At 35.8% G+C, this 71,135-nt stretch overlaps 7 protein-coding genes and 2 long non-coding RNA genes across 15 annotated transcripts in view; 3 read left to right on the forward strand and 6 right to left on the reverse strand.

The window, feature by feature from the left end:
• The first annotated feature begins 13,009 nt into the window (after positions 1-13,009).
• On the forward strand, positions 13,010-15,635 carry Dera (deoxyribose-phosphate aldolase). Its single transcript, XM_073955991.1, has 4 exons — positions 13,010-13,208; positions 13,272-13,637; positions 13,745-13,956; positions 15,148-15,635. The coding sequence occupies exons 1-4, from the start codon at positions 13,181-13,183 to the stop codon at positions 15,499-15,501; spliced, it is 960 nt and encodes a 319-aa protein (XP_073812092.1). The 5' UTR covers positions 13,010-13,180; the 3' UTR covers positions 15,502-15,635.
• LOC141386999 (uncharacterized) lies at positions 15,518-16,684 on the reverse strand. The gene is made up of 2 exons (XM_073955992.1): positions 16,551-16,684; positions 15,518-16,482 (listed from the first exon to the last, which is right to left on the reverse strand). Exons 1-2 carry the CDS (start codon positions 16,569-16,571, stop codon positions 15,712-15,714), a joined length of 792 nt encoding a protein of 263 aa, XP_073812093.1. The 5' UTR covers positions 16,572-16,684; the 3' UTR covers positions 15,518-15,711.
• A 9,002-nt stretch (positions 16,685-25,686) lies between these two features.
• Nup54 (nuclear pore complex protein Nup54) lies at positions 25,687-28,276 on the reverse strand. Of its 2 annotated transcripts, none has more exons than XM_073955995.1 (5): positions 28,034-28,276; positions 27,548-27,922; positions 26,272-27,206; positions 26,091-26,210; positions 25,687-26,026 (listed from the first exon to the last, which is right to left on the reverse strand). In XM_073955995.1, exons 1-5 carry the CDS (start codon positions 28,086-28,088, stop codon positions 25,805-25,807), a joined length of 1,707 nt encoding a protein of 568 aa, XP_073812096.1. In that variant the 5' UTR covers positions 28,089-28,276; the 3' UTR covers positions 25,687-25,804. The 2 variants fall into 2 exon arrangements, with proteins under 2 accessions (XP_073812096.1, XP_073812094.1); XM_073955993.1 differs by having other exon boundaries at positions 27,548-27,958.
• A 2,571-nt stretch (positions 28,277-30,847) lies between these two features.
• Positions 30,848-32,952, forward strand: LOC141387001 (WD repeat-containing protein 89). Its single transcript, XM_073955996.1, has 5 exons — positions 30,848-30,978; positions 31,473-31,643; positions 31,703-32,278; positions 32,338-32,559; positions 32,621-32,952. The coding sequence occupies exons 3-5, from the start codon at positions 32,091-32,093 to the stop codon at positions 32,859-32,861; spliced, it is 651 nt and encodes a 216-aa protein (XP_073812097.1). The 5' UTR covers positions 30,848-30,978; positions 31,473-31,643; positions 31,703-32,090; the 3' UTR covers positions 32,862-32,952.
• A 4,475-nt stretch (positions 32,953-37,427) lies between these two features.
• On the reverse strand, positions 37,428-38,344 carry LOC141386616 (uncharacterized). Of its 2 annotated transcripts, XR_012408421.1 has the most exons (4): positions 38,244-38,344; positions 38,154-38,187; positions 37,832-38,087; positions 37,428-37,770 (listed from the first exon to the last, which is right to left on the reverse strand). It is a non-coding gene; the product is annotated as an uncharacterized lncRNA (long non-coding RNA). The 2 variants fall into 2 exon arrangements; XR_012408420.1 differs by having other exon boundaries at positions 38,154-38,334.
• Positions 38,345-39,486: 1,142 nt separating this feature from the next.
• LOC141386862 (uncharacterized) lies at positions 39,487-40,465 on the reverse strand. The gene is made up of 3 exons (XR_012408440.1): positions 40,213-40,465; positions 39,891-40,146; positions 39,487-39,829 (listed from the first exon to the last, which is right to left on the reverse strand). It is a non-coding gene; the product is annotated as an uncharacterized lncRNA (long non-coding RNA).
• A 7,238-nt stretch (positions 40,466-47,703) lies between these two features.
• Positions 47,704-51,263, reverse strand: eIF3j (eukaryotic translation initiation factor 3 subunit j). The gene is made up of 6 exons (XM_073989703.1): positions 51,037-51,263; positions 50,666-50,748; positions 50,327-50,443; positions 49,020-49,308; positions 48,822-48,958; positions 47,704-48,348 (listed from the first exon to the last, which is right to left on the reverse strand). The coding sequence occupies exons 1-6, from the start codon at positions 51,050-51,052 to the stop codon at positions 48,277-48,279; spliced, it is 714 nt and encodes a 237-aa protein (XP_073845804.1). The 5' UTR covers positions 51,053-51,263; the 3' UTR covers positions 47,704-48,276.
• Positions 51,264-68,077: 16,814 nt separating this feature from the next.
• Positions 68,078-71,135, forward strand: part of LOC141387703 (armadillo repeat-containing protein 6 homolog) — a 6,016-nt gene continuing 2,958 nt past the window's right edge. Inside the window, exons 1-3 of one of the 3 annotated variants that reach the window (XM_073957781.1) lie at positions 68,078-68,402; positions 70,258-70,438; positions 70,517-70,861. In XM_073957781.1, the coding sequence (XP_073813882.1) occupies positions 70,742-70,861 (120 nt within the window). In that variant the 5' untranslated portion in view covers positions 68,078-68,402; positions 70,258-70,438; positions 70,517-70,741. The remainder of the gene's footprint in view (positions 68,403-70,257; positions 70,439-70,516; positions 70,862-71,135) is intronic. The other 2 variants (XM_073957779.1, XM_073957780.1) reach the window with 2 other exon arrangements.
• The window catches only part of LOC141387705 (histone-lysine N-methyltransferase trr-like), a 7,477-nt gene continuing 5,299 nt past the window's right edge, over positions 68,958-71,135 (reverse strand). Inside the window, exons 1-3 of one of the 3 annotated variants that reach the window (XM_073957786.1) lie at positions 69,410-69,615; positions 69,160-69,340; positions 68,958-69,093 (exon numbers count right to left, since the gene is read on the reverse strand). In XM_073957786.1, coding sequence (XP_073813887.1) covers positions 69,209-69,340; positions 69,410-69,499 — 222 coding nt within the window. In that variant the 5' untranslated portion in view covers positions 69,500-69,615 and the 3' untranslated portion in view covers positions 68,958-69,093; positions 69,160-69,208. Of the gene's footprint in view, positions 69,341-69,409; positions 69,616-71,135 lie in introns of those variants that run through there. The other 2 variants (XM_073957785.1, XM_073957783.1) reach the window with 2 other exon arrangements.

Raw genomic sequence — 71,135 nt, forward strand, 5'->3', positions numbered from 1 at the left:
TACCTTCCTTGTAATACCCGCTTCATTGCTGCCTCGATCTCGTTAACACGATATTTGGGTTCATCGAACTCGGTATCCAGTTGGCGGACCTTGTGAGTCTGGGGATTGGTGATTATTCTTGCCGTCTCTTGTGTAAGGGCGTACGACACGGTTTCAGCAAATGACGATTTTGGTGACGCATACGTTGCACGTTTGATCTCGGCGTCACGTATACCATTCACAAATGTTTCGATTTTCATACGGTCCAACAATGGATGGTTTTCTCCTGGATACGTCATTAGCACCAAACGTTCTACTTCCGTTGCGAAGTCCTGTAAGGTCTCATTTGGCTTCTGTACTCTTCCCCTTAATTCCATTAGGTAGATGTTTTGCTTATGTTCGCCACCGTACTTGCGTTCGAGAGCAGCCATTATATCCCCATAACTGTTTCTAGAAGCCGCGGGAATACTCTGTAATACGTCAGCAGCATCACCCTTCAATGCCATAAGGAGTGACACCGCCTTTTCGTTGTCGTTCCAAGAATCTCTAGCAGCCACTGTCTCGAACTGTAATTTGAACACATTGAAAGAGGTAGAGCCGTCGAACACTGGAGGCTTAATTTTTAACGCGTTATGGATAGCTCTCACTGGGCCGCCTTTGATTTCCAGTTCCGACATTTTCTTCTCAAGGTTCACAAATTTCTCATCATGGGCCAGAACTTTCTCGTCAACAGACAAAATCTTTTTATCCAACTCTTTCATTTGTACCTCCACGTTTTCTACTCTCTTTTCAATCACCATCGTGATGTTCTCGAGTTTCTCGTTAATTTTTCTAGAATTCTCTTCCAACTCCTCTTTTAAGTTTCTTGAATTTTCTTCAAACATCCTAGAATTTTCTGCCATTAAGTTTTCGGTGATTTTTCTAGAGTTCTCCTCCAATTTTTCCTCTAATTTTCTGGAATTTTCTTCGCTCTTTCTGGATATCTCTTCCAACATTTTACTGGAATTTTCTTCCATCATTCTACAATTTTCTGCCTTCATTTCCATCATAAGTCTGGAAGTTTCTTCGCTTTTCTTATTCATTTCCATGGAGCTTCCTTCTATTTTCCTAATTTCCACCATCATCATAGCCAGCATTGATTTCAAATCGTCTCCCCTGGCAGCTACCGACGAAACTTCCTCAACGCTGGATTCGTCCTTTGCCGATAACTCGACTTCCTCCTTACCGTCGAACTCATATTCATCGATGTTCATTCCACGGCGCTCGAACTCTTCCAACAAGCGTTTTTGTAGTTCGGCCTTGTTGCCAGTAGAACACAACTCCAACTTACTTAGCTCCTTCTTCAAGTCTTCCACTCGTAGATCCTTAAACTTCATTGTAGGATGATCGTAATCCCACTTCTGACACCAATTGTTACGGAATTAGATTTAACTAATCTCCGTGTAGACGTTGTTTTATTCCCCGATACGATTTGTACCAAATAAAACAGGGTTCGTTTTAGATTACGTTTCTACAATGCTTTATTTACTTTATTACACTTATTCGGAACTGACTGTTATAGCTAAGTACACAGCTTTACTTTACTTCTTTACTAGTCGATGTTTACACTTTGGTATAAAATTCACAACTGCTCACTGTTTGGCCGGAATCTCATATTTATACCCAAAATCTCCTTGGTCTAGAATTATCTAGAAATCTGGCAACATCTCGAATCTGTGCAACGAACACACAGACGCACATTCGCAATAAGCGAACAGCCACATTCACATACATACATGGGTGAAATACGAGTGACGTAATTACAACAACAAATTTAAGAAATAAGGAAGTAACAAACTAACAATAATTACATGATTGTTGCAAAACAAAACAAACGCACATTAATAAAAGGTAACATCCAGAATAATGAAGAGAGTTCTACATGGTAGTTGTTGTTGCTTAAATAAAAAGTCTGTCTGGTTACTCAAAAGTTTGCAACAATTTGTACCAATTGTTACTGAAAGTTGTCTGTTAACTCACATTGTCTCTGTTAACTCTCTGTTATTCATTGAGAACTTGCAAGTTTTTGCTGGAGAAATTTCTTCTAGCAAGAACTTGCAAGTAACCAGACACACATAAAGTAACTGCGTAATAAAACTTTACGTTACAATTCAAATTTTTAAATTAACGGAAATTAAACTAAACTAACTTAAACCTATCAGTTACATTCGTAACATTGCCTCCCGCTTAAGCCTGTTCGTCCCGAATAGGCACAGTTCCCTCTCTGTGGTATGGGCATTGGTAACACACTGCCTCCCGCTTAAGCCTGTTCCTCATGACCTGGCACAGTTCTCGTTCCATAGCGGGCCAACCGTTCTAGATGTACCACCTTCATCTTTGATCTAGGGCTGTCGCTCTTCTGTATGCGATACACGACGTCATTTATTTTTGTGACTACCTTGTAGGGGCCTTCCCAGTGCGTTTGTAATTTGGGGCATAGTCCTTTTTTTCGTTGTGGGTTGAACAATAGTACCAGTTGCCCTTCTTGGAACCCATCAGTATTTACCGCTCGATCGTACCTCGCCTTCATGCGATTGCTGACCATTTTTATCCGATGGCGTACTGCATCGTGGACTTCACTGAAAGAGTTTTGACTGTTTTCATCATTATCAATTTCGGGGTTTGGTGTGGCACCGAAGATCAGGTCACCAGGCAGCTTCAATTCATTCCCGAACAAAATTTTGGCTGGGGTTCGAGATGTGGAGTCATGAATGGCCGACCTATAGGCTAGTAGGAATTTTGGAATATGCTCATCCCAGTCTCTTTGGCCGCTATCTACCACCTTTCGTAGATGCTCTTCCAGGGTGCGATTAAATCTTTCCACCATGCCATCTGATTGTGGATGCAGGGGCGTTGTCCTCGTTTTCTTGATTCCGTAGGTGTCACACATTTCTTTGAAGATCGCTGACTCAAAATTTCTTCCTTGATCGGAATGAACCTCGGATGGGACACCATAGCGACAAATCCAATTCTTGCTAAACACATCCACTATTGTCTTGGCTTCCTGGTTGGGAATGGCATAAACCTCTGGCCATTTGCTGAAGTAATCCATGACCACTAAGACATACCTGTTTGCAGAGTCGCTTATTGGAAACGGTCCAGCCACATCCATTGCGATTCTTTCAAATGGAGCTCCTGAATTATACTGTTGCATGTGGCCTCGACTCTTCCGGGTTGGACCTTTAGCTCTTATACACCTCTCACAGTTGGCAATCCAGTCTGCGATGGATTTCTGACAGCCGACCCAGTAGAACCTCTGCTTTACCTTTTCGGCAGTCTTTGTCACACCAAGGTGTCCTCCACTTGGCCCATCGTGAAACTCTGACAAGACATCTTTTATTTTGGAGTCTGGTACGACAATCAAGTTGCGGTGAGTTTTTCCATCGTCGCTCTCCCACTTACGATGTAGGCACCCATCTATTAGAAGTAGACTGTTCCACTGGGCCCAATAAGATTTCAAAAGTGGGCTTTCGGGCGCTATTTCTTTGCGACTAGGGCGCTCGCCCGTTTCCATAGCAGAAATTATTTTGCCTAGGGTGTGATCTTTTCTTTGTTCCGCCGACCAATCCTCGCCGGACTCAACCTGCAGTAGCCGGACATCGACGATGCTTGCTTTGGCTTCAGCCTTCAAGCAATGTCTACATTCAATTTTGCATGGCCGACGAGACAGGGCATCAGCATTACCGTGTTTTCCACCTTTTCTGTGCTCGATACTTAGGTCATAACTCTGAAGCCTCTCGATCCAGCGGGCCAATTGACCTTCCGGGTTCTTAAACTGGAGCAGCCATCGCAGGGCGGAATGATCGGTTCTTAGCAGGAAGGGCTGTCCATACAGGTATTTGTGATAGTGTTTGATACTCTCCACAACTGCCAGCAGCTCTCTCCTCGTCACACAGTAATTCCTCTCAGGCTTTGACAATGTTCGGCTGTAGTACCCGATGACTTTTTCTTGGCCGTCTATTTCCTGGGAAAGGACACCACCGATCCCGTATGCACTGGCGTCAGTGTCCAACACAAACTTACCGCCGGGTACAGGGTACGCCAAAAGAGGGGCTGTGCAGAGCATGTCCTTGAGTTTTTGGAATGCCTCTTCCTGTTCGTTGCTCCACAGAAATTTCTGCCCTTTTTGAGTCAATCGGTGTAAGCTTGCGGCAATGCTGGCAAAATTGGGGACAAACCGACGGTAATAGGTGCAGAGACCCAGAAAACTTCGCAGCTCATGGAGGTTTCGAGGCTGCGGCCAGTCTCTGACGGCTTTAATCTTCTCGCTATCCGTCGATACGCCCTCCGTCGTCACATGGTGCCCCAGGAACTTCACCTCTCGCTGGAAGAGGTTACACTTCTTCGGGTTAAGTTTTAGACCCGAAGACGATAGCTGCTGGAGTACATTCCTTAAATTCGTGAGGTGTTCGTCGAAGGTCTGTCCCATGACTATGATGTCATCCAAGTATATAAGGCACGACTTCCACTGCAATCCTTTCAGCACCCGCTATATCAGCCTTTCAAAGGTGGCCGGGGCGTTGCAGAGCCCGAATGGCATGACATTAAATTGCCAGAGACCGCCGTTAACGCCAAACGCTGTCTTTTCCTTATCTTTTTCGGCAATCTCTACCTGCCAGTAACCACTCTGCAGATCGAGGGTAGAGAACCATGACGTCCCGGCTAAGGTGTCTAGTGTGTCATCGATTCTTGGGAGCGGGTAGCTATCTTTCTTGGTGACATCATTTAGTTTTCTGTAATCCACACAAAATCTGGTGCTTCCATCTTTCTTCTTGACCAGAACTACTGGGGAACACCAGGGACTCGACGACGATTCGATCACACCACTCTCCTCCATTTCGCTTATCAACTTCTGGACTTCGTCCCTTTTTGCCAGTGGAACGCTTCTTGGGGCCTGTTTTATTGGTCTTGCGTCTGCTGTGTTTATTTCATGTTTCACCACCGATGTTCTTCCTTGATGCCCTTTTGTAGACGCAAAGGTAGAGGCATGTTTCCATAATAACTGCTTGGCCTTGTTCTTCTCGGAAGGTAATAAGTTCTGTGTCCACTCTTTGATGTAACCATCGAGGTGCTTCTTTTCCGTGGCTGCTGATTTTCCGGTGTTATTTTCCAAATTGATTACAGCTTCGGCTGGTGTACATTGTCCAACGTCGGAAAATTGGCAAATTTGTTCTTGCTTATCTGACAGGTTCAAAACTCTAACTGGAATCAATCCATCGTCGTTGCTTTTCACCAGGGCATTCGCTATTAAGATGTTACTATTTTTGTTCTCTGCTGGTTCCACCACCCACAATTTCCCGACTCCACAATCTCCATCCATTGGTACCCATATCAATGTTTCGGCACAAGGCGGTATAATCTCTGGATGTTCCGTAGTCAGACGTCTAATAGGTGTGTTTTCATCGTAGCCCATATTTAATGGAATTTCCACATTGGACCATGTCATCACACGTTCTTTCATATCCAGATTAAGACCAAAGGCAATCATAAAATCTGCGCCTATGATAACTTCGTCTACGATATCAGCCACTATAAACTCATAATCGACCGATTTATTGGCAATAGCAAGTCTCACGGTTATCTTTCCATGTACTGCCGCAGGCTCCCCCGTTGCTGTGCGCAGTCTGACACCATTTAGTGGCGTTATCTCTCCTTTTGCCAGATCTGATCTGATGATTGACTTTGATGCGCCTGTATCCAAGGTCAGAATTCGCTTGTCGCCATTGATGTAACCAGTTGTTGTAAGGTTGTGGTTTTTCTGCTGTACAATCGCTATGGAGATTGTGGGGCCGTCGTCGATGGGAGCCAGTTCACGCCCCGCTGGACTGGCTCGATTTAGTTTAACGGTGACTCATTTGCAGAACGTTGAGCCACTCTTTTACTTTCTTTTGACGGGGATGGTGACGATGACCTCGATCGCTTGCGCTTCGCTCTGCATTCACGCGCAAAATGACCCATTTTGCCGCAATTGTGACACCTACCCTTGGCCTTAGTTGGTGATGCCGTATACCTTCCTTGTAATACCCGCTTCATTGCTGCCTCGATCTCGTTAACACGATATTTGGGTTCATCGAACTCGGTATCCAGTTGGCGGACCTTGTGAGTCTGGGGATTGGTGATTATTCTTGCCGTCTCTTGTGTAAGGGCGTACGACACGGTTTCAGCAAATGACGATTTTGGTGACGCATACGTTGCACGTTTGATCTCGGCGTCACGTATACCATTCACAAATGTTTCGATTTTCATACGGTCCAACAATGGATGGTTTTCTCCTGGATACGTCATTAGCACCAAACGTTCTACTTCCGTTGCGAAGTCCTGTAAGGTCTCATTTGGCTTCTGTACTCTTCCCCTTAATTCCATTAGGTAGATGTTTTGCTTATGTTCGCCACCGTACTTGCGTTCGAGAGCAGCCATTATATCCCCATAACTGTTTCTAGAAGCCGCGGGAATACTCTGTAATACGTCAGCAGCATCACCCTTCAATGCCATAAGGAGTGACACCGCCTTTTCGTTGTCGTTCCAAGAATCTCTAGCAGCCACTGTCTCGAACTGTAATTTGAACACATTGAAAGAGGTAGAGCCGTCGAACACTGGAGGCTTAATTTTTAACGCGTTATGGATAGCTCTCACTGGGCCGCCTTTGATTTCCAGTTCCGACATTTTCTTCTCAAGGTTCACAAATTTCTCATCATGGGCCAGAACTTTCTCGTCAACAGACAAAATCTTTTTATCCAACTCTTTCATTTGTACCTCCACGTTTTCTACTCTCTTTTCAATCACCATCGTGATGTTCTCGAGTTTCTCGTTAATTTTTCTAGAATTCTCTTCCAACTCCTCTTTTAAGTTTCTTGAATTTTCTTCAAACATCCTAGAATTTTCTGCCATTAAGTTTTCGGTGATTTTTCTAGAGTTCTCCTCCAATTTTTCCTCTAATTTTCTGGAATTTTCTTCGCTCTTTCTGGATATCTCTTCCAACATTTTACTGGAATTTTCTTCCATCATTCTACAATTTTCTGCCTTCATTTCCATCATAAGTCTGGAAGTTTCTTCGCTTTTCTTATTCATTTCCATGGAGCTTCCTTCTATTTTCCTAATTTCCACCATCATCATAGCCAGCATTGATTTCAAATCGTCTCCCCTGGCAGCTACCGACGAAACTTCCTCAACGCTGGATTCGTCCTTTGCCGATAACTCGACTTCCTCCTTACCGTCGAACTCATATTCATCGATGTTCATTCCACGGCGCTCGAACTCTTCCAACAAGCGTTTTTGTAGTTCGGCCTTGTTGCCAGTAGAACACAACTCCAACTTACTTAGCTCCTTCTTCAAGTCTTCCACTCGTAGATCCTTAAACTTCATTGTAGGATGATCGTAATCCCACTTCTGACACCAATTGTTACGGAATTAGATTTAACTAATCTCCGTGTAGACGTTGTTTTATTCCCCGATACGATTTGTACCAAATAAAACAGGGTTCGTTTTAGATTACGTTTCTACAATGCTTTATTTACTTTATTACACTTATTCGGAACTGACTGTTATAGCTAAGTACACAGCTTTACTTTACTTCTTTACTAGTCGATGTTTACACTTTGGTATAAAATTCACAACTGCTCACTGTTTGGCCGGAATCTCATATTTATACCCAAAATCTCCTTGGTCTAGAATTATCTAGAAATCTGGCAACATCTCGAATCTGTGCAACGAACACACAGACGCACATTCGCAATAAGCGAACAGCCACATTCACATACATACATGGGTGAAATACGAGTGACGTAATTACAACAACAAATTTAAGAAATAAGGAAGTAACAAACTAACAATAATTACATGATTGTTGCAAAACAAAACAAACGCACATTAATAAAAGGTAACATCCAGAATAATGAAGAGAGTTCTACATGGTAGTTGTTGTTGCTTAAATAAAAAGTCTGTCTGGTTACTCAAAAGTTTGCAACAATTTGTACCAATTGTTACTGAAAGTTGTCTGTTAACTCACATTGTCTCTGTTAACTCTCTGTTATTCATTGAGAACTTGCAAGTTTTTGCTGGAGAAATTTCTTCTAGCAAGAACTTGCAAGTAACCAGACACACATAAAGTAACTGCGTAATAAAACTTTACGTTACAATTCAAATTTTTAAATTAACGGAAATTAAACTAAACTAACTTAAACCTATCAGTTACATTCGTAACAATATGATCTACGAGATTCTAGCGTATACTTAGACCTAGCTACAGAATAATTGGCGTAGTCAATTGAAGAACCTGACTTTTCCTTTATGTTATCGGAAAAAACAGTAAAAATTAGTAGATTCTTGCAGTTCTGGAATAGGCCATTAATAAAATTACTCTAGTTTGTCCATATTTACATTAGGCAATTTTCCTTGCTGCAATTGTCAGTTTGTCGGTGAGAGAGGGGGTTAAGAGGCAAAGGGTTACAATATGCCACGCCTCTCTCTCCATCAAACTGACAATTGCCGCAAGGAAAATTGCCTAATATAAATATGGACTGTGGAACTCGATCAAGTAGTACGTTTATATATAACAGAATTTAACAAACCCATTAGGTTTCAAATGCCAATTCCAAATTAAAGGTGAGTACACAGTCACAGTCTAAAGGTGAGTACACAGTCAGCTCTTAGCTTAATTTTCCGCTTAGCTTAAGGCCTGGGTACATAAGCTGCTTCGCCTGGTTTGCTTCCCTGCTTTATTTCTGACATAATAAAAATAAAAGAATAAAGAAGGCCGAGCAAATTTTGAACTGGGTTGTCCTTCTCTTTTTTATTCTTTTATCAGAAGTAAGCAAGGTAAGCAGGCAAGGCAGCTCATGTACTCAGCCCTTTATTTCTTCATTAGCTAACTCATTTTTTCAGTTACAGACAAAAATCGGTAACTTTAAAACGCAAAATTATGCATGAAAAGTTCAAATAAAGGTTGACCACACTTTGGCTATCGGTAGAATTCTACGCCTACTTTTTATTGGTCGCTAATTTGCCGAAAAACGTCAGTAATTACCGAAATTATAAGCATTTTAATTTTACCGATAATTGTCGGTAAATCAAAAAATGAGTTAGAGAATCCCACTATAGGTCGCTCATTTCTTGGTATCACACATCGAAGCGTAAAATTCATGGGCGCTATAAACGTAATTATTTCAATATATCAAATTAATACCGAACATAAAAATTACGGCCAAATTGTATTTTTCAGATTGAACACGTTTTTATATTAAATTGAATGTCGAAACGAAATGTCAAAAATAAAGCCAGGCGAAGAATTCAAAAGTTCAACAATTTTCAACTGTGGCCTGAAGCCTCGCTTCGTTGTGGTCTGTCCTATTGAAAACAGTACAATTTCACTTTTGCGCTTTGAAGCGGGAAGGAAAAAATAAGCAACAAAAATCCATTGTGTTCTAGCCTTATAGCGTGGTACACACGATCAGTTTTGACTGTCGATTTTTCGGAAATATCGATAAATGTCAAACTGTCCAGCAACCACAAAATATTTTGTAGTTGCCTGATGATTGACAAAAATGAACGGCCCCACTGGAAAGCAACCGATTATTTGAGCAAAACTGGCAGTCAAAATTGATAGTGTGGACCGGGAGATTAGAGTTGGGCAATCTAGTTCACTGAACGGTTCGATCTTTCTCGTTCCTTTTATTAAAAGGAACTAGTTCCTTAATATCGTTCCTTCCTTCCATATAGTTCCTTCGTTCGTTTGACATTTAACTCAAATATTCTTTTTGGATAAATCATTCCTTTTGATCAATCGTTCGTTCACACGGTATTTTGCTGTTCTTTTAGTGTTAAGCGAATAAAAAACATTTGAATCCGATGAACAAGAACGAGATGAGCGAATAGAACGAGATGGACAAAAGGAACGAGATGAACGAAAGGAACTATATAAACGAACGAGTCGGATATCGTTCCGATCGTTCCAGTCACGGAATAGTTCCAATGAACTAGTTCGTTCCGGTCAGCGTTGCCAGTATTTTTTAGACTCTTTTCCCCAACTTGCCCAAAACTTTTCCCCAAAATTCCCCAGATTTTATTGAATTTCCTCAAAAAAATCCCCAAATTTTTTTTAACAAATAATTAAAAAAATCGAAAGTAGTTTTATTTTACTATTGAAATTCATATCATTAAACTTGTAAAGTATTCTATACACTTATATATGAATTAAATTAACGATATTGAAAACTTCACTTCCAAGTGATTCAGAATCATTAGAGGGTCAAAATGTCTACAACAAATGGACTTGTTAGAAAATTGATTATTTATTCTAGTAACTCGTACTGCATTTTAAGAATTACTTGTTGGAACGGAAAGCATATTTTGTCTCGGCCCACACTAAAGTAATTTCAATGAAATTTTGACATGAAACTTTGCATTTTTTGGGAAAAATGCATAATTTCAAGAAACTAGTGTACACGGTTTCATTTGTTCTGCAATTTTGCTTTGTTGCAATATTCGTATGAAACGAACAGACCGTTTTAATTTACATTTTCTTTTACTTTCATGTCAAAATTTCAGTGAAATTACTCTTAGTGTGGCCCGGGACTTAATACCATTTCCAATTTACGAATGATAACTCTGTGGTTTTCCTACATAACGACATAAGTCGAGTTATGTAAATTTTGAGTTATTGGCACCACGTAGTTGTACTTTCTGAGAGCTTTCCATATCACTACTCCGTATTTGAAAAAAATGTACCGTTTCTGATATATTTTGTGGCAAAACTACGTAAGTGGGACTTTTTACAAAATAATTGTCATAAAAAACTTATTATATCGAAATTTGCTGCAGTATATCGCAAACATATTCATATAAAAGAACACAAGGTGACTTAGGTCGTTTTGTATGTAATAATAATTAAAATATTTGTTGATTATCTTTCAAGAGAAAACCACGTAAAACTGAATGTGCTCTTTTGCATGCTCTTTTATCTTAATTTTCAGTTTTTTTATGTCGTTTACTCTCAAACATAAGTCTCGTTACGTAGATTTTATGAAAACAGAGATGCAAGCCTCACAGCAAGAAAGGCTGTTAACTAACGATGAGACAGTTACAGCTACTATACTAAAAAATAAAAAAATAACATATCACAATCCAGAGCAGAAAAATTATGAAGAAATTTCTATTTCGCCTGAAAAAAAGAAAGATTTACTGCCACTTATCTCCGATGTATTCCATGATTTCTATAAAAGTTTAAAGTACTATATGTCGATAATTAATATCTTATAATAACGTTCCATTTCTAAAATATGAAGAATTTTTTGGTTTTATTTTAGTTTTTTCCGTCACATTGAAATAAATTTTTAACAGATGTGTTTTATTTGCATTAAGATTGGGTAATAATTTGTAAAAAAAATATTCACAGAAAAACAACACAATTTTACATGTGTTATCCATTTTCCTCCGCTATTTTTCATAGAATACAACATAAGTATAAATATGTCATTTTGTGAAAAAAATAAGACCCACACGCAAAGATATGTTTTTAAAAAAATTTAATAAAAAGTACATTTATAAAAAAAATTTAAATTTTTTTATTCATAACAATTGTTTTTGGCATGCTCCATCCGTATGTAAGAAAAAACCAAAACAAAGTCACCGGCATGTAGAAAATATTACAAAAAATTTTTGTTTTCGCTCTCCTGAAAATTTTGATTTTTAGACTTATGTCGTTATGTAGGAAAACCACAGAACTTTCTCCATTGCGATTCTTAAACAATCGTGGAGATTTTTGTGTTGACAACTGAAAAGGTTCGTATAGAGCTAAAATTGTGTTAACCCTGTGAATTGCTGCAAATATTGGGGTAAAATTGCTTGTAAGTTTAATAATTGCATATTTGTAGGCATCGGTTACAGCATTTGCACTAACAGCGTTTAAGATATTCGGCACTGGTCTTTTTAACTTTAATAATTGTTTACTCAAAAAAGTACAAGTCAAAATTAAAGCCTAGGTCCATGGCTCCTCATGGTAAATATGCCGAGTCGTTTTCGATCGATTCCACTATTTTTTCAATATCTTCTTAATTTTTTATAAATGGTTTCAATATTCGAGTGCACAGGGAAAATGCATATTTGCAGTGTGCATCGGTTTGAAAACTTAGATTAAGGCCCGTTCTTATATCTTTTCTTTAAAATCCCTTATTGTTATACCTTATTTTAAGAAAAATAAGGAATTAAGTTCGCATTACCAGGAATTTGTTATTACATCTTCCATTCCATTTCAAGCAAAACAGTCTGTATACATAAAATTTACTCAAATCGGATTGGTTGATTCGAATTTGCTCTCAAATTTTTCTTGTTTTTGGGCGCACTTTAAATTTTAAAAGGAACACAAACTTGCTTTCAATTTATCTGACACTTCTTATTAAAGCAAACTTGCAGGAATATAAAACGGGTTATCTGTCCGATATCGGCTAACATTTAACTACAAAAAAAGGATATAATAACGGGCCTAAGCATATTTATCTCTTTTATAATTGGAGCCATGAATGTTAAATAAAGTTTAATTTCATCATTGCCCACCAATCTAGAAACCATTTCTGCAGTTAAGTCCCCTTCAGCAGTAGAAATGATGGAAAATGTTATTTCAATTCAACCCACTGTTCTAGTACGCTGTCAGTCGTCGAACCGCATGATAACTTTTCAAATCTGTCATAAATTATTACAGCTGCGACCAGTTAGTATATGATGCATATCATTTGTGCGTCACGCGTGCGCTAATACTATTCACATACTGAAATTAAAAAAGATCAGATAATCTGAAGTAATTAGTCAAAAAAGAAATTCCCCAAAAATCCCCAAAGATTTTTCAGATTTCCTCAACATTTTCCCAATTCCCCAAGTCGAAATTTTTTTCCCCATTTCAAATAAAAATTCCCCAATTTGGGGAAAAATCCCCAATACTGACAACGCTGGTTCCGGTACTACACAACTCTACGGGAGATAATTTCATTAAATTTATTTCGCCATGTGCGTCATGCCCATGTGATAAGATCACTTTAACGCGTCCACATTGCCTATCTGTTGTTTTTATTGTCGATCAACTACTGACACTTGCCTCTGTCATCACATTTCTCTTAATATAAATAGATAATTATTAATTTATATCGTTAAATACTACAAAAAACGCTAACACAAAATGAAAGTAAACCAAATTTTTCCATTTGGTAAGTTACATTTTACAAAACAATTGTAAATGAATTGTTAATAATTTTGTTTACATATTGAAGATTCTGAACTATTGAAGGTCACAATTTCTCTGCGTCAACTGGAAGAAATATCTAAACAAATTTCATCTCGTGGCCAAGTAAGTGGTCTTAATGAGGTCGTCTGGGCAATTAAAGCTCTGACACTTACCGATCTTACCACACTCGCCGGTGATGATACCGAAGCTAATGTAAGACGTCTTTGTCACAGAGCTGCTTATCCATTCCCACTGCATTTCTTGGAACAATGTGTAGATCCCAGTTTACTAAAGCAAATTCACACAGGAGCTGTATGTGTATATCCGGCACGAGTTGCAGATGCGCAACGTTGTTTCGAACAGCTGAAAGCCGATGTACCTATTGCTGCAGTAGCAACTGGATTCCCTACCGGTACAAAATATAATACTATAATAATAAATTATTCCAATTTCCTGTTTCTTTAACACTCTCTAATTCTAAAATATGTTAAATATTTTAATAAATAATTTTTCTTTCAGGCCAATATGGTTTAAAAACACGTTTGGAAGAAATAACATTTGCCATTGAATCTGGTGCCAAGGAAATTGATATAGTTATTAATCGCCAATTGGCGTTGACAGGACAATGGAAAAAGTTATACGATGAGGTGTGTGAAATGCGCAAGGCTTGCGGTGATAAGGCTCATTTGAAGACCATCTTGGCTATAGGAGAATTGGGATCTATGGAAAATGTAAGTTTGACATATTGATATTTATTGACTATGAGGTACTGCTATTTACTGGAATCCAACGAAGTGGAACAGTTAAAGACATTTGTTGACGTATTTCAACTCCTCACTAAAGCAATCCCAACCGTACAACACTCTTTGACATATTCCGTCTACATATTAGGTTCTATATTCTGCAGTTACCTATTACATGGTCAAGGATGGTCCTTTCTTTCTTGTAGCAAGATCGACAAGTGGAACTGACGGAACCAGCCCTTTGTGTCTCCATTCAATCAATCGGAATTTAACCAATATCTGAGATTTTACCGAAAAGAGACATCCCAACCAACTCTTCTGAACATTAGTCGCGTTCCTTTACGTGCCTAAGGTTTTACCCGCAAAGTGTTCCCTTACAGTTCACCACTATTACATTTTTTTGCCACTGTTACCATTTTTAAAAGTAAAGGATCAGACCAATTATCACTGGTTCAGCCGATTTTAACAATCACCGTATAGAGACAGCCCGACAACTCTTCTGAACATTATCACTTCATATTTCTCTCCTTTGTCTTCAACCTCTCCATTCCTATTACTCTTCGTTCCCGAAGTCTGTAGGAAATGTTTTAGTGGTGCTGCTTCTGAAGACAAACATGGCGAATCGTACTGACCGATTTAAAATGTTGATCTGCTTGCATTTTCCACACATAATATTCGAGGACTTCATCAGAAAATCCACCTATCAATCCATAGATTAAATCCTCACATGTTTGCAAACTTTAGGAATATGGAATCAAAGCTTCGTAGTGTAAAACAGGACGTTCCCTAAGCAGGGGTAATATCTCCGTCTTTCCTCTCCTGTACCTCGGAAGTCAAATTTGTTTTAGCTATGTCCTGGATGTTGCAGTCGCATCAATTCCTATTGGGCAAGGATTGACGTCAGCTTGCAAATCATCTGCCCAGAATGCGATAAGATCGCACCAGATCCAAAGTAATCACGAAGTCACGATTATATCACATTCTGCTGTAAGATTTTGAATATGGGCCCTTTTAAATTGCAATCTAAATGTAAAAACAAAAAACCAAAGAAAATTGCCTAATGGTAGATATGTACTTAGATCTACAATCATTGTCTAAACTGTAGTTAAAAACATTTCCGAACTTTTAAAAATAACCTAAAAATGCATACCATTAACATTTAGTACATTTTTTCTTCAGGTTTATAAAGCCTCCATGGTATGCATGATGGCTGGTGCTGATTTTATTAAAACATCAACAGGTAAAGAGTCTGTAAATGCCACCATACCTGTTGGTTTGGTAATGATATGGGCTATCCAAGACTTCCAAAGAAAGACTGGACAAATTGTTGGTCTTAAACCGGCCGGTGGTGTGCGTACTGTACGTGAAGCTATTACATGGATGACATTGGTTAAGGAAACATTGGGTATGCATTGGCTGCAACCTGCTCTATTCCGTTTCGGTGCTTCCGGATTATTAGATGACATTGAAAAAGTAGTTCGTAAAGGACTAACGGGACAAGAAGTCAGGGCAGGACCTGTAGCGGCATATTAAAGCTAGCATAGCTTGATTTGGGAATTATTTTAGAATTTTATTTTTTAAATGTTTTGTAAAGTAAATGTAAATATGTGTTTGTTGTACTAAATATAAATTATACATTACAAATATATATTTGGATTATTAATAAATTTGAGTGTGTGTGTGTGTTTATATATACATTGTATAAGTTAAATGACTTTAAATCTTATAGACGGACGTAGACTATTACAATCGCCTCAAGGATGTAAAATCCCTTATCAGTGGTATTTGAATTGCAGCTGCTGCTATTAAATCCTCTTCACCCTGATTGAAATAATCATCCTGCTGACCAGGCTCTGTTGCATCATTTTGTGATTTGTTGTCGAGTTTATTGGTTCTATCGGGCACTTTCATGTCAACAGCAAAAAATGTGTCATCAAAATTAATGCGATTGCGTTCATCGTTCATTAAGTAGACATCTTTTGGCACTTGCATGGACTGTTTATTACCGGGCGATGATAACTGTTTTTCATAATTATTCAGCCATTTTATATTGATATGTTTGTTGGAGGCATTAAATTTTTTAGGAGATTTTTTAGGTTTTGTGTCATAAAAGTTTTTCGCAGCTGCCGCTGAGTCTTTAGGTTTTGGTGGTGGACTAAATGTATCCATTTTACGACTCTTGCCATCAAGCTGTTTCAGTTGATGATGGGTTTCTTCACTCTCGTCATAATCGAATAATGGTAAATAAAAGTTATATGGTTGACTGGGTGGTTGCATGTATTGCATGGGCACTGCAACTTGTTGGCTTTCCGATGAAGGCAAATCAATTTGCCTAGCATCAAGGTGAGGCTTAAATATTTCACTGGCTCTTCTTAGAAGAGCTTCCAAACGTTCTATTGTTATCATATGAGAATGCATGGGATGTATGTCTTCCGATGGATGGGGATTTTTGTTATTACGAGAAGGAGGTGGTGGCGTACCTTCTGAAATACCCACATATGCAATAAAGAACACCTTAAATTAAATCGAAAAAAACACTTATTAAACATTCAGAATATGTTTTCATTTTTTTTTTCACTCACAAACACTACTTTAAAAGACATTTCTGCTATTGTTTTTCTTTTTTAAATCACTATTGATGGTTGATGTTGCGCACAATTTATGTAATCCACGTTTAGCTCCGCTGGTCACTGCTGTAGTAAATCTTGCCACTAACCACAGTCACATTTATACCACAAAATGCTCTGCGGAGCTATCATAATGATGTTTAAACGGAAGCTCGGAAGTCTTCGTTTTAAGTGTACACATACCACCAACGTATGCATGTATGTTCATCATTACTTCGGGATGCTTGGAGAAAAGCCATGCATTGAAAAACAGGTAAACTGCAACAACAATCTATAGAAAACGATTTTATGATACCCTACTATTATGCGAAATAGGGAAATCACTTGTGATACAACCTGCTTAAAGTGGATATTAGATACATATAATAAACAAAAACCAAACGTGGAAGAAGGTGGTTCCGTTATATGAGGGCTATACGAAAACGTGGACCTATGTCTACAATTTTTTGTGCAGAATTTTGTTGACTAATAGGAACAACTTCAAAATACCTGAAATCGGGAGGTACCGCCGTCCGTGGTGGTGGTATATTGGGGCTTTACCAAAACGTCGATCTATGTCTACAATTTTAGCGTAACCATTTTTTGATTACTAGGAAACCTAAGTTCCAAATAACAGACAATTAAGACTGAACATGTAGATAAAAAACTTCAAACTACCTGAAATCGGGCACAACTGTTATGTGGGGTCTATACCAAAACGAGGACCTATGTTTACAAGACCGAAAATGAAGATAATAACTGAAATCGGGTAAAAACAATCGATAAAAAAAGCAGTGACATTAGCTGAGAGTGAATACGTATTGGAAGAAGCACCAAAAATCGATGGCAAGCCATCATGAGTTTCACACAGTACAAAGCACTTCAGCCTTCATTAACTAATCCAAATCGGGCAATAGAGTTTAAAAACTTAAGGAATCTTGTAAATGATACAAAAGCGCAGACTACAGCGTAGCGTATGTCCACACGGATGGATTACAACAAAAATATAGACCAATATAGCACATATTGAAACAGTAGAATACCGATAAAATCGTAACCTAGGTGACTAAGCATTTTTAGGGATTATGTGGGTTTAAATGCAATGGAAACTGCTTCAAGGAGTTAGGTATGAATAGTGGCGATTCTACTAATTATATAAGTCACCTTTGGCCAGAAGGAATTTAACTAAAATAAAATAATGAATAGGATTTGAATTTAAACCCAACTATTGCTTCCAAGGAAAATATCGTATATAGAGTACAGAGTTGTTGATGACTTTCTGTGTATTTTGCTTTCAACATGTTCGTTTGGAAAATTAACCTGTTTTAAATTTCATTGTGAGATTTTCCACATTATCTGAGAAAAAAGTGGCACTTTCAATGTTACAAACAAACAAAATCGTTTCTTACCCACTACATAGTTTTGAGGCGAAACACAAAGCCATACATACATGCAAAAAACAGAAATTATGTTGTCGTTATATGTTGCAACAAATATCAATAGCATCAACATGCAAACGCAAAACTATGAGACAAACAAAGTCCATCAGAAGAGAGCATTTTATTTAGGCTGAGACGTAGGCGCATGCGCAACCTGTTTTCCTTTATTGCATTTTGTTTATGTGTTTTTGGAGTTTTTGGAGTTTTTCCTAAGACAAAATACATGGAGGTATGCTCCAAAACGTATGTGTGTAATGAGTTCAACTTGATTATAAAACTAATTGTGTGTAAATTGTAGGTAGGTAGGTAGGCCTATCAACCAACAACATAAATATATATAAATATGTATACCTTCCAGTCAGTCAACCAGAAGAAAAGTGAAACAATTTCAATGGATCATTTACTTGAAAGTTTATTGACATTCTCATACATCTCATACATTAAAGTGTGACAGTATGGGTAGTATGGGTGTCACATCATATCCAACGAGATACGGTAAGTATGATTACATGTTGAGGATGTGAACCTGTGTTTGTTTCCTATCATTGTGTGTTATGTTTTCCTTTTGTTTTTAGTAAGACAAGTTCAAAGTTAGACACATGAAGCAAAACAACTTTATAAGTCTACAAGGAAATTAAATGAAATTGTTACAATTGTAATAAAAATTGGAATAATTTTGATTCCAAATTGTTTTAGGTCATTAATCTGACAACATGCTTTCAATTTTTAAAAAAGAATTGGCATCTCGAAATCGCTTTGCTGGAATTCTCTACCAGCCCTATTCTGAACATTCCCATGGGAGCGAAATTTCCCATTCCCACGTTTTCCATATTCTCAACGACGTGGCAACAGCAAAACGTGGGAGCTGAAATTTCGAAATTAGTTACATCCAATTTTTTATAGCATACTTTTCGGAGCTGTAATTTTGTTTTGTAACACAAAATGCCTATTTGCATTGAATTCGCGGTTTTTGAATTAGATTAGCAAAAGCACAACTCACTTAATTCAACAACCGTGCATTGATTTATGGATTTTTTAAGTGAATGGAGTCAACGATGTGTGGTGTTGTTCTAATAAGCACATTTTCTTCAGAATGTGCGAATTGGTGTAAGCATTTTTTTAATTAGTAGGCAAACATAATTTTCGTGTATAAAGTAATGGGAACTTTTTAAGTTTGTAACGAATTTAAAAATTTTGCCAAAATTTCTTTTGAAACTGATTTGTTTTTACTTGCTGTGCTGCGTTAATAGAATCGACCAAGGTATTTTTCTCGTATTTCAATACATATGGTCTGTTCCAGAAATGCAAAAATCTACTAATTTTTACTACTTTTTTTGTTTTGTTCGATGACATAAAGGAAAATTTTTATCGGTGTAAAACATGTTAGATTCTTACAGGTTTTTGTATCATATTGTTACGAATGTAACTGATAGGTTTAAGTTAATTTAGTTTAATTTCCGTTAATTTAAAAATTTGAATTGTAACGTAAAGTTTTATTACGCAGTTACTTTATTTAAGCAACAACAATTATCATGTAGAATTATCTTCATTATTCTAGATGTTCTTTACCTTTCATTAATGTGCTTTTATTTTGTTTGCCATAGTCATGTAATTATTGTTTAGTTTGTCACTTCTTTTCTTACATTTATTTGTGGTTGTAATTACGTCATTGATCATCCCCATGTATGTATGTGAGTATGGTTGTTCGCTTAGTGCGAATGTGCGTCTGTGTGTTCGTTGTACAGATTCGAGGTGTTGCCATATGCTCTAGATATTTCTCGAACAGGGAGACTTTGGTATATAAATGCAGGGGAACTGGCAATGACGAGTAGTCGTGTTTTAAGCGTTGAACTGAACAGATCGATTAAAGAAGTGCTGCGTGCTAACTAGATACAAGCTGTGTGCTTAGTAATTAAAGTCGGTTCTAAATAAGTGTAATAAAGTAAATAAAGCATTGTAGAAACGTAATCTAAAACGAACCCTGTTTTATTTGGTACAAATCGTATCGGGGAATAAAACAACGTCTACACGGAGATTAGTTAAATCTAATTCCGTAACAATTGGTGTCAGCAGTGAGATTACGATCATCCTACAATGAAGTTTAAGGATCTACGTGTGGAAGACTTGAAGAAGGAGCTAAGTAAGTTGGAGTTGTGTTCTACGGGCAACAAGGCCGAACTACAAAAACGCTTGTTGGAAGAGTTCGAGCGCCGTGGAATGAACATCGATGAATATGAGTTCGACAGTAAGGAGGAAGTCGAGTTATCGGCAAAGGGCGAATCCTCCATTGAGGAAGTTTCATCGGTAGCTGCCGGTGGAGACGATTTGAAATCAATGCTGGCTATGATGATGCTGGAAATTAAGAAAATAGAAGGTAGCTCCATGGAAATGAATAAGAAAAATGAAGAAACTTCCAGACTTATGCTGGAAATGAAATCTGACAACTGTAAGATGTTAGAAGAGATGTCTAGAAAGAATGAAGAAACTTCTAGACTTATGATGGAAATGAAAGCAGAAAATTGTCGAATGTTTGAAGAAAATTCAAGAAACTTAAAAGAGGAGTTGGAAGAGAATTCTAGAAAAATTAACGAGAAACTCGAGAACATCACGATAGTGATTGAAAAGAAAGTAGAAAACATGGAGGTGCAAATTAAAGAGTTGGATAAAAAGATTCTGTCTGTTGACGAGAAATTTCTGGCCCATGACGAGAAATTTGTGAACCTGGAAAAGAAAATGTCGGAACTGGAAATCAAAGGTGGCCCAGTGAGAGCTACTCATAACACCTTAAAAATCAAGACTCCTGTGTTCGACGGCTCAACCTCTTTCAATGTATTCAAATTACAGTTCGAGACAGTGGCTGCTAGAGATTCTTGGAACGACAACGACAAGGCGGTATCACTCCTGATGGCATTGAAGGGTGATGCTGCTGACGTATTACAGAGTATTCCCGCCGCTTCTAGGAACAACTATGGAGATATAATGGCTGCTCTTGAACGTAGGTACGGTAGTGAACACAAGCAAGAGATCTACAGAATGGAACTGAGGGGAAGAGTCCAGAAGCCAAATGAGACTTTACAAGACTTTGCGGCTGATATAGAGCGGTTGGCGCAGTTGGCATATCCAGGAGAGACACATCCATTGGTGGACCGCATAAAGATTGAGACATTTGCAAGTGGTATTCATGATCCAGAGATAAAATTTGCGACGTATGCGGCACCGATAGGAACATTTGCAGAAACCGTGTCCTTTGCCCTGGCCCAAGAAACCGCGAGGATGCTGGTGAAACCTAAAGCTTACAACGTGAGGAGGCTGGAAGTTGAGGACAACAATTCCCAGACCGTGGTCGATCATCTGAAAGATGCACTAATGCGTGTGAAACGAGGGGCTGGAAAAACGAGAAAAACTTGTTATAACTGTCGGAAAACTGGACACTTGGCCCGAGAATGCAGATTGAGACAAGCAAGGCCCAGATCCACCTCACCGCCTTCAAAAAGCGACGACCAACCGGTGGCCAAGAATCTGGAAAGGGTGACATCAGGTGAATCAAATAAAGGGAATTCCGTCAATCACGAGACGCTGCTGGCAGAGGATGAAAATGATGGTCCCACAATCTCTATAGCCATAGTCCAGCAGAAGAATCACAACTTAACGGTTAAAGGCTTCGTCAATGGTGTATTGCGTACCTTGACATTGGACACCGGTGCAACAAAGTCCATTATTAGACCGGATTTGGTAAAAGGGAAGGTATTGCCGTTAAATGGAGTCAAATTGCGGACGGCCACAGGCGAGAAGACCCCGGTGCATGGAAAGGCCTACCAAAGGCTAAGTATGGGTAGGAAATCGGTAAATTTCGATTTTATAGTGGCCGATATTGTGGACGAAGTTATACTTGGCGTGGACTTTATGATTGCCTTCGACATCAACCTGGACATAAAGCACCGTGTGATGACTTGGTCCAATGTGGAAATACCGATAAATGTGGGCTACAACGAGAAAAGCAAGCGTCGCCAAAGTGCAGAATCCGACGAGATCGCTGTAGATGTCCGTACGCTGAAGGTGGAAGCCGTTGACAATTGGCCCGTAGGAAAGTGGAAAAATCTCGCGACGAGGAGGAAAAAGAGAAGATGTACGTCAAGGAAAGGTCTATCGAAAAGCGGCCGTACAGCAAGGAAGGGCAAGTCCGAGGAAGACCAGGTGGCACTTAGGAAGGTGACCACGAAGAAAGAAGGTATAGCATCGCGATTCCTGGAGAGAACGCAACGTCGTCCAGAAGAGCAAGAGTCCAAAGCTGACGCAGTAGAGGGTACATCTAAATCAGTTGCCACCACTACAGAGCGAGAACTGCATCTAGTCAAGAGGAACAGGCTTAAGCGGGAGGCAGTGTTACCAATGCCCATACCACCGAGAGGGAACTGTGCCTATTCGGGACGAACAGGCTTAAGCGGGAGGCAATGTTACGAATGTAACTGATAGGTTTAAGTTAATTTAGTTTAATTTCCGTTAATTTAAAAATTTGAATTGTAACGTAAAGTTTTATTACGCAGTTACTTTATTTAAGCAACAACAATTATCATGTAGAATTATCTTCATTATTCTAGATGTTCTTTACCTTTCATTAATGTGCTTTTATTTTGTTTGCCATAGTCATGTAATTATTGTTTAGTTTGTCACTTCTTTTCTTACATTTATTTGTGGTTGTAATTACGTCATTGATCATCCCCATGTATGTATGTGAGTATGGTTGTTCGCTTAGTGCGAATGTGCGTCTGTGTGTTCGTTGTACAGATTCGAGGTGTTGCCATATGCTCTAGATATTTCTCGAACAGGGAGACTTTGGTATATAAATGCAGGGGAACTGGCAATGACGAGTAGTCGTGTTTTAAGCGTTGAACTGAACAGATCGATTAAAGAAGTGCTGCGTGCTAACTAGATACAAGCTGTGTGCTTAGTAATTAAAGTCGGTTCTAAATAAGTGTAATAAAGTAAATAAAGCATTGTAGAAACGTAATCTAAAACGAACCCTGTTTTATTTGGTACAAATCGTATCGGGGAATAAAACAACGTCTACACGGAGATTAGTTAAATCTAATTCCGTAACAATATAATAATATGCAAAATCCGAAGTCTACTAATGATATATTTTACAGTACATTTTGTATGCTTTTATTAACCCAGATATGCCCAACGTCCTATATATAGGACACACAAAATTGTTGCTAATTTGATATGTTATGTTTATCAAAGTACCGTTTATTTTGGTGATATACTCAGTACACATCTGTAGCTCTTGGGATATTATGTGATTCCATTATTTTGAGCTACTATTTTTGAGTTTTGAGGTCTAGTTCATCGAAGTTGCCACCTATCGCTTAGTTTTTACAATGATTTGCGTTATGACCGATTAATTATTGGGTAGTTTTATAACGAAAACATACACTATGTGGAGCCTACTACGAAAAAAAGTTAACGAGATGCCGAAAAGGTGTCTTTGGACTATATGTCAAATGTTTTGTGTCCCATAACTCCCAGTTATAAGATAAAACCCTGTGTCCAAAAGTGGCCTCAAAAACCACTTTTTTCAAAAAATTTTTAAAAAACGTATAAACATACTTTTATTATTTCACATTTGCTTCTAAAATAATATAAAAATACTTTTAAAATGATCACGATCAAGCAATGGGCATATCTGGGTTAAGCAAACACATGTCGATTATAAATATTTGCAATAATTTTGTCGTGTAGATGTCTTAAAATATGAAATTTCATAAAAATATGAAATTTCTTGAAATTTTTTTTCAAACTCCCACACTGTTTGCTGGTGAGATTTTTCCCACAAAATTCTCCCACAATTCAAGATAGTGAATGTATACTTTTTTCCCATGGGAACAAATTCCAAATTCGAACTTCATTCAGAATGAGGGGAGATGGGAAATGGGAAAAAAACTCCCACAAAATTTTATTCAGAATACGAAAATGTGGGAATGGGAAAAAATTCCCAACTCCCAAGCGTTCAGAATAGGGCTGTACATTTTTTAAAAAAGTTGATTTTTCTCAAACAAATGTTATTCATTCGTCTATATTGGTAATAATTCAGACATCTAAAGCACACCCACTAGATAACGTAGAAAACTAGTCATTCGTAGATCCTTTGAATACATAACTAAGAAGAAATCATTTTAAACGAATAGGTATTTTTGTAATAAAGCAAGAGTTCAGTATTACCTTTAAGTATTCTTGGCTGTTTTCTCAAGTCCACTTGCAGATGTATAACAGCTTAGATGTTTTAGAGAGGGAAAGTGGACCTTTGTTTATAGAAAGGTTGGTTTGTTTTTTAAATGATTTCTTCTTCATTTTTATTTCAAAGCTGATGTTGCAATTTTATTTATGTTTTAACGTCATTATGATTCTGTAGTTGGAAATGACTTTCTTGTCTCTTTTTTGTATGGTGGTCATCGAATACTCAGGTTCCAAGTACAATTAATACATCGCCCTAACCAAATAATACACACACATATCGCATCGGTACTAATATTATTCAGTTGCTTATAGCTTTTAGGCCGCATTCTGTGTTGACACCGCCCTTTTGAGGTTTAATTTGGCGGCAATTTTTTCCGACGTTTGGCCAAAGTTATTCATTTAATTATGTAACTAACAACCGTCGTATATCCTATAAAAGCGCTCGTATAACATATTTTTGCTTTGCTCGCCCTTATATTTGGTGGGAGCACGATCGCAAGTATGATTTTCTTTCACATGTTCAAAAACATTGCTAGTCTGAAATTCGTCAGGCCCAATCTGCATACACTCGCTTTAAACCCCAGCTCAAATGTTAGTGGTTTCGCAAGATGCATATTAAAACAAACATATAATATCCGTTTTTATCATTTATAATTTAAAGTTTATGTTTTTATAATTAAATTACCACCAGTAAGGGCGTACTGATTTCTTTGCATACCCATTTGAGACAGAAGTTCACTAAGACGTCCTTATAAGGAATGAACAAAATAATTCGCATTTAGTTCTATGATGACACCATTAAAAAAACATACCTTAAATTGTGTAGGAGCTGATATTAAAGCTTGAAGACCGAGCTGATATTAAAGGTTGATTTGTCTTTGAAATGATTTCTTCTCCATTTTTATTTCAAAGCTGGTTTTGCTATTTTATTTATGGTTTAACGACCTTATGATTCTGTAGTTGGAAATGACTTTCTTGAATGCTCAGGTTCCAAGTATAATAAACAAATCGTCTTAACCAAATAATACACACACATATCGCATCGATAATACTGAACTATCGACTTCTTATTCTTCAGTTTGCTTACCACTTTTTGGCCCCATTTTGTGTAGACTCTTGTTAACGAAAAATATCTCCTCCAGGGATTCGTATATTTTCTATGTAATTGGAATTTTGGCGGCAACATTTTCCGACGTTTGGCCAAAGTTATTCATTTAATTATGTAACTAACAACCATATTATATCCTATAAACGCGCTCGTATAACATATTTTTGATTTGCTTGCATTTTTACTTAGTTGGAGCACGATTTCAAGTAAGATGATTTTCTTTCACGTGTTGAAGAATTTGGCTGGTCTGAAATTCACCAGGGCCAATCTGCATACACACGTTCTAAACCCCAGCTCAATCATATGCATAGCACGACAAAAAGTAATATTCTTTTTTAACATTTATAATTTAAAGTTTAAGTTTTTACAATTAAAAAATTTTGTATTATCTTTTTCATACAATTTTATAACAAACCTAAAAACGAAGCAAACACAAAACCTGGTGATTAACCTCGCACCAATTCTGGCATACCATCGATAATAATTTGTAGAGCCTTCAAATCTTTTGTTACTGTGTCGGTTAGTACTTCCATGGCTTTTTGTTGCATGCTTAAGAAGGATTTCATTTCTTCCTCACAATCTTTATCGATGGTATATTCACTACCACCAGTTAGGGCATACTGATTTCTTTGCATACGCATTTGAGACAGAAGTTCACTAAGACGTCCCTATAAGGAATGAACAAAAAGATTCGCATTAAGTTCTATAATGACATCACTTTTAAAAACATACCTTAAATTGTGTAGGAGCTGATATTAAAGCTTGCATGTTTTCCAACTTGGAGCGTAAGTTTTCTTCTTCCGGTGTAAGGGCCAATCCAACTTTGCGGGTACATTCTTGCTTGACAATTATCTGAATTTTTAATCAAATATATGTAATTAAGTTATTCTAAATATTCAATAATTGATCCTACCTTTAATATTTTATGACTTAATTCCGCCAATTTACGTTTGTATTCCATTATTTTGGCTGTGGCTGCTGTATGTCTTTGCCTCAATTCGGCCAAATCACTTTCCACTTTACGCAGATAAAGAGTATGAGTTTGCGTCTCATTTTCTTGACATTTGATGCGCCATTTTAAATCGTTGAAACCAATCATTGGAACTGGTATGAATTTTGTTGGATCAGGGTTATCAAGTTTTGCTTGCCGCCACATACGCGGATCTATACCCTTAGGTGGACTCTCAAGATATTCTTTAAGTTGGTCCTCATCGGGCAATACTAATGCCAATACTTCAGCAACACCCAAATTATTTAATTGCCCCTTGACATTGGCCTGGTTTAGATAGTTGGCCAAATCTGTGGCTAAAATACGTTTTGTGTCATTGGGTGCCAGTTGTGACCTCTCCTCCACATAAATGATCAGTTGACACTTCTTTTCGTCACATTCCTTACTTGATTCGATGTTAACCTGTAGATTGGGACGATTACCAAATACACCATTCAAAGTGTTTATTATTTGTTGTTGTTGTGCTTTAACATCGGCAAGTGGTTTATTGAAATTTAATGCCACTAAACCCATTTTATTGTCTTTTCCTGGCAATCGACTGTAACCCATGGCTTTTAGACGACATAAATAATTTTGAGGTGTAATTTCAACCGGAGCTGCATTTTGTGAATAGAATGATTTCCCAATACCCCACATAGCTTGTAAATAATTCCATTTTGCAATGATGGTGTCACGTTCATCACCATAGATGGAAACATTAAAAATTGATTGGGCAAAGGCCTCGTCTGCCGATATAGGCGGAGGCTGTTGTTGTTGTTGACCCATCATAAAACCAGTATTGCCACCGAAGCCACCAAATCCAGGTGTGACTGTTGTATTTGTTGCTGGTTTACCAAAGGCTGTAACAAGTAATTTTATAAATATAGAGGGATTTCTGTAGTTTTAAATTGTGTTATAAGGCTATAAATGTTGCGCGAAGGATTAGGACAATTCATTGTTTGTGTTTATGTGGTACAAATTGTTAATACTGTAGGGACTACTTCTGCGTTCCCCGAGGATTGGAAAATTAATAATGATTCTGACCACCTAAGGACTTCCCCCAAAGACCTTTATAATTTTGTAATCAGGACGAAAAGATCTACCCGTGGCACAAATTTCAAATTCGTTTCAGCTGGGAGAGAATTCAATTTATGCCTACATTTTTTCTAAATTTAAAAAGCATTTTATACAAGGCTCTTACTTGTTCCAAACGATCCAAAACCTCCTGTAGCTGGCTGTGTTCCAAAACCTCCAAATGTTGGGGCTGTCGATGTGGTTGATGTTGCACCGAACCCGCCAAATCCTGTGTTACTGGTAGCGGTGCCAAAACCACCAAAAGCAGGTGCCTGTGATGTAGCCGTATTTGTTCCGAACCCACCAAAACCAGTAGATGTAGCCGTGTTAGCAGTTCCGAATAAACTAGGAGCAGAAGATGTTGCTGTATTTGCTGTGCCAAATGTTCCGAAACCACCTAATGTTGGTGCTGTGGATGTGCTAGTTGTCGTCGAACCGAAACCTCCAAAACCACCGAGTGTTGGCGCTGACGTAGTACCAAAACCAGAAGTTGTGCCCGAACCTGTTCCCGTACCAAAGGAAGAGAATAATCCAGTAGCTAAAAAAGTAATAACTTATATCTGATCGGCAAAAGAAAAATAAAAACAACAAATCTACAACGGATCACACTCACGTTTAGCCGGTGTGCTGGTTGCACCCAATGAATTGTTAGCTCCAAAAAACGACATCCTTGGAGTTATTTCTTTATTCGCCGAGATCAAGGTACACCTTAATTTATTTATTAAACTATTCGAATTGTTAAAAAAGCAGCCAAAACAATGCAATATAAGAAATTTGGCGCAAGACAATTCTCACAAATGTTTGTTAAACGTCAAATTTATAAATGGGGTTGCCACATTGTGTGATAACATATACTAAATTAGTGTTGTATAGTTCATGAACGAACTAGTTCAATTGAACGATTCATTGAAAAGAGCGTATGAACCCAGCAAAATGTTTGCCTCCAAAGAGGCAGTTAAATGATATGTACAAGTGAACTGGAAGTGCATCAAATTATGCATTTCACTCACGATTTTTACAAGAGCGTGACTACTGAAGGAGGCACTCCATTGCACAGCATTTTAACTGACCCTTTGGCACTGCATTTTAACTGACCCTCTGGCACTGTATTTTAACTGACTCTTTGGCATTGCATTTTAACTAACCCTTTGGGGTAGAATAGGAGGCAGTCCAAAGCACGTGTTTTGATACAGGCATTCTGCGGAAATTGTGCAAGCCATTACAAAATATGCCAGAACTAATGCAATGCATTTATTATTTGTATAAAACAAAAATATTAAGAACTTTATTACATTAACACAAATTATGAAAATTCTCCATTGAATTCAATTGCAAACATGCGTGTTTCCTCCGCTCTCCATTTGTTCCAAGCTGAACTCTTTTTGCTTCATTTGCTAAATGGGTTGTCTTCCCATCACCAGTTAAGATTTCGACATGTACTCCAACAGCACTCCATTCGGAAATTTGCTTCTTTTGAGTTACCGGAAAAATGTTCACAAATTAAAAATTATTTATGGCCTGTTCCCGTACTTTATAAAGTGGTAAAAGTCGTAAAAGTTGTAAAAGTCGTAAACGATTTTCATATAAATTTTGTGTACGGGAACGCAAAATGTGTAAAAGTGGTAAAAATTGTAAAAACTTTTTAGTTCTGGAACAGAGCTTTAGTTTGTATTAACAAATGTTTGGAAATGTTAACATGCTTATCTCTTTTTGGAAAATGTATGCCGCTGCCTGTAAAGATGTACAAACTGATTTATGTACATGTAGGGATCTCTAACAACTGCTAATAAAATGTAGCGAACGGAGTGCCTTTTTCACGACTCCGTTTGGACTGCATCCGGATGCTGTTAAATTGTGAGGAATTGGATTGCCTTTTTCACGACTCCGCTGAACTGCATCCGGATGTTGTTAAAATGTGACAAGTGGATGTGATTCTTTGGATTGCATCCAAATGCGGTTAAAATGTGAGGACTGGAGTGCCTTTTTCACGACTCCGGTTGAACTGCATCAAAACATGCCGTGACAGAACTAGTCCACATTACACTGCTTCCAATTTATTTTGCTGGGAAGTGATGTCTTAGTAATGTAATGAGTTTGTTTAAAGGGCTGAGTACATAAGTTGACTTGCCTGCTTTTGCTTAGTCCCAATTTACATTAGGCGAGTTTACTTGCGGCAATTGTCAGTTTGTAGGTGAGAGAGGGGGCTGAGAGGCAAAGGGTTACCATATGCCTCACCTCTCTCTCCATCAAACTGACAATTGCCGCAAGTAAACTCGCCTAATGTAAATTGGGACTTACTTCTGATAAAAGAATAAAAAAGAAAAGGGCAACCCAATTCGAAAATTGCTCGGCCTTCTCAATTTTTTTTATTTTTATTATGTCAGAAATGAAGCAGGAAAGCAATGCAGCCAGGCGAGGCAGCTTATGTATCCAGGCTGTCCGAAAATGAATATATCTACAAAAACATAAATACATAACATATTCCAATATGTCGATTCCATTACCTATTGAATGTGCCTTGTTTGGGTAGAAAAAAGAAAAAATAAAAAAACACACACACGTGACAATTTCTATACCCACACACACAACATAAGATTTTTTGTTAGTCGCCTAAGGGGTAGTTTACACTATATGTAAATGTCATATGACACGAAATAAAAATATTCCATATCTACCCACGGAGGCAATGTGGAGACGTAGTTTTTTACATTTGTGCTGGTGTGGACGCACAGAGTAAATGGCGTAAGGAAAATCTCCAATATTGCACATATTAGCGAATATATAACGATGGTAAATTTCATGTCATATGACATTTACATATAGTGTAAACTACCCCTAAGTGAAGGACATTTTTTCTTATGCATTTTCATCAAACGAACGATTTACTAGGCGTTTACACTAGACAGTTTGTCTTCAAATACAACTCTGATTTACTAACACATACATACATTTGTCGTTTGGCTACTAGCTGTCCATCATTCTTTCACAGACAGCCGGGCTAACAAAATTTTGACATTTTTTGTAAAAATGTGTGAGATAATAATTGAAATGAACAATGAATGAACATGAACAAAAACAAAATATGTGAACGGAAAACAAAAGGAATTCGATGATTTTCATTAATAATTTTACAACTGTTTTTGTAGTTGTCTGGACGCCTACGTCATAAAGGCAAGTTTTGGGATTTTGACAACCAATACATGAAGTCAACTGTCCTGTCATTTGTAAACGCAGGGTAAGAGCCTGTGAACGATTCTGATCCGAATGATTGAACTTGAACTGGATAGTGAACTATGAACTAGTTCAAGAGCTGAACTATTGAAATAGAAATTTCAAATGAACTAGATTGTACAATTCATGGCACAATTACCCATGGTACAACTCTAAAACTAATTTGACGGCGACAAACACAAGGTCTGAAACTTTGGAAACTTGCACGTGTATTGTTTTTATTTTGCTGCATTGTTTACTTTTTGGCGTTGGGCCCACTTTTCTTTGTCACTGCCACCAACCTTTCACTTAAAATTATTATTATTAAATAAATAATAATGTTGGACGGTATGAATAAACAATTTATTTATTAAAAAAATACATAGAAAACTCCAGTTTAGTAAAAACTCTCCGATTTTTTTTTTAATTTTCCAGATGTAGATACTGTTGCGCTGATCACGGGAATGTAGCAATTTCTTGGGGGACGGACCCGGTTATTGGACCCGAAAGTCCAGGTACAAAACTCGGTTAGACCCGCATCTATTGAACCGATTGTTACAATCCAAGAATCAGGTTTTGATTTTTCGGGCTATATCACTGTATACCTGAAAAAATTTGTTGGATAGGTATTTCCATAAGATTTTCACATACTATTCTGCAATCGGTTCAGTAGAGCCGGGTCTAACCTGAGTTTTGTACCTGGACTTTCGGGTCCGTCCCCCAAGAAATTGCTACATTCCCGTGATCAGCGCAACAATATCTACATTTGGAAAAATTGAAAAAAAAGAGTTTTTACTAAACTAACTAAGCCCATCTGAACTCTCTAATTCGTTATGTTTCAGACATAATACACCACTGCCCCCCAGTAGCGATTCTGAAGAAGAAGTATTGGAAGATAGCGATACATGCACACCGTTTGAGTTGGAGCAATATTATGTACACAAATTTAGACTATTCGATGAGTCGGCATTATCATTGAAAAAGGAGTATATTCTAAGTTTGGAAAAAGACAAGTGAGTAGAAATGTAGAATAAATTTAAAAACTGTGAACTAAAGTGTTATTTAATTTCAGTTCACTCACTCGGTTAGCAGCTGGTTTGACGGACACATCGGTACATATTCTAGACATAAGCTCTGAAAGGGGTATATCTCATTTTGCAGATCTTCCAGCTTTGCCGACTGTCAAAACTGGGGTCAAAGTATGTGGTGTTCGCTTCTTGGACGAATCACCAAACACATTGCTTGTGGGTACTACAAATGGCATAGTTCGTCTATTTGATTTAAGATCTCAGAAGGAGCAAGCACGTTTTGAAAACGATGCTGTGATAGGAACTCACCCTGCGCCGAAAAATATATGCTCTTTTGATCGTAATGCAAATAGTCGTCTATTGTGTACCGGCACGGAAGAGCTGCATTCGAATGTGTATTTGGTATTCTATGATCTTGGAGAACGAAAGTATATGGGTGACTACGTAGATAGTCATCAAAGTGATATTACTACGGTACGTTTCCATCCACGAAATCCTGATATATTAGGTACTGGTTCAACGGATGGACTAATAAACACATTCGACTTGAGAGAGGCAAGTGAGGAGGACGCCCTTAATATAACCATCAACACAGAGAGTAGTGTGCATAAAATTAATTGGTAAGTAAACACCTTAAAAAAGCTAAGTTAGGGAAATTTATTTTCTTTTAAAATTGTAGGCATAAAAACGTTTACGAAAAAGATATACTGTCCTGCATTACACATACAAATGATTTTAAAGTATATGAATCAGAAGAGGGCGATTTATTAGCAGAATTTGAGAGGGACACAATTACGGAAATAATAAAACGCAAAAGCCCAGCAAATTGCAATTTAATCGATGCACACAGCACTTCTGATGACCGTATATTATTATTGACAGGATCAAATTTTAATAAGGGGTAAGAATAAACTCTAGATATATACACAAATATTATTATAATAAAAACGTTATACTTTCAGTGAAATTATGCGTTCCCTTACTTATCAAAATAAAAAACTTCAACCATTTGCCAATTTTGATGGCAACAAACAGATAGTACGTGAAAGTGTTTACGATGCCAATGCAAATGTACTGATAACTGCTGGTGAGGGAAGTATTGTTACATTATGGACTCCAGATTCTAATAATGTTGGCGCCAATTCAGGATCAAGCAAACTAAAAGCTAAAAAATCAAAATCAAATAAAGTTAATCCGTATTAGAAGTTCAAATAATGTATAGACCAAAAGCTTTTACATACATTTTAATGTATAACAACTACAAATAAAAATACAATAAAAATTTTTATACAGATGTTTTATTTATTGAATTATCCCCCTGTTTTTGTAACTTATTTTTGTTCGTTCGTCTATATTCGTTATAATTTAGGCATCTATAGCTCAACACCCAGAAGACATACATACCTAATTTTTCGTATACCCGTTCCATATACAGCTAAGAATTCCTCATTTAAAAATCAGCGCTCTACATTTGCGCTAAAGCGAGTAAATCGATCTACAAAATTTGACAATTCGTGTGAGAAGAATAAATTTTTTTTACAAAAACTGGGGGTATGTATTGAAACACAATGATGAAATTCTCATAATGACTTTCTTTATCTTTCGTATTTATTACTGAAACTTGGAAACTTGATTCAGAGGAAAAACATTCATTACCCATTTCCCAAAAAATAAATGTCATTTTCCATTTCTGTGAATGATTATCAATATATCATGGAATTGAATTGGGAAAAATAATGAATATTTCCCTCGGAATTTTCCGCATGGAAAACAATTTTATGGGTCTATTCCCTATTGCGACCAGCGTCGAGTCGCGTCGCCAGTTTCTGCGACCAAATTTAAAATTTCAGCCCTATTCTGAATATTTTCATGAGAGCAAAATATCGCATTCCCACGTTTTCCATTTTCTAAACGACGTGGGAGGAGCAAAAAATGGGAAAGAAATTTCGAAATTAGTTACACCAAATTATTACTGCATAATAATAAGGGAGCTGTAATTTTGTTTTACAATGAATAGCTTTGTTCCTTTACTTTTCAATAGTTAAAGTAGCAAAAGAAAGAAGATCTCTCTTCTCTCAGAAAACTGTGAAAATTTCTCTCACGTAACAAGTTTTGCACAACAGTAAAGAAACGAAAAAACAGTAGATCTGGCAACAATGTCAAAAAACAAATATGGCTGCTAAAAAATAACAAACAAAAAAATGTCACTGTTTTTTATTTTTTTATTTCACTGGTTTAAATTTTTATTATTTTATTTTCCTTTGACAAAGCGCGTAGTTTTTGTTTTTTCCTTTTGCTTTAATTTTCAAATAAATGTCAAATGTCAGCAGTTTGTCAGATTTCCACTTTTTACACAACGAAATTTGTCGAGCAGGAAGTAGTAAAAGAGAAAGCCATTTTGGCTCTCTCTCACTCTCTTAAATATTGCTTTCAGTTTTACTACTTTTTGGAGATAAGGAACGCTTTCCAAGTTAAAAATGGTAAAACTTGAAGAAACTTTAACGTAAAGGAACACAGCTAATAATGCATATTTGCATTGAATGCACGGTTTTTGAATTAGGTTAGTACACACACAATTCACCTAATTCAACAACCTTGCATCCATTTATGATTTTTTATGGGAATGGAGTCAAACGTTATTGTGTGTGGTGTAATGGGTCCTTTACATATCGTTTTTACATATGGATTGTCACTTTGCATATACAGTTTGTATTTAAAAAGTGCCAACCCATATGTTAAAAAATATCGTGTAAAGTACCCATAAGCATTTTTTAATTATTAGGCAAACATACTTTTTGTGCATGGTAGAACAAGAAAAGGTTACTGTCAAATTCCATACGACATTTTGTATATTTATTTCTATGTTCGATGTATATTAGGGATATATATGTTTTTTGAAGAACAAATTTATTCATCAGAAAAAAACTATTTCCCATAAAGACTCCTTCATATCATTGACATGTAACCTCCTCCAGGTCCGAACGACACACTAAAACACCGCTTATAGATGCGGTATTTGTTAATATGTGTGGTATTTTGTTAAACTTGAAAAGAATAAAGCCCTAATAAACATGTGATTTTTTGTTTTCAAAAGCAACAGCTTTTTTTTCAATGAATTACCAGCGACCCCAAACATTTTTGCAAGAATTCTACTTTCTGCGAGAAATTATGCATTTAGTGGAATGATATGGAAACATTCAAATTGAAAATCTAACGAGTTTTCATTCATGTTTTTCAAAATATTCAATCAAATGTGAAAAATTATTAGTTTTTTAAATTGCAATAATTTATAGACATTTCCTTATTTTGTTTACATTTATGTTGAAACTAACGTTTAAAAACGGAAACAAATTTCTATGTGGTTGTTGTTGAGTTGTATTTGTTGTAATATTTACTTTACCTGGTTTGTTCTACCATGTTTAAACCAAAAGAAAAAGCCAACCACATTTTTACAATCGAAACAATAATTTGGCATATAAAAGATTTTCAACAGAAAGTTAGTCATCTGATAAAAACTCGAAGGTTATATTACGAAAATGTATAAAAGTAGTAAGTTTGTATATATTACTAGCCGACCCGCTTCCGTATTGCTGGGTCGTCGTTTTGTTTTTAATGGCAACTTTTTAGGTATTTTTTACTATTTTTTTACATTTTAAATTTGTCAAAATGTCTTATTAGTAATCTTTCCGTTCTCTAACAGCTATACCTAAATACCCTGCGTTTACAAATGACAGGACAGTTGACTTCATGTATTGATTGTCAAAATCCCACAACTTGCCTGTGTGACGTAGGCGTCCAGACAACTGCGAAAACAGTTGTAAAATTATGAATGAAAATCACCGATTTCTTTTTGTTTTCCGTTTAGTCCTGGTCCACACTAGCGTGAATTTCATTAAAAATTTCATGAAATTAGGTGTTCTTAAATCGAACTCCCCACTATAGCAAATTTATGATTTTACTATACTATGGAAGTCGATCTAGAGACGCATAATTTCATATCAAAATTTTAGTGAAATTACTGTAGTGTGGCCCGGGACTTACATATTTTGTTTTGTACATATTCTTTTGTTTTCAGCACATTTGAATTATCATCTCACTTCTTTTTCACAAAAATGTCATAAATTTGTAAACCCGGCTGTCTGTGAAAAACTGATGGACAGCTGAGAGACAAACGACAAATGTATGCATGTGTTAGTAAATCAGAGTTGTATTTGAAGACAAACTGTCTGGTGTAAACGCCTAGTTAAAGTCGTGACGTACAAAAAATATTCACCAACCTACCACAACAACGTCTCTGAGCGTCCGTATTACCCAAATACGTTGAATCCGAAATCCCATTTCAAACACAAAATCCGCGACCAAAACTTATATAAATGAATTGTATTTCATGTTTTGTTGGGCTTTTGTATTCAAAATACAATACACACATATACATATATACAATAACATATCGTACGTTCTGTCAAAGTTGAAAATGTTCAACTTACAAAAAGTATACGCTCGACGTATTTCGGTAGTTCTCATAAGAATACATGTGTTCTACTTTTTTCACCACACACGCCCTGGGAATACGGTCGTATTTAGGCATAGCAGTAACACATTTTTTGAGTTACCGACAAATATCGGTAAAATGCTATAAATTCGGTAATTAACGATATTTCTCGGTAAGTTAGCGACCAAAAGAAAGTTGTCGTAAAGTTCTACCCATGGTACAATAAAGTAGACGTAGGCCAGTAGTGGGATTCTGTAACTCATTTTTGCTGTTATCGATAATTGTCGGTACAATAAAAATGCTTATAATTTCGATAATTACCAAAATTTTTCGGTAAGTTTACGATGAATAAAAAGTAGTCGCTAGCCTCTACCGACACAAACAGCGATGCCAACCTTCTTTATGTTTTTAGTCATAATTTTGCGATTTAATTTTATCGATTTTTGTCGGTAACAGCAAAAATGAGTAACAGAAACCCACTACAGGTATGAAAATCACTGAGAAATGTCACCCAGCAGCCATGGCTTAAAACGTCAAATGGCATGGTACAATAATAATGGTAGATGTACCTGCCTAGCTATCCCGTATTACAAAAACATATAGAACATAGAGCTTCACTTTTTATATGTTAAAAGTGCCATATAGTGTAAAAACATATCTTTAGCTAGGCTCCAGAATATTCTCGTTGGAAAGTGTTCCAAAAATAGCAAAAGTTCTTCCCAAACTTATGACAGTGAAAAAATGTCATTCACTTATTTTCTACTTGACAAGTTTGGCTAATCTGACATCGTGATTGCTGGCATCCGATTTGCAGATAAAAGTCAGCAGAATTTTTACAAAAATTGTAATTTTTTCATTCCCGTACTTTTGAAACAAATTTAAATTAATATCAATATTTGATAAATCGTTCATTCGTAAGTTTTGCTAAAAAAAATCAACAATTTTATTTTGCCACGCGAATACACATTTTTTGTCCTTGTTTTCAATTTTACGATATAGTGTTACAGCAGAAGTTTTTTATTGGAACAATTCAGCGATACATCTACCTTTATGATTGCCTAATGTCAAAAACAGTAGAAATTGTCAACCCTGCTTTTGACAGATTAGGCCATAAAAAGAAAAAAATTGTAATCAGCTGTTAGCTGTGGCCTACCTTTACTTTATTCTACCATGGTTCTACCCATGGTACAATAATTCTTAGGTAGGCCACAGCTAACAGCTGATTACAATTTTTTTTGTTATGGCTTAATCTGTCAAAACCGTGTTGACATGCAGAGTTGATATTTATTATTGATCAAAAAATTCGACTCTGTTTTGTTTTCATTTCAACATTTCGTTCTTCTTCTTCTTTGTTTACTCATCCATTATCATTCATCAAAACAATTTTGACGTTTTAAGCCATAGCGACAGGGTTGTACTTTTTTGGCGATTCTCATACCTGGCCTACCTATGAATTATTGTACCATGGTTCTACCGATAGCAACAGAGTTGTCAACCGCAAAACACGAAGCTGCTTCTCTACAAAGTTGCAATCAGGTCCATCTTAGTGTACGGATTTCCGATCTGGTTCTCTATTTCTCCAATAGTGGCCAAAGAGTTGGAAATTCTAGAAAGAAAGATCTTGAGGAAATGTGTTAATAAGCATTACATTAACCAGGAGAAGAAATATAGCAACACTTACATATACGACACAGCCCGCGTTGTACCTTTCTGTAAGTATGTTCAAAACCACCAGAAGAGGTTCGTGGAAAAACTCGAAACTCATGAAAACTCGCTAATGTGCGATATCTACAATTTGGAGAAACATATATCTTGGGCAGGTTCACGCTACCTATCTCCAGTCGGCATCTTAAATGAACCACCTGACATCGATTCAAACGATTATACACTACCACCATTTTACAGCAAAACAACACCTGGCAGCCACAGGGGCTAGGCTAAAACCATAAAACATATGTAAATATTTATACATCAATAATCCAAGTATTATTATACATACTTACCAATACTATTTAAAAAAAAGCTCTCTCAATGTACCTGAGCGTTCGATTTAATTGCAATTGTATTCCTTACTGTGATATTTACTAATTTACCTTTAGAAATACGATGTTTATTTCTGACATGATCTCTGTTAGTCAAAACGTTTACAGAACCCTCTTTGTTATTTAGTTTTTGTTTGTTTTTATTTCGTTATTTATTATGTACAGACATTCTCGCTCTGTTCGCAACAGTTGAGGCCGTGAGCAAGCCTCTTTCAATATCTCATAATTTGTTATTATCTTAACATACTCTTTTACATACATGCAAAGTAGCGTATTCATATAAGTACACGTTAAGTTAGAACAAGACGATAATAGTTCTAAGTATACCATGTTAACCATTCGCTGTGTAATCATTATTATAGAAAAGAAGAAGACTCAAATAAAACATTACATTACATTACATGTCAACTTTTATTTAAACTTTTCATTCATAATTTTGCGTTTTAATTTTACCGACATTTGTTGGTAACTCAAAAAATGAGTTAGATAATCGCACTACAGGTTCGAACAAATTGTGATAAACAAGGCCTGGATCATTACCTAAAAACGCGAAAAATGAATGGGAGGCTAATACTATGTTTACATTTACGAAATCCACTCGATTTCATCTGTCAATTCCTTTGTGTATACGTCACTTTTTATATGTTAAAAGTGCCATATAGTGTAAAAACATATCTTTAGCTAGGCTCCAGAATATTCTCGTTGGAAAGTGTTCCAAAAATAGCAAAAGTTCTTCCCAAACTTATGACAGTGAAAAAATGTCATTCACTTATTTTCTACTTGACAAGTTTGGCTAATCTGACATCGTGATTGCTGGCATCCGATTTGCAGATAAAAGTCAGCAGAATTTTTACAAAAATTGTAATTTTTTCATTCCCGTACTTTTGAAACAAATTTAAATTAATATCAATATTTGATAAATCGTTCATTCGTAAGTTTTGCTAAAAAAAATCAACAATTTTATTTTGCCACGCGAATACACATTTTTTGTCCTTGTTTTCAATTTTACGATATAGTGTTACAGCAGAAGTTTTTTATTGGAACAATTCAGCGATACATCTACCTTTATGATTGCCTAATGTCAAAAACAGTAGAAATTGTCAACCCTGCTTTTGACAGATTAGGCCATAAAAAGAAAAAAATTGTAATCAGCTGTTAGCTGTGGCCTACCTTTACTTTATTCTACCATGGTTCTACCCATGGTACAATAATTCTTAGGTAGGCCACAGCTAACAGCTGATTACAATTTTTTTTGTTATGGCTTAATCTGTCAAAACCGTGTTGACATGCAGAGTTGATATTTATTATTGATCAAAAAATTCGACTCTGTTTTGTTTTCATTTCAACATTTCGTTCTTCTTCTTCTTTGTTTACTCATCCATTATCATTCATCAAAACAATTTTGACGTTTTAAGCCATAGCGACAGGGTTGTACTTTTTTGGCGATTCTCATACCTGGCCTACCTATGAATTATTGTACCATGGTTCTACCGATAGCAACAGAGTTGTCAACCGCAAAACACGAAGCTGCTTCTCTACAAAGTTGCAATCAGGTCCATCTTAGTGTACGGATTTCCGATCTGGTTCTCTATTTCTCCAATAGTGGCCAAAGAGTTGGAAATTCTAGAAAGAAAGATCTTGAGGAAATGTGTTAATAAGCATTACATTAACCAGGAGAAGAAATATAGCAACACTTACATATACGACACAGCCCGCGTTGTACCTTTCTGTAAGTATGTTCAAAACCACCAGAAGAGGTTCGTGGAAAAACTCGAAACTCATGAAAACTCGCTAATGTGCGATATCTACAATTTGGAGAAACATATATCTTGGGCAGGTTCACGCTACCTATCTCCAGTCGGCATCTTAAATGAACCACCTGACATCGATTCAAACGATTATACACTACCACCATTTTACAGCAAAACAACACCTGGCAGCCACAGGGGCTAGGCTAAAACCATAAAACATATGTAAATATTTATACATCAATAATCCAAGTATTATTATACATACTTACCAATACTATTTAAAAAAAAGCTCTCTCAATGTACCTGAGCGTTCGATTTAATTGCAATTGTATTCCTTACTGTGATATTTACTAATTTACCTTTAGAAATACGATGTTTATTTCTGACATGATCTCTGTTAGTCAAAACGTTTACAGAACCCTCTTTGTTATTTAGTTTTTATGTTTGTTTTTATTTCGTTATTTATTATGTACAGACATTCTCGCTCTGTTCGCAACAGTTGAGGCCGTGAGCAAGCCTCTTTCAATATCTCATAATTTGTTATTATCTTAACATACTCTTTTACATACATGCAAAGTAGCGTATTCATATAAGTACACGTTAAGTTAGAACAAGACGATAATAGTTCTAAGTATACCATGTTAACCATTCGCTGTGTAATCATTATTATAGAAAAGAAGAAGACTCAAATAAAACATTACATTACATGTCAACTTTTATTTAAACTTTTCATTCATAATTTTGCGTTTTAATTTTACCGACATTTGTTGGTAACTCAAAAAATGAGTTAGATAATCGCACTACAGGTTCGAACAAATTGTGATAAACAAGGCCTGGATCATTACCTAAAAACGCGAAAAATGAATGGGAGGCTAATACTATGTTTACATTTACGAAATCCACTCGATTTCATCTGTCAATTCCTTTGTGTATACGTCAAATGAAAACTCATCTCAAATCGATTGGATTTCATTTGGCGTTTGAGCAATGGAATTGACAGTTGAAATCGTGTGGATTTCGTAAATGTAAACATAGTATAAGTTTTCTTTACATACAGGGTTATCATGAATATTTCCCTCGGAATTTTCCGCACGGAAAATAATTTAAAAAGTGAAATTACTTTAAAGTCAATATTTTAAACAGTTGAAAACTACTAGAATCATTTAATTATGTAATATTCTTGCCGAATCGATAAAAATATTCCCTTTTTGGACATAAATATGGAAATAAAAATATGAAATTGGGGAAAGCGAAAATTCCGAACGGAATTTTTATTCATGATAACCCTGAATAGTCAATGTATATATTCAAAAGTTTATTTTATCACAATGTTGTAATAAATACAAATAATAAATTTTGTAATAAAAATTTTCATTTCGACTGAATTATAATATGTATAAAATATTTTGTCATATTTTTCAAAACCATTTTGCTTGCGGCAATTGTCAGTTTGATGGAGGGAGAGGCGAGGTATATGGTAACCCTTTGCCTCTCAACAACCTCTCCCAGCAAAAAAGTTTGGAAGTAGTGCAATGCAGAGTTATGATTTCAATACATCTTTCGATGCAGTCCACATGGAGTTATGAAAAATGCACTCCGCCCTAGCCAAGAAAACCAATTTTTGATCCCTACAGTCGCAGTCTTTTTTTTTTCTTAACACAAGAAAGAGTGTCTAAAATTATAAGAATTTGTTTTAAAAAATAAAGAAATACAAACTAAAGATATGAACATTGCTGTAATTCACGAGACGCAAATTATTTTTGAAGTGGAGTTAAGCTGGGTACACATTGTCAGTTTTGAATGACAGCTTTGTTGGTGCTTGCTAGTGTGGCTGTTCATTTTTGTCATTCATCATGCAACCACAAAATGTTTTGTGGTTGCTGGACGGTTTGACAGTTATCGATAATTGCGAAATATCGACATTCAAAACTGACAATGTGTACGCAGCATTAGAGTTTTTTTGGAAATCTGAACTGGAGTTGGAGGAAAAATGAAAAACCATTTGGATGAGGAAGCAATTTCAGTTGCGGTGTCACAAACAGAAGAACAGTGGAAGTAAACTCAGTTATGATCAAATTTAATGGAGAGTTTTTATAATTTGTATTAGTGTAATAAAGTTAATATTCTTGTTTACTCGAATAACCAATGTATTTTATTTATTTTGGGATATTTGCAATGGCTTGCATTTTATAGAGTCTTTAGACTGCATTTAAATTCAATCCAAAACACTACATCAAAGGCTGTGATTTGGATCGAAAATGGAGTGCATCCTAGCTGTGTGCCGTGGAAGCAAAATGGAGTGCATCCTAGCTGCGCGCTCTCTTGTAAAATTCATAGGTGAATTCATAGGAAAAGATGTACTCCAGCGGCAATTGTTCTAGTGATTTAACTGCAACCGCGGATGCAAACTTTTTGCTGGGCTCTTACCCACAAACTGACAATTGCCGCAAGGAAAATGGCCTAATGTAAAGCGGAGTACACACGATCAGTTTTGACTGTCGATTTTTCGCAATTATCGATAACTGTCCAACCGTCCAGAAACCACAAAATATTTTGTGGTTGCCTGATGACTGACAAAAATGAACGGCCACACTGGCAAGCAAAACTGACAGTCAAAACTGATCGTGTGTACCACACTTAAATTGGGACTAACCTGCAAGAAGCTACTATTTTTTACTACGATAACATTTTTGCCTTTATGTTATCGAAAAAATAGTAAAAATTAGTAGATTCTTGCAGTACTGGAACATACCAAATATGGTCTGGGGTTTGTTTTCCATTCTTGAAATTACTTTTTTAAGGCCGCCATCAGACCATCTGCTTTTTCACATGTATGTTGTCACTTTGGGTATACTATATACAGAACAGCTGATGCCATACATGTGAAAAAGCAGATGGTCTGATGGCGGTCTAAGTTAAGTGTGCAACATGGTACAATAAGAAAGGTAGGTGCCTCAGCCCAGCTGATCGAATCTAAAACGTCAAAAGACTATAGCTCTGTTCCTTTACGTTCAAGAATCTTCAAGTTTTACTCGAAAAGCTTTCCTTTACTTCAGACACAATACAATTCATATGGGAGCAGTTTACAACTTTTACTACTTTTGCCGGTTTTGCCACTTTCAAAAGTAAAGGAACATACCATATGAGTTCGCCATGAAAAAATCAAAACAAAAAACCCATGGTACAATTACTTAGGTACATGGCATGGTACAATTCCTTAGGTAGATGCCTCAGCCCATGGTACAATTACTTAGGTAGAAACATCGGCGAATTGCTACAACAAAGCAACTTTTTTTGTAATGTAAACTGTCAAAATTTTCGCCAAATGGTTTCTTGTTGTCTCTTTTTATCGCTTGTGTTTGTACAGTGAAGTGAACACATGCTATCTCTTACTTACCGAATCATATGGTTTTTTGTTTTGGTTTTTCATAGCGAATTCCTAGTTTTTTGACGTTTCAGATTCGATCAGCTGGGCTGAGGCATGATACAATTACTTAGGTAGATGCCTCAGCCCAGCTAGAAATTCGCCGTGAAAAATCAAAACAAAGAGATAGCATGTCTACACTTTATAGACAAACACAAGCGATAAAAAGAGACAACAAGAGACCATTTGGCGAAAATTTTGACAGTTTACATTACAAAAAAAGTTGCTTTGTTGTAGCAATTCGCCGATGCATCTACCTTTCTTATTGTACCACTGTGTGCAAGCGACCTCACAGAATGACAAGTTGTGACAATCAGAGTACGTAATAGCCCGTTTCCACGGCACGTCGTTCGTTCTCTATTCGTTGTTCGACCCATAACTACGAATAATGCCATGTTCACACCAGCATTTGAATAACGTCGTTCGTTCTCATAATTACGTACACGAATTAACCCGTTCATACGACATGGTACATCATTCATAGCAACATGATTCATATTTTCATAGTTTTTGTTTACTGAATTTAAAGAAAGTTTCAGCCAGAAGAAGAGTAAATTTAATGGATATGAACTGAAAAAATAGTTGTCCTTTTTTCAGATGTCTATTTAATATTAAATTATATTAGTTTCATTCATGTTTTCTATTTTTTCTCACAATTTTGGTGTTTTCAGTTTATTTTCAAATTTTTCTATTTTAAAAATTAACGAGAGAGAGGCCTGCCAAAATAACTTTTTGGTATACAGACTTTCCGGCAGGCATTTGATTTTTGTTTCTAAATTTCTACGTCAATTTAAAACGATGGACAAGAAATGTAAATGCAATAAAAGAGAAGACAAAATTTGCTATGATTTGAATGTATACTAGCCGTTAAACCGTTTACTTTTCATTCATATTTTGCAGTTTTTCTAAAAATGTTTGGGTTTTTAATAAATTTTTAATTTTTTATTTTTCCTGTCATAATTAATTTATTTCGATAAATTCTCTCATTTGTTAGAGATGGGACATATTTTATCGTCGTTCTGAGAGTAATTTAAATTGAACAATGTACACAAATCGTTGTTCGTTCTCAAAATTTTGTATGGGAAATTAAGTAATTACATCGTAATTTGGGGTCGAACAACGAATAGAGAGCGAAACACCGTCAGTCTGAACAAGGCATAAATTACTTATTTCCCCACACAAAATTTTGTGAACGAACGACGATTTTTCTACGTTGTTCGAGTAGAAATACTCTCTGAACGACGATAAAATATGTGCCATCCCTAACAAATGAGAGAATTTATCGAAAAAAATAATTATGACATGTCTAAATTCAAAATTAAAAAATTTGTTAAAAACACAAAAATTTTTAGAAAAAAGGAAAAAGATGAATGAAGATTAATGAACTAAACATTTTATACAGATGCAGAAGGAAGATGGTTGTGTTTCCTTCTTAATTCCACACATATTTCTTGTCCATTAGTTCAAAACCGCGTAAAAAATCAGAATCAAAATGGAAACAAATAACTGAAAGTCTGTATATACAAGCAATGTTTTGACGTGTCTCTCTCTCTCTTTAATTTTGAAAATAGAAACATATAAAAATATATTGAAAATACCAAAATTTTCAGAATTAATGGAAAATATGAATGAAATGTGTGTAGTTAAATAAAGACGATACATTTGAAGGAAAGTATATTGCTTTTCCTATTCATTTAATGCAAATTTTATGTGTTTTCGGTTCAAATTTTCGTGAAAACAAGGAAACAAAAATGAAGGAAATTTTGTTTATGTTTCTGTTAATTACGAATGGTGTCGTGGAAACGGGTTAATTCGTGTACGTCGTTCGACAGGCGAACAACGTAATTGAAACGCTCGTGTGAACATGACATAAAAATACTTTAAATAACATTTCCAATCGTTTCGTTTCGTATTTTCCATAGAAACAATACAAAACGAAACATAACCCTCGTTGGCCGAGCTCGCTGTTTAGTTTTGTTTATATTCGTGAGTGCGAACAAAACGAAAAGCGAAAAGTACTCAACTCCACAAGAGCAGATAGAAAACGGAATAGTACGAAACACATGTGAATAAATCAAAAACGTTTGGTGGTTGATAAAATTCACTGTGGTTTGCTGATGATCTTATAGGGTTGTTAAGCAATGACATGTGTGTGTGACTGAGTGTGTCATTGACAATATGCATGGCAAACGTTTCCCAAAAGTACTTCTTGTTTCGGTGGTGAATGAAACAACTCGGCAAAGCATAGCCGAAGTTACATTTCCGCAATCGTACGGTTTCCATCTTTTTACATTGAAAAGTTTGTGTTTTTGTTGTGAGAATGAAACGATTCAGAGAAGCTGAAAAGTTTGTGGCTTTGTGTGATTGGTACGGGAATCGTTTTGTTTGTTTCCGTTCATTGGTGACAATATTGATTAAAAATGGGAGAAAACTTCAAAAAAATTCAAAAAAAAACTAACGGTATTATTGCAACATACAAAGTGAACGCAGACTTTTTGGGGCTCTAAAGGCCTGTGTACATAAGCTGCCTTGCCTGCTTACCTTGCTTACTTCTGATCATGGTACAAGTACACAGGTAGCCGCATCGGCAATTGTTGGCGACATAAGATGTCAAAATTTGACATTAATTCAATGCAATTGACACATTATGTTACCATCAGCTGGCATGATAACGCTACCTGTATTATTGTACCATGCTTCTGATAAAAGAATAAAAAAGAAAAGGGCAACCTAGTTCGAAATTTCCTCGGCCTTCTTTATTCTTTTATTTTTATTATGTCAAAAATGAAGCAGGAAAGCAAGGCAATCAGGCAGAGCAGCTTATGATAGTCACAATTTAAGCGCCCCATACACTATCAAATTTTGATGTCCACATTTGTAGTAGTATGTGTAAATTTTTCAAAATATGAGAATGTGTGTGTGAATTTTATGGATTGAGGAAAATCAAAATAGTTTTGATTTTCAAAATGAAACCCAGTCAATCCGATGAATATGGTTTATTTTCAAATTGTCAAAAAGCAATTCTGGTAAAAAAGAAAATTGTGTGTGTGAAGAAATAAAAAAATTTTAAGTTCATTAATTTTTAGAGGAAAATATGAAGATTTCGATTGCAGATTGAAGGCTGATTGAATGCTTTGTTACACACTTATCAAGCACACACTTACGTAAGGGGTTCATCGGCTTGGCAATCAAATTTGATAGTCTATGCCATGCTTTACATTAGGCGAGTTTACTTGCGGCAATTGTCAGTTTGTTGGTGAGAGAGGGTGCTGAGAGGCAAAGGGTTACCATATGCCTCACCTCTCTCTCCTACAAAATGACAATTGCCGCAAGTAAACTCGCCCAATGTAAATTGGGACTAAGCTTATGTAAGCTGCTCTGCCTGATTGCCTTGCTTTCCTGCTTCATTTTTGACATAATAAAAATAAAAGAAGGCCGAGGAAATTTCGAACTGGGTTGCCCTTTTCTTTTTTATTCTTTTATCAGAAGTAAGCAAGGTAAGCAGGCAAGGCAGCTTATGTACGCAGGCCTTTAATTTAGCAGTTGCTCTGCCTGATTGCCTTGCTTTCCTGCTTCATTTTTGACATAATAAAAATAAAAGAATAAAGGAGGCCCAGCAAGTTTCGAACTGGGTTGCCCTTTTCTTTTTTATTCTTTTATCAGAAGCAAGCAAGGTAAGCAGGCAAGGCAGCTTATGTACGCAGGCCTTAACACTTTTGTAACGTTATCTTCGTAATAATAATATATTTTCTGGAATTTTTTTTTATTCTGGTGCTAAATAGTGCCAATAACACATTTATGAAAGAAAAACTAATCTCATTTACCTATTTATTAAAGTTTTAGCATCGTTTTTGAAAAGTAGTAAGGTGAACGCAGACTTTCTGCGCTATGTGTATTTTTTTAATTTTGTATGAGAAAAAATTTTCGTTGTCGAATACCAATCAGTCGTTTCGACACGTCAACTTGCAATTTTGGATACGACTACGCCAACCGTAATAAAGTTGAATATTTTGACCTACTTTTTATAAAAATATGAAATTTTTCCTACAAAAAGACACCAAATTCTCCTGTATTTCAAGATAGAGAATTCATACTTTTTTCTTCGAACATCATTCAGAATGAGGGGAGATGGGAAATGGGGAAAAAGCTCCTACCACATTTTATTCAGAATACGAAAATGTGGGAATGGAAAAAATTCCCATCTCCCTCCCACGCGTTAAGAATAGGGATGTATATGTATACCTACATCAAAATGCATAGGTACTCCCTGATTGCATTTAAAATAACATCATAACACAAACTTTCTTCTTTCCATAATACCATAAAAGACCATTCATTCAATTGAAAGTATGTAGAGTTTTACTATTATAAATATATTTTTTTACAAAAAAAAATTATAATTCACGTAAAAGCAAAAAATACTCGTAAAATGTGACTGTTACATAAATAATCAACATGGAAAATATATATAAATGATGTTTTATGTACGCTTAACACATATGCATGTATATCTTTATATATTCTGTACATACATATGCTTATATCGTTTTTTTTTTTTTAATTTACAAACTGTCTTGCTGTTTTCTGAATATCCAAAAAAATATATTATCCATTTATGCAGTAAGGTTTGATTATCTATTGAATTAAAAAAATAAAAAATATATATATATAACAGAACAAAAGTATTGTGTTTGTTGTTGATAATGGCTTTTAACGTCAAGTTAAATTCCTGTGTGCTAAAATATTCATTCATTCTTATAAAATTGATGATGAACACCTGGATAACAAATTAACATTTCCGCAGATGAATTTTCTTCATAGAGCTCAACAATTTTCACGTTTTTTGGAGTCGGAGTAATAATCGTGGAGGCAGAGTTATGTATATAGTAGAGATGATAGGAGATTTTATTTACATGAAATCATCATAGTCATCAAAAGTAGTATTGTAATCATCGCCGTATTTTTTGAAAGTGTCAATATCCTGCAAGTATGTAAAAATAATAGAAATTATTATTGCGTGGCTAGTGAGTAGGTTTAGAAGATACAAAGAAAATACACAGTCCGACTCAACATGTTATTTGTTCGTGATTTTAAGCTAAATTAGTCCAGGTCCACACTAAAGCGATTTCAATGAAATAATTTAATAAAATTAGGAGTTTTTAGATCGAGTTCCCCATTACAGTAATTTCATAAAATAACTTTAGTATGGAACTCGATCTAAGAACGCCTAATTTCATTGAAATCTCTCAAGTGTGGACTGGGACTTAGCCATCATGAAACTGCCTGTGTTCGACTTTCGAATAATAAGACAACTTTCAAAATGTCTTCTGTATTGTGTTCGAGCAAATATATGATGTTCCTGAACACAAACTTTGCATTGATACATTTTCGTAACAACCAAAATCATATCAGATCTTTCATAATAATGCTTTTACACCAAGTTTATATACTTACGTCGCTATCATTTTTCAGTGTGATCTTGCCCTTGGTTTTGGAAGCGGGCTTCTTGGCATTTTGTTTTTCTAACTTTACTTTTTCACTGTGCAAAGTTTCTACACTCATTTTAAGTTTCTTCAATTCGGGAAGAGGCACTGAAAATATATTTGCAAAATTACAATGTATCCATAGTATGTTAAACATAGTAGAACTTACAATTACAACATATGCTGCGCACTAAATCTTCAACGAATTGCGGGAAATGAGGCGATTCTTTGTATTGTGACAATTTCCAACTAAGCGTCGCTCCAAATTCTTTAAATTCAGTTTCGGTTTTTGGGTTGAATGCATCCAGACCACCTGCAACATCTTGGACGCCAAATGTTTCTAGGGCACTCTTAAGATCTGATTCTTCTTGAATTTTTTGAAGACGCAATTTTTCAGCTAGTTTTTCTTCGGGTGTCATGTTTGCAAGACGTTTGGCTTCTTCTTCTTCTGCTAGTCTCTGTAAAGATAGAAATGCATGATTTATTAGCAATTGCCACTTCAGCTTATTCAAGAGTTCCTATAGTGGAAAATCGTACAATTCCATCTTGCTAAACATCACCACTGCTGCTTCCAAGTTCCAAGGCCGTTTCAATAAGCGGCCCTGTACTCTACCTCTACCTCCACACTTAACCAATAAAAACAAAGGGAAGGATTTAAGACTTTAAGTCTTCAGTCGACCAAGCCATACTCTAACGATTGGTATGAAGAGTTAGCTCTTCTGAGGATCTTGGCAAAACCCTGGAAAACCCGTAATTTTAAAAACAAATTATGCACCGCATTATTTGCTAATCTACATCGTTAGTTACGTCAGTGACCGTCATTAGTTGCTGCTAATCGCTATTCGTCTGGGCAACATCTTCTCGGACGAAGTGAATCAAAGCAGGGTACATTGTGTAGAAATCCTTTTTGCAATCGTACCCTTTCAACTTTGACACATTAAACTTTATTACACCACAGATTAGAATACTTGAAAATAGATTCCTAGGAATCGTTGCTTTATAAGCCGATAGTTAATCGGATGTAAAGTTATGGATCACAAAAAAGCTATTCATGATTGCGGATTGGTTTTTTATGATATAGCATTATGAGGTGGCTATTAATCGATCTACGAATCGATGAATGGCTGACATCCGAAACGTCATAAAACTGCTTTGTTATAGTTTTTCCTCGTACATTGCTAAATTATTTTAAAATGCCCACCGTTACAAAATCTAACTAATACATCAGTTGCTTTGTACCTCATACGTCGCATTAATCCGTCATCACTGCGATCAAAATTTACTTCATAAAGGAAGGGAATGGTTGTTTGAATACCATTTTCGGAACCATCTAATTTGAAATACCGGACAATGATGCTAATGTTAAAGTAACAATTTCAGAAACTAAAATGTCCTTTGAATCTAAATCTTCCTTCCAATCCTTTATGAGGAAATTATTCGAGTTATGACGTTATGACTTCTTCGTAAAAGACTTACCTCTTGTTCTGCCAATTTTGCCTTTAATGCTTTGCTAGGTTTAGTCTTTACTGGAGCTTTTGGTTGTTCTTCAACCTTCTCCTCATCCTTTTTCTCCTCTTCATCTTCCCAACTATCCTGTAAGAAATCAATGAGTAAAATTGGAAACAATTAAAAAATGTCGCAATATGTTGAATTGCATTGTCTATTGCATGCACAATCGCTTGCACACACAACATATGAATGCTGCTAAAAAAGCATACACGTGTCATTTGGGCAGCAATACAGCTTTAGGGAATTCTTTAAACAGAAATTACCCACTACGTTGGTGAAAATTGTCAAAAAACAATCATCACATACCTTAATGTCATCGTCTTCATCTTCACCAGCCCACTTATTTATTTTGTCGGGTATCACAACTACAGGTCTGTGTGCAGCACTTTCTAGAAACACACAACAAAAATACATACAATATTAAAATTGCAGACACATCGACATTAACATAAATTCGTTTGCATAATATTGATCCGAACCAAATGACAATTTGTCCATTGGGAATTTCGAAATCTACATTCCCACCAAGGTTACCACCAATTTCATTGTTTCATGTAATTGTACCCATCAAAGAGCACATGGCCACTTTTTTCTAGATGGATGGAAGGTGTAAATTCCTTGAGCATTGACATTGGTTCGAACGTATGTGTGTGCCTCTTTCAAATTCAGAAACATACCCCAATCGTCTTCCATGGTTTTAAAAATAGAATATTTACAAAACGACTTCCAATGGGCGAGAAATTAATCCAATTGTTGGATCCTTCTTTTGGACAAAATATAAAATTGCGTGTGTTTCAATCTGACGAATAAAAAGTTGACTTAAATAATGCACGAGAGATTTGTCTTAGTTGGCGTAGTTGATTAAGAAAGTACGTTGTGCAGTTGGCACAGTGTTGCAAAAACTGAGGAGTGATTTATGCTAGATGAAACTTTTATAGCTGGTTTATGAAACGTTTACACTTGCGCTCCAAAATCCACTGTATTTCACGAAATCCTGAAATACACTACGGTGTTTACACTTATATTTTTGTTGATTTCAAACATATCACAATAATCAAGTTAGATTTATATACGCAGCTGATCCAACATGAATTTTCAAAACAAGTTGTTGTAAATTGAATTAGTCATCAAAAATATACGACAATATAGATCTTTACAACTTTATTTCGAAAATTATCTATATATCATATTCATTGTGTATAACTTATGTTTGGTTTATGCCAAGTTTACACTTGCGCTCCAAAATCCACTGGATTTCACGAAATCCTGAAATACATCCCGGTGTTTACACTTATTTTTTGTTGATTTCAAACATATCACTATGATCAAGGTAGACGCATATGAGTAGCTGATCGAACATGAATTTTCAAATCAAGTTTTTGAAAATTGAATTAATCATCAAAAATATACGACAATATAGAATTTTAGAACTTTCTTTGGAAAATTATAGTAAAATTATCTATATATCGTATTATTTGTGTATAGTACTAACAAATGAAAAAAAATAAAAAAAAAAAATGATTTTATCGTTGATACATCGTTATAATAAATGTTGATAGATAAAAGTTGTGCTCAGATCCTGCACAATATTAGTACTTGCAGTAGTTTTCCCGTTTAGTGCTAAAAATGCGTTCCCGTAATCCGAAATCTAGTAATACTTGCACTTCTCTTCAAACAAAAATCGCGCCGAATAACACCCTCTTCTCCTGGTTTCTGCCACACACTTTTGGCCTAGTAGAAACTAGCAGCAAGCATGTTCATTGGTATCTAATATGATAGCTGATACGTTGATTTTGACATTTATGCTGGAGTTTTTGCAATTTCCGTCATTTTTCCGTTTCCGTATTTTTTAAGAAATTTGTATGGGGAAGCAATTTTTGACAATTCGCTCCTTTTTCTAACATTACCATTAAAAAAAGTACGGGAGCACAATGAAAAATAGCATTGTAACAAAGTAATTTAATATTTTTTCACATTGTTTACAAATTTTGATACTAAATTTTTTTGTTGCAGCAATTGACCATCTACCTTATTTATTGTGATACGTGAAAAGTGTTGCAACTTTTGGCAATTTTTTATGCAAATACAGGGTTGTATATCATGTGTACTGTGATTTCGATGTTGATTTCGCTGAAATCACGAAATGAGATGATTTCATTTTTGTATGCGAAATCATGATAAATTTTGTTTGATTCCGCGCGAAATCACGAAACGACGCCAAATGTAAACTAAGCATTACCGTCAAAAATCGGTCAAATTAAAACGCAAAATTATGAATGAAAAGTTCAAAAAAAGTTGACAACACTCTTGGTATCGGTAGAACTTTACGACTGCTTCTTATTCGTCGCTAACTTACCGAAAAACATCGGTAATTACAGAAATTATAAGCATTTTAAATTTATGCTTGGTTTACATTTACGAAATCCACTCGATTTTAACTGTCAAATCCATAGGTTAAACGTCAAATGAAATCCAATGGATTTCAGATGAGATTTCATTTGATGTTTGAGCTATGGAATTGACAGTTGAAATCGAGTGGATTTCGTAAATGTAAACTTAGCATTACCGACAATTGTCGGTAATAGTACGTTTATATATAACAGGATTTAACAAACCTACTGGGTTTCAAATGTCAATTCTATTGCTTATATTTCGAATAAATCCTCATAAAGAAGGTTAACCCTGCAAAAGGCTATAATATAAACATGGCCTTACTCCATGGTAGAACAAATACAAGGTAAAGTTAATACTACAACAAATACAACTCGAACAACAACCACAAAGGAATTTGTTTTTGTTTGTAACGTTACTGCCAGTTGTATTTGTAAACAAAACAAGGAAATGTCTATAAATTATTGGAATTTAAAAAACTAATAATTTTTCACATTTGGTTCAATATTTTGGAAAACATGAATGAAAATTCGTTACATTTTCAATTTTTATGTTTCCACATCATTCCACTAAATGCATAAATTCTCGCAGAAAGTAGAATTCTTGCAGAAAAGTTTTCGGTCGCTGGAAATTCATAGAAAAAGGAGAAGCAGTTTCAACGTTTTGTTTTAGAAATCAAAGAAGCACATGTTTATTAAGGCCTGCGTACATAAGCCGCTCGGCTTTCTTGCTTAATTCATTTCTGGTAAAAGACCAAAGACCAAGTTCGACCTAATTGAAATGTGGTTCTGACATTTCTTTATTGCTTTACCAGAAATGAATTAAGTAAGAAAGCCGAGCGGCTTATGTACGCAGGCCTTAAGGGCTTTATTTTTTTAAATTTTAACAAAATACCTCACATATTAACAGACGTTGTATCGCCTCTACAAGCGGGGATTTACTGCGCGGCTTATCGTTCGAACTTGGAGGAGGTTACATATCATTGATATGAAGAAGTCTTTCTGGGAAATGTTTTTTTTTCGAATGATATATTTTTTTCTCAAAAAATATATGTCCCTAATGTACATCGAAATAGAAATAAATGTCTAACATGTCATATGAAATTTGACACTAACGTTACAACCCAGTTCAGTCAGCTGTGTATTGCTGCTACCTTTTCTTATTCTACCATGGCCTTACTCAAAAAATGAGTTAGAGAAACAAAATGTAAACAACAGCTTTGCCAAACAAACAGCTGTTCCCTTTATGTTTACAGACAAGAATAGAGCACGCTCTAATCGATAAAATTTACATATATGTTGTCATCTCATTTTGATTCATGAAAATTTTTTTATGTATCACACGACGAGTAGAACTTTCAGATCTGAAAAACAGATACATAACAGCTCTGTTCCTTTACGTGCAAGAATCTTCAAGTTTTACCACTTTTTACTCGAAAAGCGTTCCTTTACTTTAGACACCATACAATTCATATGAGAGTAGTTTACAATTTTTACTACTTTTGCCGGTTTTACCATTTTCAAAAGTAAAGGAACAGACCAAACATAAGAAAAACAGATGGCCTGATGGCACTCTAAAGCGCTCGGCACATACGATGCGTTGAGCGTTGCGGTACAACAACCACATGAAAAAAGTGTCAGTGATGCCAAGTTTTCTGAAAAACAACAATGTGGCTGACGCATTAAAGTTAAACATAATTTAACTTTTTTGGGACAACGGGTGTCCCAACGTGTCACTAAATGCACCGTATGTGCCGAGGGCTTAAGCTGCCTCACCTGCTTGCCTTTCTTACTTCTGATAAAAGAATAAAAAAGTAAAGGGCAACCTAGTTGGAAATTTGCTCGGCCTTCTTTATTCTTTTATTTTTATTATGTCAGAAACAATGAACGGAAACAAACAAAACGATTCCCGTACCAATCACACAAAGCCACAAACTTTTCAGCTTCTCTGAATAGTTTCATTCTCATAACCAAAACAAAAACACAAACTTTTCAATGTAAAAAGATGGAAACAGTACGATTGCTGAAATGTAACTTCGACTATGCTTTGCCGAGTTGTTTCATTCACCACCGAAACAAGAAGTATTTTTGGGAAACGTTTGCCGTGCGTATTGCCAATGACACACTCAAACACACACACATGTGATTGCTTAGTCGATGGTCAGACTAGCACGATTTCAACATGGCGACGTTAAGTTTATAGGCGAGGGGTATGAAGTAGTGAAACCCATGTACATGGTTTTCTGTGTTTGTTGTGTTGCCTCTTCTTGTTATTCGTTGCAATATTTTTTCTTCCATTTTCTTTCATTTTTATTTTCTCAAGCAAACGTCTACAACAAAGCAAGCATAAAAAGATTTAATAAAAACATTTAATTAATGAAATAGTGAATAGTAACTATTAATATTAATTTAATTATTAATGTTAATTATTTTGTGTTGTTTTTAGTTTATTTATCTTCGTTTTGTTTTTATTGGTATGAGAAACACAACAAACGCGAATGGTAAAATAAAGAGGACACGGAAAAATCTCAAATTTCACGTTAACGTGTGTGGACACTAACGAAACTTGAAAAGAAATTTTAACGAAATTGGTTTCAAGAAACCTTGCTAGTCTGACCATCGACTTAACAACCCTATAAATTAGCATCAGCATACCACAGTGAATTTTATCAACCACCAATCAGCATACCACAGTGAATTTTATCAACCACCAAACGTTTTTGATTTATTCCCATGTGTTTAGTACTATTCCGTTTTCTATCTGCTCTTGTGGAGTTGAGTACTTTTCGCTTTTCGTTTTGTTCTCACTCACGAATGTAAACAAAACAAAACTAAACAGCGAGCTCGGCCAACGTGGGTTATGTTTCGTTTTGTATTGTTCCTATGGAAAATACGAAACGATTGGAAATGTTATTTAAAGTATTTTTACGTACGCTGGTCAGAAATAAAGTATGGAAGCGAGGCAAGCAGGCGAGGCAGCTTATGTACCCAGGCCTTAAGAGTAATTTCACTGAAATTTTGACATGAAAGTAAAAGAAAATGTAAAATAAAACGGTCCGATTGTTTCAACGAATATTGCAACAAAGCAAAATTGCAGAGCACATGAAAACGTGTACACTAGTTTCTTGAAATTATGTGTTTTCCCAAAAAACGCAAAATTTCATGTCAAAATTACATTGCAATTATTCTAGTGCGAACCGGGGCTTACTGTACTCTTACTAGGCGTTTACACCAGACAGTTTGTCTTCAAATACAACTCTGATTTACTAACACATACATACAGTTGTCGTTTGTCTCCCAGCTGTCCATCATTTTTTCACAGACAGTTGGGTTAACAAATTTCTGACATTTTTGTGAAAAAGAAGTGAGATGATAATTCAAATGTGCTGAAAACAAAAGAATATGTACAAAAACAAAATATGTGAAAGAAAAACGAAAAGGAATCGATGATTTTCATTTATAATTTCACGACTGTTTTTGCAGTTGTCTAGACGCCTACGTCACACAGGCAAGTTTTGGGTTTTTGACAATCAATACATGAACTCAACTGTCCTGTCATTTGTAAACGCAGGGTTATACGTCCGTGTTTAGACACACGGGAAAGTAAATTCAGTTTTTAGGCAATAGGGGGTAGGAAAGAGTATTGAGGAGCTCTTTCCTCTCCGCTCTCTCCCAAAAACTCAATTTACTTTCCCGAGAAATTTGTGTGTCTAAACACAGACTACCCTAGACAGACGACAGTGTTAATTTGCATTAATTCCTTAATTCAAATTAATTCGTGCATTATTCACATTCTTAATGCACAAAATCAAAGGGAATTTAAACTGAATTTAGGTATTTCAATATGGCAATGCTGTAAAAGAGAGCCCATATTCATGCAAGGGAGAGGGCATATTCATACATATATTAGCTTTGTTCTTTTACTTTTTTAATGGTAAAGGGATGAGTACATAAGCTGCCTTGCCTGCTTACCTTGCTTGCTTCTGATAAAAGAATAAAAAAGAAAAGGGCATCCCAGTTCGAAATTTGCCCGGCCTTCTTTATTCTTTTATTTTTATTATGTCAGAAATGAAGCAGGAAAGCAATCAGGCAAGGCAGCTTATGTACGCATGGCTTAAGGGTGGTAAAAGAGAAAAATGTCAAAGTTGCTCAAAATTGCTCTCTCATGAACATTTTTACCAGAAAAGTAAACAAAAAAAAAACATTGTTCCACAACATCCCATACGGGACAAGGGAGACTTCTCTCACATCAATGAGTGCACCCCGATTCATATTAGCTCAATGATATGGGACCTACAGTTTATCGCCGAGTCCGAACGGCGTGTCCTACGACACCACTTGTAGAGAAGTTTTACATGGCTGAAATACTCAGGAAATGTCGCCAACATTACTGAGGGGTATTTTGCTACCGTTGAAAAATTGATGTTGCCTAGCCGGGGAATCGAACCCACGACCTTCTGCGTGCAAGGCGGGTGTGCATACCATTGCACCACGGTGGCACCCAAAGTAAAGGAACGGAAAAATGGTATATCTGGCAGCAATGTCAAAAAGAAACATAAAAAAATCAATTTTCGTCCTTTAATTTCACAGTTTTTATACCCTCCACCATAGGATGGGGGTATATTAAGTTTGTCACTACGTTTGTAACTACTCGAAATAATCATTGTAGACCCCACAAAGTATATATATTCTTGATCAGCGTGCAATTCTACATCGATATAGCCATGTCCGTCCGTCTGTCCGTCTGTGGAAATCACTCTAGCGTCCGAACAGATTGACGTAGGTTGATAAAATTTTGGGAAAATATGTTATATTTACGTAGGACTTTTGGCATTGAAAGAGGGCTATGTAGGTCCACGCTTTCGTATAGCCCCCATACAAAATGACGCGTGACGCGTCGTCGTTTTAAGGAATTTTTAAGATATTTGGCCCATTTTACCACCGAATGGTTGTAATTTGGTACTTTGTGTCTCCAGAGGCCAGAAAACATTCCTACCAAAGTTGGGTTATATAGGTCCACGTTTTGGTATAGCCCCCACATAAGGCCCCTTATAAAGTACGCGTCTTTTTAATATGTTTTGAATGTATTAGACCCATTTGACCAAAGAATCGGTTGTAACTTTGTATTTTGTGTTTCCAGAGGCTAAGAAACATTTCTACCATAAAATGTTTATATAGGACCACGTGTTGATATAGCCCCCATAATACAATATCTCCCGATTTTCGATATTTTGAACGTTTTAGCCTCATTATCACACCGAGATGGCTGAAATTTGGTATTTAGTCTTCTTTAGGCTATAAAACTTTCCCCCAGAAATTTGTAGGTATAGGTCCACGCCATCATATAGCCCCCATAGAACGGTACCTTCCGAATTTCGGTATTTTGAAGGTTGTGGCCACATTAATCCACCGAAATGGCTGAAATTTGTGGTGGAGGGTATAAAAAGTTCGGCCCGACCGAACTTAACGCTTTTCTTACTTGTTAATTTACAGCCTGTTCCTGTATGTCGAAAGAAGAATGTGTGCGAAAGAAACACGTCCAAACTCTTGTGTGTTTTTCAAATTTGTTTTTTTTTTGTTTTGAAGGAAAAGCAAAGGTAAAATCATTTCGAAAACTAAAGTTCGGGCGTGTTTCATTCGCACACATTTTTCTTCCGACATAGAGAAACTGGCTGTTAGTTTTGTCAGCTTTCGACTTTTTCTTCTGTTTATCGTCTATTTGTGAAATAATCGTCAAACAAAAGTCGAAAAATCAGTTCTGCCATTTTTTACCTGCAGAAATTTTGCTGGTAGCCTGTGGTAGAAGAGAAAGCCATTTTCGCTCTCTCTCCACTCTCACTCTCTTAAAAATTGCTTCCAGTTTTGCCACTTTTCGGGGTTAAGGAACGCTTTGCAGGTAAAAATGGTAACAAATGGGAAAAATGGTAACCTCAGGTAAGTAAAGGAACACAGCTATTCATGCTCTGAGACACAATTTAAGCTTTGTTCCTTTACGTGCAAGAATCTTCAAGTCTTACCACTTTTTACTCCAAAAGCGTTCTTTTACTTCAGATACCATACAATTCATATGGGTGCAGTTTACAACTTTTACTACTTTTGCCCGTTTTACCATTTTCAAAAGTTAAGGAACAGACCATTACATAGCAATCAACAACAAAACAGTTGTTTACCAGCAATCAGCTGTTTCGTAAATGCCAAAACTGTCGTCTGTCACGGTAAAATTAAATGCAGTTCTTAATGCAATTTAACGCTGCCGTCTGTCTAGGGTATTATTGGGTGATACGTTGATTTGACATTTCGGTCAGATTGTTTCCATGTTTTGCAATTCAGAGCAATTTCACTGAAATGTTGACATGAATGTAAAAGAAAATGTAAAATAAAACGGTCTGATTGTTTCATACGAATATTGCAATAAAGCAAGATTGCAGAATACATGAAAACGTGTACACTAGTTTCTTGAAATTATGTGTTTCTCCAAAAAAAAAAAAAAAAAAATGCAAAATTTCATATCAAAATTACTTTAGTGTGGACTGTGACAAAGCCTTTTCAATAAAAATGTTCATAGTCTGGCACAAGATTTTACCATAAAAAAAGTACGGAAACAATCTCTTGTGCCAGACAATGAAAATTTTCATGAACATTTTTTGCACTTATAGGTAAGAACGGAGGAAATGTGAGAACACAATCAATCGTAGCTTGCTTTGCTTGCTTCAAAAAATGTCAAATTATAAAGGAATATAATTCTCCTCTAGCAGTCTCTGGAATTCCTTTATAATTTGACATTTGAAAAGCACGCAAAGGAAGTAGCGATTGATTCTGTTCCGGCCTGAAGAGAGTAGAGTTGTGTAGTTCCGGAAGGAACTAGTTCCAAGGAACTATTCCGGACAAGGAACTATTGGAACTATATCCGGCTCTTTCATTTATATAGTTCCTTTAGTTCATATAGTTCCAGGCGTGCATATAATTCCTTTCATTTATATAATTCATTTTCTTTCTTCGATCTTTCACGTTCGGTTACTTCATCATTCAGATTCGGCCACATTGTTAAATAAACGTAAATCACATCATCGTTACACTGCAATTTATTTATTTGTATGTCTATTAATCCACCAAAAGATGAAAACAAAAAGAATGAAAAAATATTCGTTAAACTACTTCATTCCTGGAACTATTTAGAATGAAGGAAATAAAAAGAACGAGGAACGAGAAAGATGCATTGAACTATATCGGTCTCGGAACTATTTGGAACGAAGGAAATAGAAAGAACGATTAAAGAGAAAGATTCATTGAACTATATCGGTCTCGGAACTATTTGGAACTATGGAACTATATTAAGGAACTAGTTCCTTTTGGCAAAAGGAACTAGAAAGATCGATCCGCTCCAGGAACTATATTGCCCAACTCTAGAAGAGAGTGCCTTCACGTCCGCTCTCTACTAAAACCTAAAATAATTTAATGTGTTATTTTCAATGTCTGACACAAGAGCAAGCAAATGATTGCAAAGTCGAAGGTCACACTAGAGTGGTTTCATTGAAACTTTTAGGTTTTTATAGATCGAGTTCCCCACTACAGCAACTTTATGATATCACTCTACTGTGAAACTCGACCTAGGAACGCTTAGCTGTGTTCCTTTACTTACCTGAGGATACCATTTTTACCGTTTGTTACCATTTTTAACCTGCAAAGCGTTCCTTAACCCCGAAAAGTGGCAAAACTGGAAGCAATTTTTAAGAGAGTGAGAGTGGAGAACAGAACTGATTTTTCGACTTTTGTTTGACGATTAACGACGAAACTGGACGAAAAACAGAAGAAAAAGTCGAACGCTGACGAAAATTGATTTTTTATGTTTCTTTTTGACATTGCTGCCAAATCTACCATTTTTCCGTTCCTTTACTTTTCTGGTAAAAATGTTCATGAGAGAGCAATTTTGACACTTTTATCTTTTACCACCCTTACCATTAAAAAAGTAAAGGAACAAAGCTCTTGTTTTCATGAAATTGTTTCAATGAAACTCTTCGGAAAAAAACACTCTAGTGTGACCTTCGACAAATCTGGCAGGTTCTTGAATAGAAAAAAGGCTACCATGGTACAATCATTACAAGGTATGTAGGCATGGTGGAATAAGAAGGTGTTACATCAAATCATACCAAACGTCAAATTTGGTCACAATCATGGCACAATAATACAGGAACAGCGGCAAAAACAGCTGGTTATCACACTAGTAGAGTTGTTAAATATAGTGAACTAGTTCAGAACCATAGTTCATTTGCGTATGAGTTATTTCACAAAAACAAAGGGATAATATTACTCATACGCAGTTCATTCATACAAACTACCTGTGTCCACTGAACTACATAGTGAACTAGGCCGTTCAAACGAACTAGATTTTAACATCTCTACACACTAGTTGTCAAAATTCATTATTGTGAATAAAAACACTTACAAAATGTAAACAAGCAATTCACAATAATACAGATTTTCAGCTACCATGCTTTTCAGCTGCGAAGTCTATGTTCTACGAGCTCATAAAATGTGTATTTGGTCTTTTCGTCCTTGCCTCTGTGGGTGCATGAGCACAAATAAAACTGATGCTGAAAATTTAGCTTCTGTACGAATGGTAGCAAGTCTTTCAATCACTGCATGGTGGAATAATAAGGTGTAACGCCAAAAAAGCTGATTTTCATACCAGTTGTCAAAATGCGTTATTGTGAATAAAATCACATACAAAATGTAAACAAGCAATTCACAGTAATGCATTATTGTGAGCAAATTTGACGTTTGACATGATTTGATGTAACACCTTCTCATTCCACCATGAATCACTGAGAAGCTGTAATACGGTGCGTCACCTTTAGGTGTTGTTGTTACACCTTTCCAAATCCATCTTATTTCCTGTATCTGACATGTATTTTTCAAGTGCATCTGCAGGTGCGTAAACTGCACTATAAAACAGTCGGAAACTTCCAGGTGCAGATTTGCAGTTTATGATACATAAAACATTTGGGGAGTCTTCAACTATAGGTAGGTTTTTTCAGTTTCTTCATAGTACGATGTTTTGGAGGGATTTTTAACGTTCTCATGGGTAAACGAGTTAGCTCACTGCCTGTAACAGGTGTTAAAGGCAGCTCCCAAGGTAGCACCACGGTGATCTCAGTGTCCATTGGGCCGGGTCGAACGTTTTATATCCTCCATCGTCAAGTTCTCTGAATTAAAATATATAACCTTCTTTATGAGGATTAATTTGAAATATAAGCAATGGAATTGACATTTGAAACCCAGTGGGTATGTTAGGCCATGTTTATATTATAGCCTTTTGCAGTGTTAACCTTCTTTATGAAGATTTGTTTGACGTATATGTAATGGAATTGACATTTAAAACCCAGTGGGTTTGTTAAATCCGGTTATATATAAACGTACTATTAAATCCGGTTATATATAAACCATGGCACAATTACCAAGGTAGTGGTATCACACCAGCTGTTCGAATATGAAATGTCAAATCCCTTTATAAAAAAAAAAAATATTTTTGTTGTAATTTCCCCAACAACATAAAGAAAATTTTGACATAACATATTCAAATTTTTACGATACCACTATCTGGGTAATTGTGCCATGATATAAACGTACTATTATGCTATGTTTACATTTACGAAATCCACTCGATTTCATCTGTCAAATCCATAGGTTAAACGTCAAATGAAATCCAATGGATTTCAGATGAGATTTCATTTGACGTTTGAGCTATGGAATTGACAGATGAAATCGAGTGGATTTCGTAAATGTAAACGTAGCATTATAGAAGCGAAATATTTGTTATTTATTTTTTATCAAAAACACGTTTTGACATCAAATGAAGGCATCAGTTTGTATTATTAGCTGTGTCTTTTTACGTGATAATTAGTAATAATGCTTGACGTATTGTTTGGCTATAGGCTTTTCACAAATAAAAATCGATGTTATGATTTTTAATAATTTGTTTTATTTCCAATATTTCGATTGGAATCTCCAATCATCATCAGGGAACTACAACATAAATACAAATCAGCAGTTTTTTACAAATAAGAATACAAACTTAGAAACTTACTTAAAGAAAGTTGTCGTTGTCTAATCGTCAGCGAGCTTACTTCAACTAAAATTTGTTCGGTTTGTATTTGTTAACTATGTGTTTGTATATGTGAGCGCAGTTGTCCGTGTCAGTTTTGTAATTAAGTCTTATATTGCATGGAGTGTTAATTATATGTAACATCTCAAGAGTGAACCTTCTTTGGTAATTATTCTCTTGAGTAAGAATTTGAATATTGTTGAAGTCAGGGGTATGGCCCGTCAAAGTACAGTGGGCTGCCAATGCCGTCTTCTGCTCCAGAGGTCTGTTGTGGGCTTTTTGGTCAGATTTATGCGCGGATATCCTTGTCTTTAATTTAGTTTTAGTAGTGCCGACATATACCTTTTGGCATATGTCGGACTTGTCTCCCTTACAATTTATACGATATACTAAGTTAGATTTGTCCTCGTCCTTTAATCTGTTTTTCAGTTTGCTAAACACATTATTCAAAGTGTTGGTAGTTTTGAACGCTAGCTCGTATTTTGTGTGGTCATATATATTGGAAGTTTTTAATCTTTCTGAAAAACCCCGTATATATGTCATCGGTTTGTAAATTTTCTCGGAAGTATCTCGTGTTATAGTTGTGTTTTGGTTTATTGCGCGCCTTATAAGGTTCTCTATAGTTAAGGAGGGAAAGTCGTTTTTCTGTAAAATATCTCTAATTCTTTTAAGGTTTTCTTTATGAAAGTCTGTATCACTAATGTCTAATACTCTTTTTATAAAATTAGATGCTGTGTTTATAATAGTTCTTCTTGGGTGTTTAGATGTAAAATTGATTAAACGCCCGAGGCCGTAGGTTTCTGGTACCAGTCAAGTCTGAGTTGTGTTTCATTTCTAATCACAATTGCATCCAGTAGGCCTATTCTGTAACTTTTAACAACTATCGATATTGTTTAAATTTCTTTTGTTATTGTAACAAAAACAAAACAAACAAATGAAATTGTTGTAAAATAAACAAAGAGTAAAGTTGTTAAAAAGTTACAGAACAGGCCTACTGGTAAGGTAATTTGTTGTCTTTTTCTATCTCCATCGTAAATTGTATGTGTGAGTTGAATGAGTTCAAAATGTCCAAATTTTCCATGATATCATCTCTTTTCATGATCGTAAAGATGTCATCCAAATACTTAGTCAATATCTTCGGTTTTGTGTGCATTTTCATCAATGATGTGTCCAGTAGTTGTTCCATGACAATATCTGCGATGACTGGGGAGGCAGGGGAACCCATTGGCATGCCTTTATTTTGTTTGTAAAATTTGTCGTCATATATAAAATATCTTGTATCCTTAATACACAGCGTCAAAATGTCCATAAATAGCTCCTTAGGAATCGTCGTGTGTGTTTTTATTGTGTCCCATTTATCCTCTATCGTGTTTAGAGCTAGATTTACAGGTATGCTGGGAAATAGCGATACCACGTCAAATGAAATGAGCACTTCGTCAGGATTAATTTTTATGTTCTCAATTTTCGTCTTGAAATCTTTCGCGTCCTTTACGTTATAGATCGAATCCACTGTCAGATTTTTCAATATGTCGACCACATATTTACAAAGACCATTAGCAGGGGAGTTTATAGTGGAACAGATTGGTCTAAGAGGGTTACCATCCTTGTGAATTTTGGGTAAACCATAAAGTCTAGGAGCAGTGGAAGTTTTGTTGGTTAATTTGTATTTCTCCGCCTCATTTATAATGCCCAATTTGAATAATTTTTCCACTAGCAGATTGTTCTTGTTTTGTAGAATATTTGTTGGATCTCTTTTTAAGCGTCTGTATGTACACATATCTCCTACTATTGTTGCCATTTTCGTTTGGTATTCTTTTTTATACATAGCCACAGTCTTCCCCCTTTGTCAGCGTTTACAATAATATCATCATTTTCTTTTAAAAATGATCTGCACCGGCCCACTGTGCTGAGTATTTGTTTATCTCTAGCGTGAAGACTTGTTGTCGTTTCATTCTTCATGTGTTCGTCTATAATTGACACTAATTGAGTTCTCGCGATCTCTTGTTGTTCTTTGTCGTCGATGGTTTTTATGCAATCCTCTCCTTCTGCTATTACGTCAAATAATGGAAATGTTTTTGTTGTTGTTGCAGTTGCATATTTGGGACCTAGTGCTAACAACCACTCGATGTCATTTGGAAACTCTGTGTTTGTTTTGTTTACAAACCATCCATTACGGTTGTCCATTTTAATCTCCGTGTTATGTTGTTGTAACGACTTGAGCTTTTTTATTTGTGTAGATTTATAAGTGTTAGTATAAGTCCCAATTTACATTAGGCGAGTTTACTTGCGGCAATTGTCAGTTTGTAGGTGAGAGAGGGTGCTGAGAGGCAAAGGATTACCATATGCCTCACCTCTCTCTCCAACAAAATGACAATTGCCGCAAGTAAACTCGCCCAATGTAAATTGGGACTAACTCTCTTGCAGTTTTCTTTCACTCTCCATAAATAGATAAATTTCTTCTTCTTGTAACAATTCGGTAATTTGTGCTTGCAATTTTTCTTGTCTTACTCTGGTTTTGTGAGTTGTGTTGTGTTTTTGTTGTATTAACAGATTGAGAATTTTGTTGTGGAAGTGATAGACGTGTTTGTCTAGGATGCTCTTGATGTTTGGCGGGATTTCTTTGTTGATTTTGAAAATATTGTAAATATTCGATGTGCTATTGCTGATGAAGTGGGGAATAATAAAACGGAGATTAAAATGGACAACCGTAATGGATGGTTTGTAAACAAAATAAACACAGAGTTTCCAAATGACATCGAGTGGTTGTTAGCACTAGGTCCCAAATATGCAACTGCAACAACAACAAAAACATTTCCATTATTTGACGTAATAGCAACTGCGCTCACATATACAAACACATAGTTATTATTATTATTATTATGGCATGTTTATTTACATCTTGTAATAAAACTTAGCCTATTCACAAAGATTATTTGTATATATTTTCCATTGATTTCTGTCTCGAGCTATTGTTCTAAGTTCGCTAAAAGATTTAGATGTTTCTTGAGTCACTGATCTGCGCCAAGTAGATTTAGGGCGTCCTCTTTTTCTTTTTCCCTGTGGATTCCACTCCAGAGCTGCATGAGTTACATCGTTAGTGTCCTTTCGTAACGTATGTCCAATCCACCTGTATTTTCTGCGTTTAATTTCACGTTCTATTTCAATTTGGTTCGTCACTTGCAATAATCGCTCGTTGCTTATAGTTCGTGGCCACCATATTCTTAGAATTCTACGTAGGCACCTGTTGACGAAGCACTGTAGTTTGTGAGCTATCGCCTTTGTTACATACCAGGTCTCGCTTCCATAGATAAGAACAGATTTCACACACGCGTTGAAAATTCTGATTTTGGTGGTCTGTTTAATATTTTTGCAGCTCCACACACGACTCAATCGAGCAAAGGAGATTTTTGCTTTCCGCAGACGGTTGTCAATATCCGCTAGTGTTTACAAAGACAAACACATAGTTAACAAATACAAACCGAACAAATTTTAGTTGAAGTAAGCTCGCTGACGATTAGACAACCACAACTTTCTTTAAGTAAGTTTCTAAGTTTGTATTCTTATTTGTAAAAAACTGCTGATTTGTATTTATGTTGTAGTTCCCTGATGATGATTGGAGATTCCAATCGAAATATTGGAAATAAAACAAATTATTAAAAATCATAACATCGATTTTTATTTGTGAAAAGCCTATAGCCAAACAATACGTCAAGCATCAACATTCAAAAGGCGATAAACAAACCAAACAATTAGTAATAATTATTACTAATGTTGCAGATTTTCACAATTGTATAAAGGAAAAGTTGCTGAAAAAAATGTTTCAGCAACATTTTTTCAGCAACTTTTCCTTTATACAACTATCAAAATTTGCAACATTAGTAATAATTATTAGTAATTATCACGTAAAAAGACACAGCTATTAGGTCTGTACGATAAATCAAAAGTTTGTGCAAATTTTTACAAACTTTTACAAAATGCTGTTCGATAATAAACTTGTTCAGTAAAAGAGAAGTAGTTGCAAGAACTTGCAAATACTTTTTACTTGCGAAGTATCATGCCTACTACTTTGTCAGTACCATGGTGGAATAAGAAGGTGTTACATCAAATCATGTCAAACGTCAAATTTGCTCACAACAATGCATTACTGTGAATTGCTTGTTTACATTTTGTATCTGATTTTATTCACAATAACGCATTTTGACAACTGGTACGAAAATCAGCTGTTTTTGGCGTTACACCTTATTATTCGACTTTTTGTCTAATCGACTTTTTGGGTACTGACCATGGTGGAATAAGGTGTGTCTTTTTACGTGATAATTTGTAATAATTATTACGAAATGTTACTAAATGCTGTCTTTTTACACAAAAGTTCAGTAAAAGAGAGCGAAGTGAGAGAACAATTTTGACAGTTGTTTGCTGAGAAATTGCTAAAAGTTGCTGAAAGATGCATGGTGGAGTAAGAAGGTATTACATCAAATCATGTCAAACGTCAAATTTGCTCACAATAATGCATTACTGTGAATTGCTTGTTTACATTTTGTATGTGATTTTATTCACAATAACGCATTTTGACAACTGGTATGAAAATCAGCTGTTTTTGGCGTTACACCTTATTATAGTTGTGTCTTTTTACTTTTTCAGTAATAATTATTCAGTAACTTCTTTTCAGAGAGTAAAAGAGATTTTACTCTTTGATACGAATATAGAGAAAAAAGTAAAAAGACAGCATTTAGTAAACTTTAGCAAGATAACAGTTGATAACCAAAACAAAAACATTGGCGCCAATGCATGAAAGAAAAACTAACTGCAAAGCAATGAAAAAGTTCTTCAATTTTGAGCAAAATAAATAAAAAATATTAATATATTAATAAAATAATCAATAAAAATAGCTGAATGGTAATATTTATAGTATTTTTCCACAAAAATAAGGTAAGCATTGAACAGCTGACCATTAGCAGATGATTAAAAAACAGCTGAAGGAACTTGCTAAATGTTGCTGGGAAAAATTCTTTCAGCAACTTTTAGCAATTTCTCAGCAACAACTGTCAAAATTGTTCTCTCACTTCGCTCTCTTTTACTGAACTTTTGTGTAAAAAGACAGCATTTAGTAACATTTCGTAATAATTATTACAAATTATCACGTAAAAAGACACACCTTATTCCACCATGGTTAGTACCCAAAAAGTCGATTAATAAAAAACTGACTTTTGTATCCCTATTCCAAAGTACTTTTTTGACAACTACATATCGTGACTTCACTTCTTTGTTCGGCTTTGTAGTCTACCACACAAAATTAAAAAAAAAATAAAATAAAGAAAATTAAATTAAAATTGTTGACATAAAATTAATTAGATGAAGTTGTTTAAATAATAGAATATCCGAAGATTTATAGTTGCGTAGACTGCTGGCAGAACGACTGGGCGCTTTTAAACAAAGAGTTGCAACTTGCAGGTGCATGAAAACCAACCGTGTGTGGGTTGTGAGAAGAATAAAAACTTTAATAAAATTAAAAAATTTCAATTTCAAGAATTTCAAGAAAGAAGATAATCATGTAAGTAATATTTCCAAATATTATAAGTATTTTCTTTTAGTATTTATTATTTATTTATTTATTAGTATTTAGTATTTTCTCGAGAATATTTTCTCGAGAGTATTTCTCGAGAATATTTCCTCGAGAATATTTCCTCGAGAATATTTCCTCGAGAATATTTCCTCGAGAATATTTCTTCGAGAATATTTTCTCGAGAGTATTTTCTCGAGAATATTTTCTCGAGAATATTTCCTCGAGAATATTTCTTCGAGAATATTTCCTCGAGAATATTTCTTCGAAAATATTTTCTCGAGAGTATTTCCTCGAGAATATTTTCTCGAGAATATTTCCTCGAGAGTATTTTCTCGAGAATATTTCCTCGAGAATATTTCCTCGAGAATATTTCCTCGAGTATATTTCCTCGAGAATATTTTCTCGAGAATATTTTCTCGAGAATATTTTATTATATATATTTATCAAATATAATATTCTCAATTGCTTCACTTATATAAGAGAGATGAATCTTTTAACAATAATAAAAATAATAAGTAGTATAGATAATAATTAATTTATAGACGATGTATTTTTACATGCACTATTAAAAAATTAATGTATCAAAATAATAAAGATAATAAAGAGAAGTAACGATAAAAATCTTAAAAAATACAGCATGTTTCATCATCCTCAATGTCGAATTTATAGTCAACGAAAGCTAAATAAAAACAAAAAAAAAAGCAATTGATCGAATATCAGGCGCAGAATCGATTTCGTAAATTACCTCTTCACTGCGGTTTATTCTTCGCTTGGCGAATATAATAATTCGCAACTCACGATCCACCTCCACATTTCAGGGTAACGCAATTGGGATTGCACGAATGGTTAATATAACGGGCCAAACCGCCACACAGTGTGGCATCAACGACGCGATCTTCGTCCGCGAAACAGTAAATGCCGCGATTCTGGGAAAAAAGTTAAGTAAATGTTTATATGGAATATAATTAATATAATGGTATTGCGTTAAAGCCTACCCTCGCTTCGAATTGCTTTTCACGAATTTCGGATACTTCTGAACGTATCACCTCACCGATGTATTCGATTATCATTGTGTGTTTTTCCATATCACGGGCTGCGTACCAAACCTGCTATTTTTGATCTAGAAAAAGGATGGCAAAATTATTGCAAATCAAATGTGACGATTTCTCTACAAACTAAATGTTAAATCTTCGTCTACATTCGGCGAACTTTATGCGATTAAAAAGGCGCTAGATATTGCGGCCGAAGATGGTTATGACAAATGTGTCATTTTCACAGACAGCCTTGCGGCCTGTAAGGCTTTCTTTAATTGCAGCAGATTCGCAACGCTGAGAAACAAATATCCCCAACTTTTCACGAAACATTGTAGCTTGAATACTCTTCTAAAAACTAAGGATGCTGGCCTAATAAAAGCCATCATTGATTTCATCAGGGAAGCTAACCTGAACCTATGAACCACCACATCTTTTCCTATACTGTGATACCCACTCTGTGATATTTACTCTTTATTATCTAAACCTTAACCCTACACCCTAATATACATATACTCTAATACCCTCACCCCTACGTTCATACATCTTAACACCCTCACCTCATAACCTACACCTTAAAATCAAACACTAAACCTATACCTCAAAACCTACATCCCAACATTATACACCACAACCTAAACCTACACACCTTTAACCTACATCCTAAAAAGCATCACCTGAATACTACATAAAAGCACTTTACACTGTGATATTAGTTGCTAAGTTTTCTACCTAAACTGACGTGGAACTATACTTATGATAATTTCCGATCCCACACCCCCTTTTGGCCTTTTTTTATATCTTTTCAACAGCCTTTTTGAAGAATCATACAAATACATGGACTGCTGTCCTTTCGATTTTGGATACGTTGTTTGGAGTGCTGATGTCAATATCAACAATTTGCTCACTAATTTGTCTGCTATTCACGCCTCAAGCTGGAGTTCAAGTTTTGAACTAGTTACACTTGGTTATCTCTGTCTCAACCAGGTTTTCGTGAGTTGTCTTAATATCTTTAAACGATTAAATTATTCTCAAATTAAATGTTCACTTATTGTGATATCGCAACTAAAGTACCCTTAGTACCCTTTGTACTTATCTTCTTAGTTTGGTTCCTGTTACCTGGAGTAGCAGTCGATTTTTTGGAGTTAATTATATATACTACTTGTGGAATACAACCTAAATTTGGAATATAACCTGGCTATTGCATCCAAGGATCGCCAATCTTTATTTGCTGCCTTGCAAGGAGGCGCTCGAAACCACACACATTGTTATTTGAAAGAAAGTGAAAGAACAATAATGGCTGCTAAAGTTATATCGCAAGAAACCTTCGACGATGTCGTCAAAGAGAATATCATTGAATTTTCAATGGAACCCGAAGAGGCTAAACAGGAAACAATTAAACAATTTGAAGCACAAGTAAATATTTTGTAATTAATAATGTTTGCTTTGGTATATTGTCTGTGGGACGATGAAAATCTTCTTACACTTCAATGAGTTTATGACTCATATTGTATTTTGGTTTCTTTTCTTGGCTTAGTAAAAACTCTCCAAATGTTTTTGAATTTTTTCCAGAGGTGGATATTGTTGCGCTCTACTACGGGTAACATTGGAAAACTTATGGAAATGCCTATTCAACAATTGGTCATATGATGGGGTTAATTTCTAGTGTTCAGGTGATATAGTCCAAAAA

The sequence above is a fragment of the Musca autumnalis genome, unplaced genomic scaffold, assembly GCF_047663935.1.
Source record: "Musca autumnalis isolate F117 unplaced genomic scaffold, ASM4766393v1 scaffold_5, whole genome shotgun sequence".
Lineage (NCBI taxonomy): Eukaryota > Metazoa > Arthropoda > Insecta > Diptera > Muscidae > Musca > Musca autumnalis.

Bases quoted from the DNA above. Each gene is read 5' to 3' on its own strand.
- LOC141387001 (XM_073955996.1), top strand. From the start codon at position 32,091: ATGGGTGACTACGTAGATAGTCATCAAAGTGATATTACTACGGTACGT. The intron at 32,279-32,337 runs GTAAGTAAACAC...TTAAAATTGTAG, and splicing joins AGTGTGCATAAAATTAATTG to GCATAAAAACGTTTACGAAA. The intron at 32,560-32,620 runs GTAAGAATAAAC...TTATACTTTCAG, and splicing joins GGATCAAATTTTAATAAGGG to TGAAATTATGCGTTCCCTTA.
- Dera (XM_073955991.1), top strand. From the start codon at position 13,181: ATGAAAGTAAACCAAATTTTTCCATTTG. The intron at 13,638-13,744 runs GTACAAAATATA...TTTTTCTTTCAG, and splicing joins AGCAACTGGATTCCCTACCG to GCCAATATGGTTTAAAAACA. The intron at 13,957-15,147 runs GTAAGTTTGACA...TTTTTTCTTCAG, and splicing joins AATTGGGATCTATGGAAAAT to GTTTATAAAGCCTCCATGGT.
- LOC141386999 (XM_073955992.1), bottom strand. From the start codon at position 16,571: ATGTCTTTTAAAGTAGTGTTT. The intron at 16,483-16,550 runs GTGAGTGAAAAA...ATTTAATTTAAG, and splicing joins TGTCTTTTAAAGTAGTGTTT to GTGTTCTTTATTGCATATGT.
- eIF3j (XM_073989703.1), bottom strand. The intron at 48,959-49,019 runs GTAAGTTCTACT...ATATATTTTCAG, and splicing joins GCGCAGCATATGTTGTAATT to TGCCTCTTCCCGAATTGAAG. The intron at 48,349-48,821 runs GTAAGTATATAA...ACATACTTGCAG, and splicing joins CACTGAAAAATGATAGCGAC to GATATTGACACTTTCAAAAA.
- Nup54 (XM_073955993.1), bottom strand. From the start codon at position 28,088: ATGTCGTTTTTTGGAGCTAACAATTCATTGGGTGCAACCAGCACACCG. The intron at 27,959-28,033 runs GTGAGTGTGATC...TTACTTTTTTAG, and splicing joins AACCAGCACACCGGCTAAAC to CTACTGGATTATTCTCTTCC. The intron at 27,207-27,547 runs GTAAGAGCCTTG...TACTTGTTACAG, and splicing joins TTTTGGATCGTTTGGAACAA to CCTTTGGTAAACCAGCAACA.